At 43.0% G+C, this 62,725-nt stretch overlaps 1 protein-coding gene across 1 annotated transcript; it reads left to right on the plus strand.

Moving 5' to 3' along the window:
- Nucleotides 1-16,208: 16,208 nt before the first annotated feature.
- tbkbp1 (TBK1 binding protein 1) lies at nt 16,209-44,546 on the plus strand (the record flags this gene model as incomplete). The annotated part of the gene is made up of 9 exons (XM_083994553.1): nt 16,209-16,451; nt 20,938-21,063; nt 25,067-25,171; nt 27,533-27,680; nt 30,237-30,439; nt 32,094-32,155; nt 37,089-37,204; nt 40,675-41,474; nt 44,418-44,546. The coding sequence occupies 9 exons, from the start codon at nt 16,209-16,211 to the stop codon at nt 44,544-44,546; spliced, it is 1,932 nt and encodes a 643-aa protein (XP_083850679.1).
- Nucleotides 44,547-62,725: the final 18,179 nt, after the last annotated feature.

Consider the following 62,725-nt stretch of genomic DNA (forward strand, 5'->3'; position numbering starts at 1 on the left):
CAAGGACAGTGACTTTTCAATAAAGTATCGCCTTGACAAAGAGGCACATGTGCAACTGGAGCGCACACACACACACATACCTCAGAGTCTACACATGTGCTCACGTGCTCTGTATTGTTTTTTAATGACACCTGGATGAGCAGAGGTGTGTATCCATTGTGTATAGATGACGTCAAACACATGTGCGCACATCATGAGTACACTGCTCCCATGATGCACTGCTCCCACAATGCACTGCTCCGTGTTTATCATATATTCTTTCTGATCCAGGCCGGTGCTCTCTCTTTCTCTCTCTCTCTGTCTCTCTCTGCTTCTCTCTCACACATCATCTTCTCTCTGGACTGGTCCGATGAGCAGCAGCAGCAGCAGCAGCAGCAGCAGCAGCTCTATTAATTAATCAGCAGCCACAGATTGTCTATCAGCAGCGAGAGCCAATTAAACACTTGGTTATATTCTCTGTCTTTAGCAGGTTCTCATAGATCTTTATTTCTTCAAATAATAATGGAGGCCAGAGTTGGAATTAACGTGGTTATTATGCAGCTCCATTTGCAGTTTGCAAGAGTTTGGGTAATTTCTATCAAGACTTGATTGGATTTGAATTAGTTATATAATTTAGATGTGGAATAAAGACTTTTTTTTCTCAATGTAATGACAGGGACTCTCTTAAAATAAGCTTTTGTGTGCGTGAAACCACCGTGTTGCACTCTGCTGCTGACGATGATGCATCTGTGTGGGTTAAAGTCTGTTACGTGTTGCTTTTGTCTCGTGCATTTTCCATGCATTTGACGTCTCTGCATCTGATGCAGCTTAGTCTCTTCATGCGCAAGAGCAGTTAATTTGACTTCAATGGGGCAGAAATTGAAATCTAAAAATAAATAAATACACAATTAATGTGTTTTTAGGGGCGCAGCCGTGTTTCGAGATGCTCGATTTGAATAATTTTTCATTTCATGCATCTTTGGTATAGCAACACTTTCCGTATTTACTTCGTTTTATTTATTTATTTTAAAGCATATTTGTGTGTGTGTGTGCTAAACCGTGCATGTGTGTGTCTGTGTGTCTTCTGATCAGTCTGTCTTTTAGTCAGTGCATGACAGCAGAACAGACACACTGGAGGAGGATGTGATGTTCTGTGAAGCACACAAGCCTTTAGATGCCGGGGGAACAAGACAAAAGTGAAAGCCAAGTACGAGTCAGGGCCACTGGCGCTGGAATGATTCGAGCTGCTCCAGCTGTCAAGGTCTCTGGCTGGCATTAATGTATGAATTTACCGTGAGGCGGAGGAAGCTCACTGAGAGGTGTGTGTGTATGTGAGTGTGTGTGTGTGTGTGTGTGTGAGTGTGTGACTCTGTGTGTGTGTGATGGCATCAGAATGATACTGCTTTCCACTTCAAGGCTGTGTGGAGTCATATCACGCTGCACCGCTTTGCATCACAATGTCTCCCTCACACCTCCTGATCCTCCCTTGCAGCAGGTCATGAAAACACAAAACGACAACTGTAGCAGCATGAGTAACACAACGCGACCAGAACCCGTGCCGCGCCGCGCTGCCTCCGCCACGTAATCATTACAAACCGTTAATAAATAAACCATAAGAGCCCCCTCAGAGGACGGACGCCCGCTGAGCTGCAGCTGTCATATGAGCTGAGATGTTTCTATTGTTTCCAGACCAAGAAAAATCCATTTTCTAGTTAATAAAAATGTAAAGTTATTCACTGCAAAACATCAACGCAAAGCAAAGAAAACCACCAAAACTGGAACTGGTTTGATACAGTATTTCATGCCTGATAAATGATTTAATGAGATTATATAACTTGTTAAAGACGTCATGTTCAATCACGTTCTGTCTCTGACAAAGAAAAAGTTCAATTCATAAGCAAAAAAAAAAAAAAAAACCATCATGTTGTTGAGCCATCATTAGGAGACGGACGCCATTTTTAATTTAAAATATTTATCTTTGTTACCGGTATGACTTTTTACCTTACGTATGGCCAACTACAAAACAAGTAGAATCTGTTTGGCTTCTCTCCCGTATCCTCCATTGTTCCCATTCTTGTCATGTCGAAGATGACATCGTGATATCCACATCTGTCGTCGCCATAGCAATAAGACCACATAAGTCTACCTTCACTTAGCTGTGTGTGTAAACGTTCTGAATGACTCTTCTCCACTCGAGCTCCTCTTGTGTTTCAGCATTGATTTCTGCTAATCAGCAAAGGTCATACAATCTCATATTAAACGACTCATTAACAATCCAACTGTCAATCAACTGGACACTTAATTGCCTAATGAGAAAAACTCTTTTTTATTCTGGGGTGAGGATTTAAAGCTGCAGCGATAACTCTGTGTGTGCGACACCTTCCCCCATCACACTCAGTCATCTGAGCCTTTGTTATTAGAAAACGCGTTGATTAGCGTGGCTCTAAATCTTCTCCCTCCCTCCCTCCTTCCCTTCGACCTCCTGCACGGCCGACTGCTCGCTCTCATTCCTCCTCTCACCACCACCACCACGTCGTGCGTCTCATCTCTCCTGAGCGGCCATGTTTCACTCCGTCCTGCTGGTGAGCCAACTGTGCACGGAGAGAGAGAGAGGAAGCATCACACTGTCTTTCTTAATGCGCTCTGAAACAGCTGAGACCAAATTACCAGCTTTATTTCACTAGGAAACACACGAGTCCAACTCAGTCTCACCATGTCAGTATGTACTATATGCTATGTGTGTGTGTGTAGGGATGTCACGATTACTTGTTTTCACAATTAATCACGGCCTATTAAACGCCACAATTAATTAATCTTAAAGATTCATAGATACCGTCACTTTCCAAAAATAATTATGTTGGAACCATAACGGCAGTAAAGGTAAATGCACAGATACCGGTCCATTTACCTAACGTAACATTGAATTGGTAGGAATTTAAATGTTAGCGAGTCATTTGTAATAAAAAAAAAAAAAACGATTAAAATAAAGTTAAACATTTGGTATAGATGACAATTAATGACGAATATTTCAAACACTTAACCTTGCGGATTAATAATCGGTCCCATATTAAAGGTACATTGTGTAGGAATTACTCATCTTTACCCATCTTTACTCATCATTACCCATCTAGCGTTGTTCAAGTTCAAGTTCAAAGTGTTTATTGTCATTTGCACAGTGGAAAGGTGAGTTTCCCTGACAATGAAATTCTTACTTTGCTGTCCTCATCATAGAAGCCAGCAATTAATAAAAAGAGCAATTACAAAACAACAATAGTACAACACAACAACAATGAGCAGCAATAATAATAATAATAAAAGAAATCAAATTAGAGAGAAGGAGGTATGATGTGTGTGTGTAATATGCACTATGTATAATAATAAATAAATAATAAATAAATAGTGTGGTTGTATATCGCAAGCAACTCAATCGTATTTTTCATGCTGCATTCACGTGAAATTGGGCAGACGGCAGACGGACGACAGCCGCTGCACGTAGCAGCATAAACAAGCCTCTATGTAAACAAGTGGTTCGTCAGCACGAGGCAAAACAATACACGTCACAATATAATGTCATGGCGATGTCATATTGTTGACCTGACTCGCGTTTTACCGGCTTTCTCTCGACTTCTGTGACTAAAATGACATCTGGTTTGAACGAAATAATCGATTTTGGTGAATAGATAACAGGAGAAGTTACACAATGTCCCTTTAATAGATACTTAAATATTTTGTGTAAATATTTTGACTATATTTGATTTTACATATTCATAGTGTTGTGAAATTAATTGCATAATAATAGTGATAATTGTAATACCGTGATTATTTCTCTGACAATAATCGTACCAAGAAAATCTATAATCATGACATCCCTATGTGTGTGTTGCTATATGTGTAAGGCCACACGTGTCAGTGTGTGTGTGTGTGTGTGTGTGTGTGTGTGGCCGTGGATAAGTTGGTAGAACGAGGGTGGGCTTTAATTGCAACCAGAGGAGAAAAGAAAAACTAGAAAAGCAGAGAAAGTCATTCCTATCTGTCGCTCTCCATCTTCCCCTCTCCGGTCGTTGCTTTCGGCTGCAGCTTTAGCTCGACTTTGACTCCGGGAATCCACGTATTGGATTGGTCGCCGTAGTAATAATGAGGAGATTAATGTCTTTTGTGGGGGAAAGTTCTCATTCAAAGTCAAAACAGACTTTTTTGTCTCGACACTCAGGGGGGCTGTGATGAACTTTGCTGCTGAATACCAAGATGGATGGATGACAGAGCAAGAGAGAGAGAGAGGGAAGGAAGGGGAGAGAGGGGGAGGAGGAGAGAGAGAGAGCTAAGGGGGAAAAAAAAAAGAAGTGGAGGAATTGACGGTTCGCTTCGGCTGCGGGTGGAAAGAAAGAAAGATGAGGGGAGCTGTGGAGAAACAGAAAGCGGAGAGAAAAAAAAATACAGCAACACAGCTCATTGTCTCCATCCTGCTCCTGCCATCAATCTCCCGAATGGCAGCTGCCTTACTCACACACACACATACACACACACATTTATACACACACATAATATACACACATATACACATGCACACACACGACACTCTGCCTGCCTGCCTACACGGCTGATTCCCCGAGTGATGAATCATGGCGCGGTATGGCACGGCACAGCACGGCATTTGTTAGAGGTGGTGTTTTTCTCTTGTACTGACAGTCTGTAGAAGTGCTTTGTGTTGTGTATGTGTTGTGTATGTGTTGTGTGTGTCTGTGTGTAATTGTGTATGTACATATGAGTGTGGGTGTGTATATTGTGACTATGGACAGTAGTGGCAGGTGGTGTGGGCCTGCTGCTGCTGCTGTGTGTGTGTGTGAGTGTGAACAGCATACATGTGTTTTAAGAGTACATAGAGCTCTGGAGCCATGTGTCTGCTAGGTAACCAAGTGTGAACGCCACACAGCAACCACGTCGTTATTACACAGAGCGCGCACACACACACACACACACACACACACACCCAGAGCAGCTGCTGTGGGTAAGAAAACAGTCGTGTGTTTTGGTTTCGCAGGACGAAGAAAATTACTATTGTGTTTTTGAATGATTTTAGTCAATTACACCCTGTCACCAGATGTTGGTGACATAACACACATTTATTTGTTGTAAAATCACCTTTAAAAAACAGGCGTCACTACTTTAAACCAGTAAGAATCCAATAAGCATCGTTAATATGAGAGCAGAGATCAGTGCTGAGGTCACATGTCACCTGGTTCTGGATCTGTTTGTACTTATGATACTTAAACATAGTTATGTAAAGGTCAGGTATTTATATCAGAGCCTGTGCAGTACTTTACTTGAAGCTTGGGCTGTCACAACATCTGACTCTCCCTGGCCTGTGTGATAAGAATTCACAATAACAATATTATCATTACATCTACAGTATAAAGGATGAATACATATATGATTATGTAATCAGGCAAATTTATGGTTAAAGGGCAACAAGATGGACTGATGCATAAAGATCCACAACATTTCCTCACCATATTATCATGTTACTTTACTATTCTAACATTCTACTTACCTTTGATTCTTATTATAAGATCATATCATAAGATTATCATCAATGCCTGTATTTCACAGCATCACTATTTCAGGGTATGTAAACATTATAAAACACTGTTTTTCTTTTAATTTAATGTAACCCGATGCCTCAATGCCTCTATGTAACTCTATTAAAAACTAGTAGCACCAACTTTTGTTACATAACGAGTTGCTGCTGCAGACACAGTTTAGCAGAGTTTGATTCCTGGGAATGTGAACAAGTCTTTGAAACAACATTTATTTTCGCAATGTTGGACAATTAGATCTTAATGAAACTGTAACTCTTGGTTCAAAACTCTAACTGAAATTAATCTGCAATGATTGTCAAAAAATACATCCCCATCTGTCTGTGTGGACGGAGCATTTGGAGGCACAATCAGTAATCTGTATTAATCCAAACAGAGTCAACTACATCACATGTTTCACCCCCCCCACACACACACTTGCAGCTGCCTGCTCTCCACATTGATTAAATAATGACACTCATTTGCACAAATCTAACCTGCAGGTGCTCGGGAACTAATTCAGGCGTTCGGAGGAGGTTACTCCTTTCTACTTGACACATGCAGGCAGGTGAGAGCGACGATCTCTGGAGGTACCTGACTCACACAGTATTTGTTAACATGTCTTGGCTTCGGTTTGAACCAGTCTGGAGCACCAGATGGTTGGGTTTCATCGCGTCAGCCTGGAGTTAAAGTTATTAGGCCTTTTACCAAAGCTGGTAATACGGTTCACAAATCGTTTCTCTCACACAATATCATTGACAAAAAAAATGACCTGCTTCATTTGACTTTTCTTCTCTGTGATTCTACACACTGGTGTTTAACTAAAACATCCTTTTTACTATTTGGCACGAGCCATAACTTTGGGTTGTAGTGAAGTCTCATTCTCTTAACTCCCTTTTCCTGCAGTGCCATGGTTTTTGCAACTTTGCATTTAAACAAAAACTAATTTTTGTCAAAGTTATTTCAGAAGCAGCCTTCGACATAATGTGTGTTTTGTGTTTGATACTGATTTTTGAGTGTTTTATTGCTGTTTTTAATCTGAATTCTACTCTGACTTTGCTCTATTTTATGATTTTTAAAATGTAAAGTATCTTTGAGCATCTGTTAAAGCGCTTACAAATACAATTTATTATTATTGTTATTATTATTATATAATGGACAATACCAAACGCAGGCTGTTGCAAGTCGGAGCAAATACCAGTTGATCACAACACATGTATGTGATATTTTGCACATTGAAAGCAACATAACAATACGTCCGTGAGTAGGATTGCACAATGCTATTGGTGAAACTAATTAGACTAAGTGGGTGATGATCAATATGACATGCAGCCTTTGCATACCGTTGATGCACATAGCAGCCATCTTGGATTATGAGCCCATAAGGTTATCGAAGATCCTCTGAGTTCCTGAGTTTGAATTTTGACTGGAAACTCTGGAAAAATCCGACTTTGCAAATCATAATTGAACGCATCGTGAGCTGGTCCACCATCCCCATCTTGTCATGAGAGAGGGAACACGAGGCTGAAATTAGACATCAACATCTTCCTGCATGCTGCACAGACTCAGGTCAGTTTTAATGATGTTTGTCTCGAAGCTCCAAACACTTTGTTTTTTATTAGTTGTGTCTTTGATAAATCACTGAGGCCAAGAAACTGTATTTGATGTGGATCAAACGTGTCTGGTCGACCTAGTTAATAATGGGCACGGCATCAATATGGATCCAGTACATTGGATTAGTGCATCAATAGCTACAACCTGTCTCTGTCCCACACAGAGAAATGTTCCTGCTGTGTAGCTGCTGCTTTGTCCTTGTACTGACACACACTATCTTCGCACTGACTCATTTCCACACTAAGCCACGTGCACACTCACACACACATACACACAGTGACAATCAAACCCCTACCTGCCGACATGTTAATAGCTTCTCAGTGTGTTGCTGTAGCGTCCGGCTCTGGCCTTGTTCGCCGTTTAAAAAGGAGACTTTTTTAGCCGAGGAAACAGGTGCAGCGGAGCGAAGCGAGGCATTATGGGAGCTATTTGGCGGATGAAGCGCGATGCAGAAAGGCACACCACCTCTCACCCGCCCTGGACTCTTCATTCACAAACATACTGTGTGAGTCAGAGGTGCCAAACGTCCCCGCCTGTGGGGATCACAGGGTGGCACTGAGAAGAGCTGGACTGGTTCATGCCAGACTGAGAGAGAGAGAGGAGGTGGAAGGGAGGGAGAAAGGAGGGAGGAGAGAGAATGGGTGAAGCAGAGAGAGGGAAACATTGCCAGCTGTGAGGGAGGAAGAGGAGGAGATGTAGAAGGAAAGTGGTTGCATCTTCCTATAAGATCCGTCATTAAAAATCCTGCTCTGCTGGGACTCAATCCCCCAGTTTCCCCTTTGATCCGTCTTCTGTTATCGCTGGAAAACCCAGCCTTGACCCAGCTGGCACGGCCTCTCTACCGCTCTCATATATTTACGCCCTGGGATACAAACGGAGGCACAGAAATACACAGACAGAACCTTGTTGTATATATGCACGCATGCACAGGCTTTATGGAGCAGAAAATAATAGCTCATGTTTACATGCCGCCGTTTCATTTTCTCCAGTGGAGAAGGAAGACAGAAAAGAGTCAAGCTGCATGAACAAGAATAGATGAACGGAATTTATCATCAGCATTAACATCTGTAAGAAGAGATTTGTCCCATTATGGTCTGCTACTGCGATCCACCATTAGCTGACAGGCAGACACAAACAGATCTCCCGTTGAGAGGACAATCATCTGTTGCTTCAATCCTCACAGGATCCCCCCAAAAATATGATTTGCAGTATTTACACAAAGCGGCAGCTCTGGGATTTGATGGGGTTATGAATATTTGTAAACGGATGAAGCTTGTTCTTTTTTTCTTTTTTTTTAATGCATGGTAGGGAAACCCAGCTGAGACCGTAGATAAAATAACTGCAGCTCTTGTATCTCATCTCATATCAAAGATAGACAACAGCGAGTGAGTTCAATATTACACTTTAATAAGATTGCACAACACAAGTGAAGGTAAACAAATGGACGATGGAAATCAAATTCTCCTTTTTGCAAATGCAGTTTGTCATGTTGCCAATAACTCGCATACTGCAGGTTCGATCGTTTTCGTAGGAGGAGAACGTTTTTCATGAGTTTTTACTGAAGCACATGTGAATTATTGTTTTGTTTTGTTTTTTGACTCTGCAGCTTAAGGTGGTATTTTCATGAAATATGGGACATCAACATTGTGACTGTGCCAAAACTCCTTATTTACTACCACGAGGGAAACAGAAGAAAAAAAGAAAAGAGAAGAGAGATGCAGATGAATAAAAGGAGCCGCTGCTATGAATCTAATCCTGCTGCACTCAAAGTAAATTGCCTTTAATTAATGGCTTTTTTTTCTTATTCAAGCATACAATAGGTCTGCTACTTAAATGGTTTATAATGGCTCCATCCAACAAATTGTTATGAATGGAGCTGCGATGTTAAAATGAATTATTGAATCCATGACGGGAGCTGTGGTGCCATGTTGAAAAACAATGACATGGAGAAAGGAAGGCTGATTATTTTAACTGACACACATCCTCAATAAAATGTTAAAGATCCCGTGTAATATCAAGGTAAATTTAGTGTGGGTGTATTTTTTATTATAGAGAAACTCTAGATACTGTGAAAGTATCAAAGACTCACAGAGAGCACAGAGAAATGTATTCAGAAACTGAGCCTTAAAACCAGCTGTCAGAATTTCCTGTGACTTTGTGATGTCACAACTCAGTGGTCAGGGCACCACCCAGTCTTATGTCTCATGCTGCGTTCAAGACAACTCGGAAGGTCGGAAACTCGAGTATCATATCAGAGCTCCGACTTTCCGACTTGACGTCACAACAACATCAAAACATGGCAGCCCTCGTCTTAAACGGTTAGAATTTAGACATTTTAAGTTGTTTGTTGAGGTTTGAATGCATATTTTTGTGTATTATTGCAGTAGCCTATATGAAATACGTTTATATTAAGCTGTGATTGTTGTATGGTGTGAAATTGTGGTCTTCGTATGTGACGGAAATAACGTTTAACTGTTATCTAGGCTATAACATTATATGTGCACTCATCTCCTCCTAAATAAACATAATTTACAGCTGCATTTATTTTTCGTATTCAGCTATGAGCCACAATATGCCAAACTTCCTTCGGGTATCCATGTTTTTTTTCTTCCGAGTTCCTGCAGCGTGAACGCAATGATGATGGAAGACGGAAATTTCCGAGTTGCGAATTCCGACCTCCGAGTTGTCTTGAACGCAGCATTAGTCTCAGTAACCTGTTGTTACCATCCACAGAGAGGAGATGTAAAACTATGCAGAGATGATTCCTGAAAGCAGAACTAACTTCTCATGGATCAACACTTCAGATAAAAGCCAGGAAAAGTGCAAACTATGAGATCTTTATAAGGTGCTATTCCATCACAAAGGAAATGCTGTAGGATCATTGTTCAGATATCTCATTTAGATGAAAACCTGTGGAGTGATCTGACCTGAGGAGAATCTCTGAAAATGTAATAAAATAAAATAAAATTGCACAGTTCAGCTTCTTCTTTGTGTGTAAGACACAACACAACACAACCCTCTGAGCAGGCCAGAAGATGATGATGACGCACACCGGCTCTTTGTCTCCGTGTCTTTATCCAGCCGCCTCTTGCCGTGCCGCCGCTGCTGTAGATGCTGATGTGACAGGCATCTGATTCAGACCTGATCTGGGAGAAAATGTCAGCAGGTCGGACCTTGTCAGATCGTTGTTGTGACTTTTTACAGACCGCGGCTCTGGGAGCTTATTCAAACACGGGGCTGACGTGTAAAAAAAAACTGCCTCCACATGTAGGTAATGAACACGATGACATAGAGAGAGGGAGGGTGATGGTGGTGCTTTAGTCCCCAGGGAGGAGGAAAAAGGGGCAGAAGAGGAGGAAGAGGATGAGGAGAGGTGGTCTCAGAGGAGCGGCGGTGCCACGTGGGCCGCAGGTAATGAACGACTTGTGGAGGTAATCGCTGTAATGAAGCAGGGAGCCGGTCGTGGAGCGAAGTGGCCGCCTTCACTTCTACGGTCCTGTGGGGCCCAGAGAGCCTCGGCAAATGAGCCCTGAGGTCCGGAAGATAGAGAGGATTGTGTGGAAGAGGGGAATGAGGAGGAGGTGGAGGAGGCGTTGGTGGAGGAGGAGGAGGAGGAGGAGGCGGAGGCGGAGGAGGGGATTGGATGAAGCTGGATCTGGATGAGCAATATTTTGGGTAGAGAGAGCAGAGAGCAAAGGAAGGGAAGCTTAGTGGGAGCTGTGTGGAGTGAGTGTGTGTGTGTATGTGTGTGATAAATGCCTCTATTCTGTGCGGCCAATGAGAAGAGCTCAGACAAAATGGATGTTCTCGTGCCCCCTGTCCTTTATTTTACCCCGTCTGAAGCCACCATCTATCAGACAGTGACCAGTGGAGCATGTGAGCTGCTGCACAGCAGAGACGTAGGTGTTTTCTATACATCACCGATGCTGCTGCATACATACATACAGCACAGTCAGTGTATTTCTTGCATATTTACTGTACCCCACTGACTACTGAATCATAAAATCCACTTGATGTTATCAGATTTCTGCTCTATGGATAATTATGTCCTGAAGCCTGCATGTAGGCGGACGGTGTGAGCTGTTTCCATAGGATTTTTTTATGTAAATAAGGTCAGTGCACACACACACACACAGTCACACACACAAGGTGAATGATTACTCCTCTACATCCCTTTCTTCTTCTATAGGCTACAGTATGTACATCCCCAAAGCCACATAAGTCTTCATCCCTCTGTTTGGAGGTCGTTTTTAGATCACATGTGAAACCTGAACATAATTAAATGAGCTGTTTTCACAGTGAAGCTTCCAGCAGCAAGGACGCGTCGTCACCAAGCTTTAACCCAGAGAAGGCTTTTTCAAGTCCACATCCCACCTGAGTGCCTTTTCACCTCGTCTAACAACAACAAGCCCGAGTTACAAATAACCTGAGTGGTTGTTTGGCAGTAGCTTCAAAAAGGACCCAAAAAAATCACTGCTGGTCAAGTTTAGAGCTGCTTTTCTTTTCTTTTCTGTATTTAATACACTGTTTTTTTGTTTTTTGGGGGGCGACTTTGGGCATTTTAGACATATACCTATGCTGTTAATGTAAATATGTAGCTAAATACAATTTAAAGTCATATTTACGTCCATCATGCAGTGATTACGACTGTGCATTGGAGTGTCTCCTCGGTCGTAATGGTTACAACAACAAACATGCATATACCTACTATATTATACTACACTGCAAAAACTCAAAATATTTCCAAGAATATCTGTCTTCTTTCTTGTCAAGATGTCTCATTTCTAGTTAAAATAAGAATCATAAGACAAATTTTCACTTGAAATAAGCAGAAAAATCTGCCAGTGAAAGCAAGTTTTTTTGTGCTTGTTATAAGAAAAACTTCAGACTATCAGATGTTTCTACTTATTTCAAGTGAAAATATGCTTATAAGAAATAAAAAGTGTCTAAAAACAAACTACATTTTAATGTGATGAGTCTTATTTTATTAGTTTTGACTAGAAATTACATTTTGACTAGAAATAAGACAAATATTCTTGGTAAGATATTTGAGTTTTTGCAGTGTATACTATATACTATATACTATACTATCCTATCCTATACAAAGATCGGTGTACCTACCCTCATCACCATGGTTACTGTAACGGTCACGGCTTTGCACATCACAAAAGCCTGCATTGTCATGGTTACGATATATAAACTCGCACCGCTCCACTGCGTCCCTATTCCTGTAGTAGGCTATATCCATCCACCGTCACCTCCTCCTGATGTCGTCAGAGTCGATTTCATCACGCTTCGCTCCTGTCATAACTACTGTGACCACTAGGTGTCGCCTAGCAACAAAATGTACTGTAACTAACTACAGGTCTTTTTTTTTTCCTGCTGCACAGACCGACGGCCTATGGGCTGTTTGTTGCTGAGTAGAGTTGGTTTAATAAACAGTGGTGGTGTGCAGGCAGCTTGTGGCCGACACTGCCCACCTGACAGTGTGTGTGTGCATGTGCGTGTGTGCACATGTGTGTTTGTCGTCTACTTGATCAAACAGGATTTGTTCTTTTTTCTCCTTCTCTCTCTTTCTCTCTCTCTCTCTTTCCACACGTGTATATTTTCCTCTCCTTCTACGTACGACTGTTCCTCTGTGGTGTTTTTGGCTGCATGTGCACAGACACAGTGTGTGTGTGTTTGTGTGTGTGTGTGTGTGTGTGCATGTGGGAGGGAGTGCTGTTGGATCATCCTGTTAGACCAACGAGGAAAAGAGCCGTAGATTGGCTGAGGCTTTATTCCCCCCTCACACACTCTCTCTCTCTCTTTCCCTTTCTCTTTCTCTCTTTCTCTTTCTCTCTCTCTCTCTATCGCTTGAAACACAAGGAAAATAGCACCGTGGAGGAAGGGAGCAGATGAAAATAGCTCAGTAGGCAATCGCTGACTCACAAGGCAACGCTGGGAGTCAGGAAGGCATCCATTCCAGTACACATCAAATCAACTGGCTGTTGTGTAACTCTCTCAGCAGCGCCCGTAAATCAAAGTGTTCTTGGTGTGTGCCCAGCTCCGTCTAGAGCGACTTTTGTTGCACGTCCCCTCTGTGGCTGCATATAAACAGGGCTGTGACATCACAGGTGCCATTTATCACTTCTGACAGCGCTGCCTGGAGTCTTCGGGGGGCGTGAGGTTGGGGTGAGGGGAGAGTAAGGGAGGGCTAAGGCCGGTTGGCTGTTATTATGCAGCCATGGTCAGCTAACCCACCCAGCTCATTCATCATGCCACTCAAGGAGCGTGGGCTTGTCAAAGCTCATGTTTTTTTTAAGTAACTCTGAAAATGGAGCGAGAGCAGGAACTATAGGCTCACATGTAAACCAGGGTGTGATTAACATATCAGCTCCAGTAGCCATATGGACCGCTGGTGGTGGTTACTCATGCATCGCTCATCAGAAATGTCTCCGTCAGCGATGAAAAAAGGAGCAAAAAAAAAAGGCTTTGAACTTCTTAAGGCTGAGGCGTGTATCTGCCACAGGAAATTAATGTTTACATCCTTTCCCTTGGTTTATCTTCTGGAGTTTGGAGAACGATGGTTCTGTGTTTGCACGTGTGAACCTGCTCTCCTGGCTCCGATCCAAACTTTATCTCTGGTTTCTCTCACATGCACAAGCACAGGTGCCACGCAACTTCTCTACAGAGATGAAAATAACACAATCAGCACATTTCCTTTGGTCGCTTTGTGTCTCTTTGTTGGTCCTTTTGTCTCTCTTTGTAATTACTCTGTGTCTCCTTGATGTTGCTTTACATCTCTTTGTTGCTGTTTTTGCAGCCCTCTGTATTTTGCTTCACTTTAGAGTCAACAGCCACTTTAAATGATGAGAAGGGGAAGGTCTGACACGTTGTTGCATATTACAGTATGTCTTCACTTACTGAGAATTAGCTGCAGAAGCTAAAGCCATAGAGAAATGGTAAATAAAGCTGCTGTCTCCAGGCGACCAGTTCATCATCATCATCACATGTTGAAGTCGCTGCATCACTGCAGATGTTCAGGAACCTGAATATTCAGACACCTGGATGATCTTGAGGTTGTTTTTTTTAGGCTCGATGCAAATTGTCACTTTGCATTAATCATGCAAATTTGACCTCTAGATCATCTGGGTGAGTGTGCTGCAAGGTTTTTTTTTAAATTTAATTGAAACTTTTCATTATAATAAAGATTCACAACGTACAAAAAAAGGCAGCACTTACTTTGAAGTTGCTATAATCAACTTTTTTTTTAAACTATCACCTGATTCTCACCAGCTGATCGTCAGGTGGAAATGATGAAACATTGATCATTAAAGGGACAACAAGGAGTTTTGGAAAGCGAAGTGTTTTCCTATTACATTTACCATGAGCCTCCAAGACGGACGTCGTGCCAAGAAAGTTTTCATTCATCAAGAATTAAAGTCAGAGGTTCGAAGACGATCAGATACCGTCGTAATTCCGACCATAAACGGCGATTCGGCTGTGTTATTCTCATGACTCGCCGGGCAGCGTCCGCAAAACCGAAAGTAAGGAAACGCTGGTCGGCTCGCCTAGCATTTCCACCATTAATTAAAGCAGAAGTAAGTGGTCCGGTCGTTTTCGCTAATGCTGCGTTCCAGGCAGGCTTTTGAAATCGTAAATTACAGCTTCAAGTCACAACTTACGACTTTGTAGCGTTCCAGGCAACCCACTCGTGTTTTTCCGACCTGTTTTACCGGTGAAAGTCACTATAACGGCCACTCGTAACTTCCGACCGGTGAACTCGTACCAGATCGAACTGGTACCACTTCACGGTCGGAAAAATACGAGTTTCCTTGAACGCACCATAACAGTCCTCGTCCCTACGTCACCACATTCACGGCGTCCCTTGGCTGCACACACAGCCCTGCATGCCGTTCTCTCTCCTCATTGGATAAAAACTGTAGGATACGATAAATGTTTTCTCCTCGGCTCAGAGCAGAGCAGAGGGACTGAGAGACCCGTGTTTCAGTCCAAACACTCTATGTAAGTGATTGCTGTCGGAAGATATAACTATTTAAGACTTATATTAACACAAATATATCACTTACTTCTGCTTTAAAATAACAAAACGATAGAGACAAAACGATATATTTATCGAAAATGGAGCCATTAACAAGTGTGGGTAGCGTAGATTCATCCACATTAATGTGAGACTTTTTTATAACCAAATATAAACTCCTTGTTGTCCCTTTAACTGAGAGCAACGTGAATGACCTGGACTGAGGACAACAAACTAAATATTCAGTAAAAACAGAGCGAGCGAGCTCCTCGAAATGTATGCATCAAGTCTGTGTCGGTGTGTGTGTGAGGAGAATGGCTGCACTGGTGTGTGTGTGTGTGTGTGTGTGAGACAGCTTAAGCCCTTGACTGATGTCAAAACTTAACAGGTTTCCAGCTCTTTGTTTTTCTCCTCCAGGGCTTCGTCCTTTTGTTTCTCCTGCACTTTTGTGACTCAGAGTATAAAGACTCAGGTTGATGGTGGATTCTCATTTGCATCTGTCCACTGAGTTTGTTTTTTCTTCTTTTTTTTTCCCCCTCTCACGCCGCCTGTAAAGTCTGAACTAAGCCACAGTCTCATGACACACATCAGGTTTCTCCTTGTCGACTGTAAATGTCACGTCTCAAACAGCAGAAACTCACTGTGACTTAACGGGATAATTGAGTGGAGACCTGAAGTGAAGTGCTGCTGGGTCATCCTGAAGTTTCACGTGGAGTCACAGCGTCCCCCCCTCCTCCCCTCCGTGTCTCTCTGTACCCACTTTGCTGTTGAATATTTTACACGGTGTGAGCCAGCAAATCTGACTCTGGCTCTCAGTTCAAAACTGCTTTGTTCTTTTTTGTTTGTTGCGAGTTGCTCCCCGCTTGATGTTTTTTAGGACCGACGCTCAACCCCTGCCTAAATTATATAATGGTGTTATTTTCGGGAGGTACGTGTAATTGAATGGAAACAATCTGGTGATTTAATAATGAATAAGCAAATCTCTGTCTGTGTCTGTCCTCAGGTTGAGGCTCTGAGTGATGCAGTCTCTGTTCGGCGGAGGGGAGCTGGGGCTGCTGGGAGGAGGCGGCGATGCGGGAGGCCTGAAGGAGGATGGCTGTGGCAGCGTGGTGTGGCGCTCCTCACCCCTGCCCCCCGACGACGTCTACTCGGCCTCCCACTTTGCCCTCATCACGGCCTATCAGGACATCAAGACGAGGCTGGCCTGCCTGGAGCGAGAGAACACCAGCATCAAGAGGAAGCTGAAGATCTACGAGATCAAGGTGAAGGTTTCACTTCAAAGTCAAATATTAAGGCGTTCTTTTTTATATATATAAAAAAAACTAATCATCCGAGTTGTTTTTTGTCCTTGTTGGTATCGGATGGAAGGTCTCAGCTTCTGACAGCGATAAGGCTGCTTTTGTTTTTGATTTATTGGAAGTCTCTCCGAGGTGGAGAGAGAGAGAGAGCTGTCCGCTCACCCTTAGCACTTTCCATTTTTATTGAGGCTGTGCAATTGTACACAAAGATAAAAAGCAGAGGGAGCGTCGGTGGGCTTTGATCCTGCAGCAGCAGCAGCAGCAGCGGGGGAACAAAGTTGACTCCAAAAAGGGAAGGAATCATTTTTCTATATATAGAGGGGCAGAGGGCTGCTCAAGTTTTAACTCCTGTCCAAATAAATAAATAAATAATGTGGCCCATTTGTAAGAAGTGAAAGCAGCCACAGGAGCAAATACAGAAGAGTAAGATATTCGCTTAACACAACAAAAGATCCTTTTCTACACCTGGTAATGAGATACAGGAGATACGTAAGATACGTCATGTAAGTAGTGTCAATGTTCAAGCTGCAACTAACAATTTATTATTCATCTACACATAATTTTGTTCAGTTATCATTTCATTGCTTTTTCTATAGAAAGCCAGAAAATAGAGAACGCGTATGTTTTCAATTTGTATTTAAATACTAAATTTGGAGATTTTTACTATTCCTGATGATTAAAATAATGAACCAGTCATTAAACCAGTGGTTGCAGCTGTAGTCGATTTAAATCGATGGCTGTGGATAATCGAAACATAATGATTTGAAATAAGCAAATGCACTCTAAAACTCACTTTGTCCCATTTTCATTGACGTGTTTATTTCGGTTTAAACCAACTGACGTAGACAAATTTGGCAATACATTTTAAAAGCGTGGTGGTGAAATCGACTTGGAGCCAGCTGGGAAATTACTACAGTACACAAGCGATGGCGATGTCAAAAGGCTGCAGACAAAGGTCACCAGAGGTCGTTCATAAGTGTCACGAGAGTTCAGGTGTTGGAAAAGGGCAAAACGGCATAATCGTTTCCTTCTTACTGCACATCTTCAATAAAAAAAAACTATATATATATAGTCGCTCAATGTGTGTGAAAGGATTTCAGAAATATTAAAAGGACCTTTAATATGAACTGTGAATATCCACTGAGCTTCTTGGCTTAAAGTCAGTGACACCTTAAATATTTCTGCGCGGCCGGGCCCTGGAGCTTTAGACGGTAGAAATCAGACGAGTTTCCAGTCGGGTTGAGGGAACAGCTGAAGCAGAAATCCACCTCCCAGCAGTAGTCGGACCAGCAGACACAGGCGTGGGAGGACAGCAAGAGAGGAAAAAGAGGAAAAATGAGTAGAAAGACGGAGTTAAATGAGTGGAAGGAAGGAAGCAAGCGGAGAAGGGCACGGAAAAAGGAAGAGAAATGAGGGAGTTAAAGGAGATAATGATGTAAAGAGCAGGGCAGAGAGAAACTGGTGAAATTAAGAACAACGGAGGATTAAAGAAAAAAAATGTCACTCCTGGAAATTCTTCTTCCTCTTTTTCTTCTTCTTCTCATCATTAGTCTGTGCTGTTCTACTTACTCTAGGAATTATGTGGCGACGAAGCTGTAACGTACCCACTTTCCTCTCAGCTTATGTCGCCCACTTTTACAGGAGTTACATGAGGACGGTGAACGAGCTGTACTGTTTAGTGTTTACACTGTGGGAGAATCAATAGCTTTGCACTTAAAAAAAAAAAGAGTAGAGAGAAAGAAATGTTTCAAATGACACAAAAAAAGTTATTATTAGTTATTGAGATCTTCTTGTACTTGAAACTCCAGCAAGATGCAAGCTGTTGGTGCATTATGGTCCATGAGACATAATGTTGGGATGGAAACTGAAACAAACTGTGGCGACGCAGAACTCAAACTTGTCCTGTTTGATTCTCATCAAAGTAACTTGGGACTTTATTAAAGCTCCATACAGTATAAAGGTAGATGTTTGTGTTAAAGCTCCATACAGTATAAAGGTAGATGTTTGTATTAAAGCTCCATACAGTATAAAGGTAGATGTTTGTGTTAAAGCTCCATACAGTATAAAGGTAGATGTTTGTATTAAAGCTCCATACAGTATAAAGGTAGATGTTTGTGTTAAAGCTCCATACGGTATAAAGGTAGATGTTTGTGTTAAAGCTCCATACAGTATAAAGGTAGATGTCCATGTGTAGTGTGATTATAAAGCAGCTCTAGGTTCTATATTAATACTGTGAACGTATCAAAGCCTCAGTCCACAGAGAAATGCACACAGCCTGTATTCAGAAACTGAGCCTTAAAACCAGCCGTCAGGACTTCCTGTCACTTTGTGATGTCACAACAAAGCAGTCACTCAAAGCCCCGCCCACCTGCATCCACCATCGAACACTTGCAGGATTTGGTTTCTTTGCTTCTTTATTTGTACTCAATCGCTTGGAAAACAGCCAGCTAATCAGAAGAGAGACTCAGAGCCTCTGGTTCTTAAAACCGCTAATGGATCCCCTCATAGATCAATACTACAGATAAACACAAGGGAGAACTGATGCATGACTTCCTCCTCCCATCCCCTCGATGGAGGTGCAGTCTGACTCTGGCTCTCCTCTCCTGACCTCTCCTGTATCAGTGCAGAAACCCTGCATCCCCTGTAGTGAGCAGCTGCTGGTGAAGGCTGCAGGCTGGAGCTGCACTGTTGACTTACTCACAAGTGGCAGTTTGTTCAGGGCCCATTCCCACAGAGACAGGTGTTGATTTGTGGAAAAAAATAAAAAAATAAACAGGTGCAGATGTTGGCTGGTTGGAGTGGGAGTTGTCACACCTGTGTCTCTGTAAATACGGCAACTTGCCTGTTTTCTGATTTAGATAATCGATCCAGACAATAAAGGCAGTCAAAATATTGACTCCTGAAATTGTGTAAAAAATCCTCGCGTGTACAATAAATACCAATATTCTAGCACTGGCAGCCATTTTTTCTGCAGGCGTCCCTGAACACAGCTGCTGTAGCGATGCAGCTGGAAGTGCTTCCTGCTGCTTTGAACACGGGTTGAAGTGAAGCTGCTCTCTGAGCGGCTCTGAGCTCCCAACGCTCGGCACTGTGAGGATTTCTTGTTGTGGGCCCTCCCCCGGGGGGGTCTGTGCCCATGTTGCGCACATTTACTGTTAAACTGAGCACACAGAGTGGTGTTCTGCTAAATGGAAAAGGGTTGTTTGCTCCTCAAATAGACATTGCATCATCAGCGGCAGTGACTTCACACAGAAAATGAAAGGCTTTCCGTGCTCATGGTTGGCACTCTAAATGTAAATGTGTTCATTTAGGTTGAACCACACGCAGTTATATAACCCGACCTGACTTGCGTGTTTCTAACAGAGGGATTCTGCAAAAACAAACAAACAGTTTAACACTGTAACTAGACACCAAATTGCTTAGCTCGCAAGTGGAACGTGGTGGCGCACATTAATGCATCGTCCACAAAGTCAGTCAGGATTACATCATATGGGCCGTATCGCCATGATGATCGCAGCTGCATGTGATGCAATTATTTCTGCATATTGTAAATGTTTTCAGGCTTGTAAATGTGCAGTAAGATGGAAATGTGTCTTTATTTTCCTGTCAACAAGTGACCCGATACATCTTGTTCCTCTGAGCCGCGGAGCTCCAGTGTCCAGAAACTATTAAAAACACATCAGTGAGCCAACAAAGACGCACTGGGTGACACACTCCTTCATCTCTCCATGAATACACACTCTGTTTGTTTTGACTCAGACCCAACACACAACAATATCCTGCAGGCTGGAAATACTCACTGGACTAGAGAGCACCAAATGTGTATTCATCCGTGAGTCCCCGGCGATCTGATGCAATCTGAGGCCGATTTGATTGAGATATCGTGACTGCAGCCACCCTCGGACAATAATTTAAATTAAATTAAATGTTGTCAATAAATATGAACAGAAGGACAGAAAGTAGCTACGTGATGGATTGGCAAACAGCTGAGTCACGGTCCCTCTCCCAGATGTCATTGTGTGGGACGAAATTAGAAAGTCTGATTAAAACAACTCGGTATGTAAATTCAGTGATTAGTGCAGAAAAATAAAAAATCTAGTTCATGAGAAGGAAAAAATACATGACATTAGTGAAAACAACCTGATTCTCTGAGTGATATCTGGGCCAAACAGAAGCTGCAGTTGACGCCTGATGAATCTTTAATGATCCCAGAAGTGAAATCATCAAAAAAAAAAAAAAAAGAAATTGCAGAATACAGCAGGAAAATAAGGAGTAGCCGAAGCAAAAACAAACAAACAACAATTATAAACAAGCAAAAAGGGTTCACTCATCGTATCATTTACTATATCTTGTCCTCTCTACACGTCCCTGAATATTTCATATCCAATTTCATGATTTTTTTAAAACGTCTTTTTTTTCCCCCTTCTTATTCCTCGTGTCGTCTCTGCAGTTCCCGATGATCAGCGAGTTCGGCGAGGACACCAACTCCTACTGCTCCTTCGAGAGCAAGGAGACGGCGCTGCTGCACTCGGAAAATGGCAACCTGCAGCAGAGAGTCAACGTCCTGACCCATGAGGTGAGAGGAGGAGGAGGAGGAGAGAAGAGGAGGGGAAACGGGGGAGAAATAGAGAGATAGCCTACTGTTTGAGGGAGGCGCAGTGGGATGATGGGAAAATAATCCACTCTGCTGTATAGATTCATTTTGTTCTAGAGAGCAGAGGAAACCGTTATCGCACCAGAGCCGGGGTTCTGCAGAAATCCCCTCCCTGTGTGTGAATTAATTGAATTAAAAAAGCGAATTGAGGCCAACCCTGGTGGACATATGATGAATGACGTCCAGAACTAATTAAGCGTTAAAGCTGCTGTCCAAGCAAAATTACTTAGATGGGGTGTTTTTTTTTTTTTTATTAAAAGAAAGCGTCCGGGGCGGCAGTGTGACATGGGATTTTCACACTGGCGCTCTATTTTTTAAACGCAGCCTAATTGGGACTAAACCTGACCAAGATTTTTTTGCTGAACGCGTTAACGCCTCAAGAAAGAAGGAAAATAAAAAACAATGTGTCTTTTCATGTGTGCAATATAGGAGTTATAGCACTCTTTCCTCTACACTGTGTCACTCCCATGTACTGTAAAGTGGAGTGAGTCTCGCCACTCCCTCCTCTCTGTTTCTGTGACTGTGGGAACGAGAGAGCATGGAGGAGAAAACAACTGACACAGGAAGGCAGCGGTGAGACTGGCGGCGGCGGCGATGGCGGCGGTGGTGAGAGAGAGAGAATGAGAGAGCACGAAAAGAGGAAGGAAATGGTTTATGGGAGCAGCAGAAACGATTAGCGCGGGACGCACAAGGTCACACGGCTCTGACACCGGGCATTCACAGTGATGAAATGTGCCACGGCTCACTGAGCATGCTCTACTGGGACAGGACCTCCCACCTTGCCCCTCCCCTCTGTCACACACAAACACACACACACAAACAAACAGTATGCACACACACACTATTCCATAAAGGAGGTGACTCTCAGTTATCAAGGAGAGAGAGAGAGGAGTGACATCTTTTCTGTTATTGGTTTTCATATAAAATGCAGATGAAGTGCAGCTGCTCCTCAGGCCAGAGCCAGGCCTCCAGCCCAGTGTCATAATGTGGGTCAAATATTGTTTGGGAATATTCATAATATATAATATATAATAAATATTTTAGCGAAATGAATCCATGCACTCAACCCCACCAACATACAGCTGAAGTGTTGAATCCTCCACAGCAACACTCATCGTGCAGCTCCAGCTCGATATCAGCCGACACACACACGATGCCATGTCCCTGAGTCAAACTCTTGTTAAATCCCCAAATTAATGTGTTTATTTAAATCATAAACAGAGCAAATCTGGGATTAAAAAGATCAGAAAATCGTAAACTGTGCAGAGGGAGCGACAAACGCAGGGTTAACGGGGCCCGGCAGCTCCTCGGAGCCCCCGAGGGCCCCCCAGCACGTTAATCCAACAGTGACTCCTTTCTGTCTTTCAACGTTTACTTGCAATTAACTTGGTGACACAACACGCAAACAGCAAAAGGCAACACTTACAGAGGCAGCTGCAGCTGTTGCCCTGATATACTGTGGTATAGGGCACATGAAATGTACAGTACAGAGGACAAACTGGATAATATTGATATATTAAAGGAGACTTATTATGCCCCTTTTCCACAAATTAGAATAGGTCTGTGACATGCATTGGTCAAAATACCCCAAGGTTCAAACATCACAGCTCTTTTCATCCTCTCAAAACAGCCCTGTTCAGAACGGCTGGTTTCAGTGCCTGTCCCTTTAAATGCAAATGAGCCACTGCTTGCCGCGCCCCTTCTACTGGTACCAGGTAGGGGTGGTATTATGTAAATTCAAATCCTAGTTACATCACTGGAAGATAACTGAGGAAACAGCTCGTAAAACCACATGGATTTCAACCTCGGGAGCCTGAAAATTACAGATTTCTTTGTCAGTTCACACATTTTGGGGGCCGGAAGGCAAGACAAACACCCAAATATATAAAGGTAAAGGTAAAGGTACTTTATTTGTCACATATACAGCTAGTACAGTGAAATTCTTTCTCTGCATTTAACCCAAATATATGTTAAAAAGCCTTCAAAAAATGATATTTCCACAATATGTCCCCTTTAAAACGCTTATTCCTGAATTACGGAGAGATCAGATCTGGGAACTAGAGGTTTTTCTGGTCAAATCCACTCTTGTTACAACCTGAGAACTGTCACAGCTCGTCTGAACTGGACCTGAAGACAATTAGACCTGATCCTAATTACTGAGAGAAACATCCACATCGACTCTCTCCATCTTCCTTTAGAAAACAGTTATTCTCCTACAAGATTTAAAGTCCCAGCTTCACTGATCAGCTGATAGAGTCTGTCAACAGTAGAGTAAACGTAGTGACACACACAAACACACACGCGCTTGCAGCAACAGAATGGGACTGTACCTGACCCCAGTTTGACTAAATATAATATGAACCAGTCTGAGGTTGTGAGTCAGGTTTTGTTTACTAGGAGCTGATGATGATTAATGGATAACGATGCATCTGCAGCAGCAAATTCCCAGTCTGTCGAACTGATCAAGGCTTCGTTTTATCACTCATGAATTCAACTTTTTCATTCGATCTCTCTGTGAACTGTTATTTCTCCAATTTTTATCTTTTAAACAAACCTGCAGTTACCGTCGAAATGCGTTCACACAGAGGAAACAGACGCAGCGAATCGGGAGAATCAGACCCAGACATGTTTATTACCTTCACTTTTTCAATAATTTTAGATTTGACCAGTCTTATTTAATTTTGTTGCTCTTTCTTTCTCTGCAATCCATTTAGCACCAGCTCTAAACAGTGCAGAAAAGTGCATTAATTTGCATTTTATTTGCATATTTGCTGCAAATGTGGCTGAAATTTGCACTAGATTTAATTTGATATCTGACAGCTCAGTTGTAATAGTTCTAATAAACCAAAATTATCCTTAAAATGACACAATTTCAGTGACATTTCCCAACTTTTGCCTCCTCCCATGCGGATTTAAACCCGAGGCAGCGTTGACATTGACACAAGTGGAAAAGCCACATTCAACACTGTAATCATATCAAGTGTTTATACCTCTGCCTGTTGTAAAAGACCAATTAGACTAAAAATACCAAAGAAAAAAAACAAAACAGCTCTGAACCTAAAAGCCATCCGACACAATAAAGCAGCTTCTAGACTAAAGTGAAAATTTAAAAGGTGATAATGAGCCCGTCTTTAGGAATTAGGATTGTTTCTGTGTAACTGTATGTGTATACTGTATGTGTGTGTGTGTGTGTGTGTGTGTGCGCTCTCCTCAGTCACGATGCTGCTGACGATCCGTCCTCACCCTTGCTGCCAGTTTCCTGCAGCATATGTTACGACAGACACAGTGAATAGGCCTCGGCGCTCCCACTCTCTCTGTCTGCGTCGAAGTGACCGCGCTCGTCCATTTAAGAGAATAACAACACATCTCACCCTCCCCTCCCCCTCCCCGCTGCCCCCCTCACCCCCTCCCCCTCCTGGCTGCATCCTCCTCATCTCCTCATGTCACTGCCCTCAGATGTGTCAGATGTGTCAGACGGTGTGTGATTATGGCGTCCAGTGAAATTCACCCTCTCATTATGTCACAGTATGAGGAGGGGAAAAAATCAGCACGACATCAAGAAAGTCTTTTTTTTTCCCTTCGTCTTTTTCTTCTTTTTCTTGTACTTGGATTCATGATGTATCCATTTGTCAAGATGAGGGAGGCGGCGCTGCTCATGCTGACGTGTCAGGATCTCAGTGTCCTAAATTTGCTTGGTTACACAACCGGCTTCTTAAGAGACAACGTTTGATGACTCTGACAATGGGAAGTTTTTAAGTGTGCTTTTTTTTTTCTTTTTTCTTCCTCTTCTTCGTCTTCTTCTTATCTCCATCTTTGTGAGGAAGTTTGAAAACCGTCAAAGAAGGGAGGGGAGGCAAAGAAAAAGAAAAAAAAGAAAAAGATAAGTGAATATGTGTCAAGCTGAGGCGTCTCTTTTTCTCTGCAGCTCCAGAAGAGAAAGGAGAGAGAGGAGCAGCTGGAGGATGTGATCCAGGCCTACGAGAAGATCCACATGGAGAAGAGCAACCTCCAGAGGGATCTGGACAAGATGGTCAGAGACATTATTCAGTTCACTGCTCTGTGCATTTCTGTCTTTCTTTTTTTCCCTTCTTCTTCTTCTCCTTCTCCCTTTTTTCTCAACAGGCGCTTTACGCAGGAGCCATATGGTCCATTAATTAATTCTTACAGTTTCACACTCTGATGATGATGAGGGATGAATATAAAATTAGCTGTTTATAGTTAATTCACCAAATCAGTAGACAGCCAGAAGTATGTGGACAACCCGGTTCTTTGCAGTTAAAGGGGAATATATGAGATATTCTGGAAAATAGTCACACTAAATGTCAACAGCTAAATAAAGAAACGTAAAATGTGTGGTTTTACATGTATAGTGTGGTTATAAAGCAGCTCAGTCCACAGTCCTCAGAGAAAGGCACATAGCCTGTATTCAGAAACTGAGCCTTAAAAAACAGCCGTCAGGACTTCCTGTGACTTTGTGATGTCACAACAAAGCAGTCTCAAAGCCCCGCCCACCTGGACCCTCCGACCTCGCTAGATTTACTTTCTCTGAAACCTGGAGAGGGTCGTCACAGAGACCAGACCTGACAATCTGTTCAAAACAAAAGCAGAAATCAGGTGGATTAAGAGGAGAAGATAAAAACAGCTCCTACATTTCCCATAATGCAACACAATAGAATCTGTTACTTTCTCCTTTATTCAAACAAAAACGTCATTTAAAACCTTAATGTGTAAAGTTAAACTTTCTCTTTAACACACGTGGGGACAAATGAGACGTTCAGGCCTGTGGGTTTCATAGAGTTCATATTTGTCAACATCCATCACATTAATGATTCTGCGTGGCCCTCGGGTTAGAGCGTGTTTCCATTACACACACACACACACACCCACACACACATTTACATACACACACATTCACATCACCTGTGCCCTTGTTGGTGAAGCAGCAGTGAATGCTAATTACATCTCCACCTGTTTTTCTGACATTGTTTGTCCTCTGAAGAACAAAGTCCTCCTCTCCACAGGCCGGTCAGAGGTCGTCAAGCTGCTGGGGCTTCAGACGCACTTGAACACACGCTCAGCATTTTAAAGGGCCATTTCACTATTATTTTTTTTAACACACTACAGTAAGCTCAGTTTACTCGTTTTATGAGATGCACTTCTCAGCCTGTAAAACACTTATATAAAGCTCCCCTACAACAGTTAATGCCATAAACCGATCAGTCTGTGCAACACAGTCTAATAACTCCAGCATCCACTATAAATGGTGAATAAGAGTAACAGTCGTCTATAAGAGTGTAAATGTGATTTAAAACCATGTGTGTGTTGCTCTGTTGCTTCAACATTTATCACTCTGATAGTAAAAACAGAGAAACAGACACTGCATCACTTTGAGTGCTTGTAACTGCCTCTGAGAAAACGGCGTCCATTACTTAAAAACAGAGAAGAGCTGACATAAAGTCACACAAAGTGCAGATCTAATGTGTTTTTATGGTGTGATTTAAGTAAAACATTAACACAATTCAATTGTTTTTGTGTAAAAAAACAACAAAAATTAGCTTATAGCTGTTCTCTGTGAGTGACTTCCTCGGTTGATTTCAAACTGCAAGCTTTATTATTTTGCGAACACATAACTGTAACTGGTTACAAATCAAAGTCGATCCAGCACCAGGCAGAAGCTTCCAACTGAACAGATTGGCTGGCTGGTCTTCCCCAGATCCCCTCTGTGATAATAAACCGTCTCATATGAGAGTGAAGTCCGCCGAGCGGCCTCATGCCGAGCAGCCTCAGCAGTTTTCATGTGGTCCGGGGTGATTAAGCGATCGAGGTGCGCCAGCGTCGTTGGAAGTGCCACCTGCCGAGGGACCGGCCCGAGTGTCAGCGTCGCCCCAAAGCTGTGGCTGCGATTGTTAGGATGCCTCGTCGATCTTTGACCCTGCAGCAGTTTACTCACTGATATTTTTATATACCGTATGTGATTGTGTTTGCGTGTTTGTGCATGTTCCACTGAGACTTTATACAAAAACTACTGAAATGATTTGCACCACACTTGGAGGAAGGGTGGATCATAGGCTGGAAGATCTGGATGATTTACTATAAATTACTTTCATTTTCTCTTAAGTCTGGTGTACAGTATGTTGTTGACACTGGACCTGGATGTATTTCTGTGTTCTTAACCAGAGAAAACAGAAAAATTAAATGCAAATCAAATGGACGTTTAGCAGCATTTAACAATCTGGCTTTCAGCAGGTTACAAAGAAGCAAAGTTTAGGTCCATCTCAGCTGTAACTTGTGCTGCAGGCCGAACAATGTCTTTGCACATGCAATGTTAACTGTCTGCTTCTGATGAGGTATCGAACGCCGCGTGACCATGACCGTGTGTGTGTGTTTACAGACGAGCCTGGTGGAGAAACACGTGGAGCGAATCCTGAACCTGGAGTCGGTTCTGCGGCAGAGAGACAACTCAATGCAGAAACTCAACCTGCAGCTGCACAGCAAAGACATGCAGTACCTGCAGCTGCACGCCGGCCCCGACGCACACAGTGAGTTACCTACCCAGCATGCATCAGCTTATCTATATACAGTATATAAAGATGCATTGAACAAATGAACGACTGGATTTTAAGTAAAAGTGAAACTGAGTCAGAGACCAGTTTCAATCACTGGGACAAAAAAAAACAACCCAAAAACCATTGTATTTACCAAATTCATCCCCATCAAATCAATTACAAAGACGATACAGAATTAAAGAATTAAAGGGCTTATGTGTCAACAAGACTGAGACTTGCCCATGTTTACCTGTTCCTGTGTGGTTTGTACAGCTCCTAACAGTTTAAGGCCAAAACACATAACGGCTCCACTGCCACATTATTAACTGTTCAGACGTCTCAGTTTGCAGCAAATCTCTGGAACAAACTTTACTGCACCAGATTTTCTAATCTCCTGTCGTCCTCTATGTCACTTTTTAAATCTTACTTATTTGTCTTTTTAATCTGTTTTGTGTTTATTTTACTTGTCTGATGCAGAAATACAGATTTCAGGGAGCTGCCTGACTCAGTGTTGTAATAATTAACTGATAATCAATGTGTCAACGGTTTCATTTTGATAATTACAGCGAGATAAGACATTTATATATTGACTGCAAGTTTGTTTTAAAAAAAAGGAAAAAAAAGCCCAGACACCTGTTATCTCTGTTCATCACTGCTCGTCTCCTCTCTGTTACTCAACCTTTAAACACATCCAACAATCTGGCCGCAGAGCGTTTTTAATTGAGGTCGGGTTAAACCTCGACCGGCTTGGACGCGTTGTTCCAACTCCCCCAGTCTCGGCCTCAGAAAGCGAGAGGACCTGTGATCCACGCAGGGCGCTCGTGACTGAAACTGAACCCTTCTGGCTCCAGGAGCGTTTTGAGTGGAGCGACTGGTCCTGAAGAGGATTTGAGGATTTCTCTGCATCACTCAGCCTGTTGCCTCCATCTGCACTGCTGAGTGATGTCCATTGTGACTGGTCTGTTTGACCAAATGCTTCAAAACCTGTGAGATGAATTTGACTGATTACGATTGCAAATTAATTCCTCCATGGGAAAAAAAAAAGTTTGGCGTCGTTTCAAACACGCAGGGTCGCTCCACTATTTTTTCATGTACTGATCAATTTTGAGATTTTGGGCTATTTTTCTTCCTGAACATCAGAAAAGTCGAAAGAAATGGTAGAAAATCCACATAAAGGTGGTTATTTTCCTCATTTTGTCTCTTTTGTCAGTAGAATTCACTATTGTAAAGCTCTCTCTCTCTCCTGAACAATTATGTAGGCTCCAAAAATGGTAATTTCCTCCGTATCCACAACCAATTTACATTAACAATCTATGGTATTTTACAGTACAAGTCTTTAAAGGCCGTTTTCTCAAAATTAGTTTTTCCTCAGACTCTGAGCCTGAAACCTCCACTTCAGCAGCACTTACAGACACCAAACCTTCCAGTTTTATTCCTTTCTATATTCTGAAGGTTTTTACAGAGGGGATTGTTGATATATCATTCAAAGCCTGATTTATACAACGTTTTATTCCTAAAAACAGGGAGAAATTTGATTTTTTAGGGCTGGTGACAGTATATTCTCATTTGATAAAAAGAGATATACTGTACAAAACCCCCTCTTTCTGACTCTAATGTCAACAAAATAAAACAAGAATTTTGAAAGGGGCTTTATGCATTGTTCAGATTTCGCAAATTAGCGCATATTTCATGAGATATTGCCTCAGTCATTTACATATTGAAACATAAAATTTGACAAAACTTGTAATACAAAAAATATTTGTCTTAATGAAGGTGATCAACTTGGGAAGTTTCATGGTGATGTGTCTCCCCCGAAGGCCTTTTTGGGATTTTGAAACCAAACGCAACAGGTTCCCTCGTGTTCAGGCTGCAGCACTGACTTCAGAATAAATATAAAAAAACAGGTGGTCCACTGCCGCTGTAGAAATATTCTGTTAAATTTCAGCTGCTCTGGAGTCGACAGATGCTAAACTTTTCCTCTATTTCACGATGGATGTGGGTGGATGATGGAAACATGGGAGGAAATTGACTCTGCCACCTCAACAGATGCCTGAGCTGATGACTCCACAGCATCAAACTCAAATAGAGAAACGCGTCAGAGCTCTTTCTCGCTTAAAAAGGAGTTTTCAAGGTAGTAAAAGTGCATTATGAACAGCCATGTGTGTGTGTGCATGAATGAGGACAGTATGTGTGTGTGTGCAACATGAGTGTGTGCTGCTGGCGAGGAGGCAGGGGGAGCTGGATATATAAAAGATGATACTGCTGCGCTGTTACATTGTCTTCTGGCTCAAGGACTGAGTCTGTGTGAGCGGAGCTGAATCACTAACATGCCCACGCAGATCACATCACCCAGGTATACACACTGAGAGAGAGAAGCCGCCCTTGGAAGAAGTCAGCTCTCTTTTTTTGCTCTTTCACACTCATGTTTTATGTGTTGTACAACAATAGACTGTATAGAACGCAGAGAGGAGAAGCAGTGAAAACGTGGCCTCGGCTTTTGTGTTTCACATCTTCGTTCTCTCTCTCTATCTCTCTTTCTCCTCCGCCCAGTGCTGGACTGTCCCGCTCTGACCCTGCAGAGCTCACGCAGCCTCGACGCGCTGTCCGACCTGAAGCTGCAGCGGCTGGAGGCGGAGCTGGAGGGGGCGCGGCACGAGGCCCAGGGGGCGTGTCAGCGGGAGGAGGAGCTGAAGACCGAGGTGGAGAGGCTGAAGGAGGAGATGAGGCAGCTGCAGAACAGCCAGAGGGAGAGGGTCAGTGTCGCTTTGTTTTCCTGGTCCGCTGGCGGGTGGAGTTTACTTCACTGCACCACAAGCCTGTCAGTGATGTCATGTCACGGTCTTAGCAACAGCAAACAACCCCAGTGTTTCCTTATGATGCATTCACTGAATTATTCAAAATCATCTTTTGACAAAATGTAAATCAGATTTATTGCCAGATAGGAAATTGATGTTGGACAATTTGCAAAAATACAACATTTAAAGGAGACATATAATGCCCCCTTTCCACAAATTAAAATAGTTCCCAGGTGTCTTAAAGACATTTCTGTGACATGCTTTGGTCAAAATACCCCAAGGATCAAACATCACAGCTCTTTTCATCCTCTCAAAACAGCCCTGTTCAGAACGGCTGATTTCAATGCCTGTCCCTTTAAATGTAAATGAACCACTGCCCCGCCCCTTTTACCAGTCCCAGGTAGGGGTGGGATTATGCAAATTAGAAACCTAGTTACATCACTGGAAGACAACTGAGGGAACAGCTCATAAAACCACATGGATTTCAACCTAGGGAGCCTGAAAATTACAGATTTTTTTGTCAATTCTCACGTTTTGGGACCGGAAGGCAAGAAAAACACCCAAATATATGTTAAAGAGCCTTCAAAAAGTGATAGTTCCATAAAATGTCCCCTTTAAGGTGCAACCACATCATTAGTGCCATTATACAGTGCTGCTTGAAAGTTGGTGAAAGATTTGATGGCCTTCTGTCCACTTCTGGGCAGAGTTGTGGTGATGCTGAGTGTCCTCCATGTGTAAATGATTTGTCTTCTTCTTACAAAACCTTTCCTAAGGATGTCTCATTTGATTGGTCTACTTACTTAATTACTTGTGTTTCACCTGAGTCTATTACCTACTTGACTTTACCAATTGCACATACTGTGATTCCATTTCACGTAGTCAGCTGGCTACACACACATTTCCCTCTAAACAAGTAAATGATAAACATAAACCTGACATTTCATATATAAAAACTGGCGATGATAAAATGAGAAAATCATGATAAAAAATAAACTGAAAAGTCTAAACAACTCGAGGGGTTCACAAACTTTCAAGCAGCACCGTATCTGACCTTTCTGCTAAAAAACAAACTCACCAAGTCGTTATTATGACTTTATGTTGACATGGACACGATGTCTGAGAGATCAGGAGAGATCCTAATTAACATGAAGGCCACATAAAGGGCACCGCTTCCTGTGATGGCACCGAGTGTTGGCTCTGGACATAAATCATGGGGCGCTCAATCGTCCAACGTTTATTCCTCATCGTTTCTGGGCTGATAAAGGCATATTTACTGTGGTGGCCGTCACTGCCAGGAATCACATCCAAGAGGAAGGACAGTGTTATTCAAAGAGCTTTGCGGCTCAACAGTGGGGGCTGGGTGTCTGACAAACTGTCCAGACTCCAGGGCTGATTTCCCCCCCCTTCTCCCTCCTCTTCAATGCCACATCCCAGCATCTTAAAGTGCACCGAGTCCCTGATAATCAATTCGTAGATGGACCACCCCCAGTCGCCTTTTCTCTGACAATGCTAACCTCAAACACGTTGTCTCGACAGGCTCTCGCCGTCAGATTTTGTCCAATATTCCTCCAGCACCTGCATGCTAATCTAATTTCATGCTCTACTTCGGCAGGAAATGACTTCTCCGTGCAAGCAGTGCGATGTGGAGTGGATAAAGAAGGTGGGAGACGAGCAGTAAGTGACCACAGACCGATCTCTGGGTGGAGGGAGGGAGGAAGGGGAGGAGGGGTGGGGGGAGTAAAGGCAGGAGAGATGCAGCATCTATGGCAGCAGATCAGAGCAGACACAGGATCTGTATTTACTCTCCTGCTGTGATGTGCACAGTCTGACCTCCAGGGGCCTCATTAGGAAGTGGTTGAGCTCTCCATCGCTGGCTAACGGGGTTCAAACGCAGCTTTAATACAACAAAAAATGTTTTAAAAAGGAGAATTATTATTGTTAGGACACAAAAACTATAAACTATAAACTATAAACTGTATATGTGCATTCGACTGAGGCTTTGGCAGGAGATGAGTGTGAGCAGCAGGGGGCAGTGTAGGCACAGAGCAGGACACCCTCCTGTCCACTTCCTCCTGTCTGAGCGTTTGTTGGACACTTTTTCACTTTTTCTTTTTCACCCCCCGTCCAAACACACACATATACACACACACACACACACACACACACACACACACCAGAAAAAGCAACAGAGCAAGTGTTGAAGCGCCTTTCATTACAACAAGGGAAACGTCTTTAACTCGCTTGTGAGAGAACAGCGAAAGCAGCAGCAGCAGCTTGTTTTATTTTTATTTTTACCCTGGTGAAATTGCCCCAGGCTTATTTTTTTCTTTCTTTTTTTTTGCTGCATGACTTTGCTTACAAGGTGTTGCAGGTTAAAAAAAAAAAAAAAAGCAGAAGAAGAAGTTTAAAAAAATAATAATAATAAAAAAAAAAACACCACAAGTTGGGCAGCCGACTCCCACACAATGAAACCCCGCAAGTGTTTCGATGGGGAGCAAACAGAAAGCAAAGAGGCAGCGCTCTGCGAGTGAGTGTGCGGTGGGGGCCGATTGTTTTTTTTCCAGACTTTGGTCACCCTTTTGGTTTTTACTCAACAATATCACTCACTCCCACTGCCGAAAAACCTATGATGATGATGCCTACAACTCTGTTTCCTGGAGCTTTTTCTTGTAATTGGGCCCATTTAGTGTAAATTGCACAGATTGATATAGGAAGGCTTGGTGTATAGGAGCTAGTAGAAGTGGGGGGGGCTTGAACATATCACCCTTTGCCCCCCCTGATTATCAGCTGCAGTGTTCAGCTAAAGCCTCTGTGTTTATCAGCAGCATCTGAGCAAACTGATGAACATCTGTAAATACAAAACTGGATATAAGCATCGTTCATTTCCTTGTTTTACGTTTTCGTTGCCATGTCTTGATTTCCATCTTCTTCACTCACTGTGCTGCGTAAAACAAGCCCCTCGCTCCGACCACAAGCCACAAGGCTGGCAGCCACCAGGAACTGTGCCCACCCCTACTCACACACACACACACGTACACACACACACATAGAAACACACATACACACACTTATATTCTCCTGTGCAGAGAACTGACTAATCGCTCTGCAGCTTTCAGAAAGTGCGAGCCATTTACAATAAATCACAACATGTTAATTTGAAGTTTGAGGTGAAATTCCCAGTTCTTGTTGGAAACTTAGAGAGAAAAATAACGCCACCACCACTGTTATTGAAAAACAAAAACAGCCCATCCTGCTTCTGAGCAGCTTCTATGAACATGCTTTATTGTTAATGGGCCTGTTAAAGACACAATGAAATGAGATGAAATGAAATGTGCTGCGTTCAAGTCAAGTGACGGCAGCATGACTTGTGGCTTGGACTGTTTGACACCTTTTTGTGTTCTGCAAAAAAAAAGTGTCTCATGCACAGAAGCAGAAGCAGAAGCAGGGTGTGACAGAGTGTGAAAAGCCCCCACCGTGGTCTCATGGTCGTGTAGCACATGTCCTCCATGAGGCCAAACAAACTCCCCCCCCCTCCCCGTGCGTCATGGATGCCCTCCTCCTTCCAGAAAAGACACCCGACGATGTTTTACGAGAATACCGCAGACCGGTCTGAGTTCAGGTGCCGGTTGGCTTTTTTTTTTTTTTTTTTTTACCCAGGAGGCCGTGTCCTTAACGTGCGTTGTACGAAAAAATAAAAATTAAAAAAAGGAACATTTATTATTATTATTATGATTATTTCTCTGAGCGTTGAGCTGCAAAGAGGAGCTCAGATCTCACAGGCAGCTGCAGTGACGGCTTTTTCTTTGAAACGTCCGATCAGACCAGAGGTCAGATTTCAGCCCACACTCTCTCTCCCACACACACACACACACACACACACACACACACACACACACACACACACACACACACACACACACACACACACACACACACACACACACACACACACACACACACACACACACACACACACACACACACTTTTGTACCTGATCAATTCTCTCACACAACCTTTTCATCAATGCTGCACTAGCATTATCACACCCCTCCTACACACTGTAATGCACATCATACAGTGTGTGTGAGTGCAGCTACGCATGTACGAGAGAGAGAGAGAGGAAGCAAATGAAAATAAATGCAAAAGAACAGACTCGCGCTGGCAAACGTTCAAAGTATTTATAGACGAACATAAAAAGACCAAAACACAACAGCTTTTTCGCAGATTTTTGTCGGAAACAGGCAGTGTGTGTACGTTTTGTCGGTCCCCCAGCGCGCCACTCGTGCACAGGTGTTCACACCATCAGTGTTACTATGTGGGGACCACGAGAGAAGTGTTGGCAGTCCAACCCTGGGCCTCTGACACTGATTGTCAAAACACACTCAAAAGCGAGACAGTACAAGTGTGAAAAGGAAGAGCAGCGTGAATCTAAAGTGTCACATGCACCTGCTTGTTTAACACAGAGACAAAGAGAGATGTTACTGTAGCCGAGCGTCCTCACACAAGCAGCGATGCTTAGAGAAGTGGATCAATTACACTGTATAGAGGCTCCTCTGTGATAACAAATATCAAACTGCACACTCCACCCACCATGCCAGTAAGTAACCAGTCATTATTTATTTCCTACCGCTGCACTGAATATGTCTGTTTGTGTGTAAAGGAAGAAGGTTGATTTTTTTTTTTAAAGGGGGGGGGGCGATGCACTGATGACCCTGAATCATCTCAGTGCTGCTGGTACCTGACACCACAGAGAGGGTAGTTGTCTGTCATGTGTCTGTGCATGGGGGTGATAGGGGGGCTCGATGCCCCACTCTGTATGAGTCAGAGCAGAGGTCGGTTGGAAAACTAGGTGGGCTATCAGACGACTAACCAGGGGAAGTTATGACTTATCTTCCACAGGATCATTTATGATATTTTGTCGGATTTAAAAGTGTGATTTTTTTGCAAAATGTAAAAAAAAAAAAGAGAGATGTGCATCAAAAGAGGCAAAAGAGAAACTGCTGCTATTAGCACAAGAGATGTGTAGAGTTCCTCTGGTAGATACACAAGCAGCAGGTGCACACACACACACACACACACACATATACACACATGACTCAATTAAGTTAGTGCGCGGGGGTGACAGGGAACATATTTCTAATTTGACACTGTTTGTTTGCTGTGTAGGCAGGATACATAAGTGTTTTTCTTTTTCTATCTTTTAATTTCTCTTGTATCTTTGTATATTTGTTTGTTTGTTTTCTCGGTGCCCGTGTTGCCGTTTGTTTCTATTTTTACATATGCAGCAGAAATCCCCTGGAGATGCATGAGTGTGTGATTCCTGTGTCTGTACGCTACAATCTCTAAAGAGCAGTGGCTCTTTAAAAAAAAAAACAGGGTCCTTCAGGGGCTTCCCAGCAAAATGTGGACATCTTTTTTTAATTTGATTTTATAAATACGTCAATGACGGATGTGTGATTCCTTTGGTCATGGGTTTTCGAACACGTTTGCAGGAATGTCTTGACGTAACGGACGATCAGACCGGGGATCTATGGTCAAAGGTGTCGCAGTCAGAACAATGTCTCACAGATTCTGGAGGTGGGAAAAAAAAGGTCAAAGGTCACCTCAGAAGTTCGCCATCAGGTTAAAGGTCTTGCAATGATCAATGATTTTTTTTTTTTTTACACTACACCAACGCTCTCTTCATCTATAGATGAAGAATTCATAAAAACAAGTCACATTTATTTTCAGTGCATGTCTTGGTAGGAGAAATTACTCAGGCTGGCAGCGTAAAACTGATTATCTAAACAGATTCCAAACTAGATTTCAAGGTGTGACATCTGTCATCCTGTAAACAGGCCTCTGATCTAAACCACCGACTCGCCTGCTATGAGTCAATTTCAGATCAAGACTGAGCAGTTTATAAAAATTGGTTAGACATTTGAGATAAGATGTCCATTATCAGATTTGAGGGCAGCTGACTTACTTCTTCCACGAACTTAAAGCAGCCTACACACACACACATACACACACTCTGACTGAACAGCAGCGCCCAAAGAGAGAACAGACTCTCACAGCTTATAGTCTCCTTGGTTCACATTAATTTATACTGCTGGATTCAGATCAGTTTCAAGCTAAAGAGTCGAGACTCAGCGAGTGCGCGTTGCCATGGTTAAAAAAGACACCGAGCCCTTTGCGAGCCAACCAGCTTTCTTGTTTACGGCGCCTGAAATAGATTTGCTCCGTCAGTGTGCGGCCCCTGAGAGAGTCATGACACATTTTTTTTTGCACGAAATGGTGTGGTGTTTTATTCACTTCAATTATGCTCTGCGACTTTGTGACTCTAAAAATATAAAGCCCATAAGCCTCTCAATTAGCCGGCCCCGGTTTGAGCTCATCCACTTTAAAGTGGCAGGGATGTGGATCAGTGGATCTGTGATGCAGGTCACTCAGCAGCAGCAGTAGCAGTGTGCACATCAAGGATTAAACAGAGATTACACTGTTTGTATAATCAGTTGTAATAGAATAACAACATTATAATATTCTGTAATGGTAATGATTACGATAATTACATAATTGCCTCCCCCTCTTCCTTCCTCCCTCTTCCTCCTCCTCCTCCTCTTTCAGGGTGAATCTGGCTCTGGCCTACACAGAGTTAACGGAGGAGCTGGGGCGCCTCCAAGCGCTGAGCTCCAAGCAGACGGAGATCCTGAGGAAAGCCTCACAGGAGCAGGCCAGTCCAGGTGAGCGTCCACAGCCGCCCAGGAAATAAGACTCTGTGTGTGTGTGGGTGCAAATAATATGGGGTAAAAAAAAAAACTGGGTCACAACCTCCCGGTCCGTCACGGTGCAGGAAGCAGCAGGTTCACTTCCTTTATTTGAGCTAAAGCAGCACGTCAGTGTCAAAAAACCAACAGTGCGTAATTTAACACGTTTCTACACTTATCAACCACTTTCAGAATTTGACACTTGAAGTAAGTTACATTCATACAGGAGGTTTTCTTTTCAATCACACACACGAGCAATGAAACCTGATCAATTACAAGCCCTGCCCTGCATTCATAATGCTACTTATGTAAAAGTCTGTGAGGAAAAGAAACTTCAATTTTAATCATTTCACATTTCCTTGAAGGGTTTAACAGGTAGAAACTTTTCAAATAAGGATTTACCGATGTACTGTATGTATGTGAGGTAACCTCAGCTGATATTTATTTGATTTTACCAAAAGGTCCCATTGAGATTAAAGATAAATATTTCACAAGAGAGACCTGAGACGCATTGAGATATCACACACACATGACATGACATCACTTTGAACTTCACTTCACTTCACATCCTGCGCGGTGGACAGTAAATATTCAATGGGTTTTGCAGATAAATCCAAATCCAATGTGCATAATGAGGAAATGGAGAACAAACAGTGGATTAAAAGGCCTCTGAAGTGCAGCTATGAGAGGAAAAGGAACTATAAAGCAGCCTAAAATTGAAATACTAACTGAACCCAGTTGGAATAGGATGATTACATGAAGATCTCAATCAAATGTGATTAATGCTGCTGCATCACTGCAGGCCTCTCTGCACGTTCGCCTCCGTCGGTGTAATGACTCGAAGATAGAGCTGATGGTTGTGATTTGTTGCCACGGTTTTCTCACTCTCATCTGAAAGTGGAAAAAGTTCGGCAGCTGCTGTGACAACATGTTGTAGAGAAAGAGTCGATCGACTTTTCAAACGCACAAGTGTACAGTATAGCAACACCTTTTCTCTTCCTGCACACACACACACACACATAGCTAATGTCTCACAACTGTGCATCTACAACCTACCACAAACCAGAACGTACCACATGTTTATGCTCATTTTACACTCACTGTGGAAAACTTGTGCTGCGTAAACCAGTGAATAATAAGTGTGTTTTTTTTTTCTTCGCTGCAAACGGTGGGAAAAACTCAGAAAACCCCAAAACTCCGCCTGACTCTTCCCTGAGGTCGCGTTGTGTCATATTAATTTAGAAAATGCGACTTGAGTGGCGCTTCCTGCTTTAATTAGTTGCAGGATCGTTGAAGTGATATGATTGCCTCTCGGCTATCTTAAACAACGAAACTCTCTCTTCGTCAATCATTGAAATAAGCAGGGAAATGGGAATTTTTGCGTGGAGCCTGTAACAGCTCTCCTGGGTGTTGTTGTGCAGAGTAAAGCGTGAACTGAATAGTCCCATTTTGAGTGTTTCCTCCTCATCTTAGGGCTCTGAGAGCTCTTCAGAGCGCAAACACCCCCTCCCTTTTAACACCTCTACCAACCGGCCAGAAATGATGTTTCCTCTTTGATATGGGAAGTGCAGCTGAAGTGGTGTCTACCGAGTTGACTGACTCATCACCATATCTTGTAATTACAGGAAACACTACAACTGTACTTGTGCAGATCTCAATCGTATTTTATGAAAACACATGATGAGGAACATGGTGTGCAGTTCTATTTTCAGGAAAGGGTTCTTCTCTCGCTGCAAAATGTCTCCTGATCAGCATTTTCGGCGGCAAACATCGACAGGAGAGCTGGTATACCGGAGGGAGCAGAATGTCAGATTTGAGCCGAGCATGATAATAATAATAACAAAAGAAAAAAAAGAAACCGGTGACATTTTCCTCTGCTTGTACTGGAAATGTCGCCAGCCAGATTTACAGTGGTGGAAGTAAGCTTTCAACATGTCAATACGGCTCCAATGCAGCAATTCACATGAGTGGTTGTGACCAAGACGTTGGTACGAACCCCAGAAATGTACACACACAGATAAATAAATCATAGCATTGCAATCCATAAATAAAGTTGTGTTCTTGAAGCAGAACGACATTCAATGCTTCAAAGATATTTATGAAACCCATCGATCACAGAGCTCAGGCAGGATTCTGGTCTTTAAATCCAAAAAGATTCAGCAGGGCCTTCATGTGGATCTTGAACCTCTTCAGCTGCTTCTACACATGACTGGGGTATTTTTCTCTTCTTGTGGAGCCAGTTAGGTGATCTCAACCTCCATAGGACAGATTCATCTCAGGAACATCCTGCTACATGACTCCGTGCATCCGTCCTTCGATAATATGGTTTCTGTTTCCTCCACCTCCAGACATCAACCACTGTTGGTTGGGTCGCTTAGGGTCATACGCTGTACATATATGTGTTAGAATAAGAGATATCTTATGAGGAGCTCGATGGCACCTTCAAAAACATTCAGGAGTTGCAATATCTGTGGGTAAAAGGTGCATTTGTTAAGTAGTGCATCAGTCATGTGGTGTGATTGACTTTGAAACCAGTGACTTCACGATCCCTGCATTCAGAAGCTGTTTCTAAACCGTTAACCTAGATGGTTCTTCTTAGTGTTGAAACGTTTTCCTGTTTCATTTCTCTTAATCTAATATTACATCAACGTTATGGATTATGGTTATGTAATGTTTTCTGCATCAGTATTTCTGCAGTTTGTACCAATCTTTGCTCAAACCTTCATGTGGATTGCTGCATTGAAACTGCTTTTTACGATCTTTATCTCCCAACTGTTTCTTCATGAACTCAACTTTCTGTTCGGGGGTTATTTGAGGGCTGAAACTGGTTGATTCCCAAACTGCTGCCATGTTTATAATATAATACAATGAACAGAATCATATGCAGCATTAAAGGGATAGTAGCATTTTTTTTAAAGTGGGGTTTTATGATCTACAAATAGCCCCTAAGTACTTTAATTGCAGTAGAAGAAAACACAGTTTTTATTTGGACCTAACCAACTCACGTATCACAGGGTTAACGCCCGCCGATCAGCAGTTGGTTAGGTCCAAATAAAAACTGCGTTTTTCCTGCACTTTGAAGGGCTGGAAAAAATTATATTATAGCAAACAATGGAACTGTGTATTTTTTTCAGGTAAAACCTCTTTTAGGCCGTGAAAATAGGCCGTTTCTTTGGGTCTGTTCACAACACTGTATGTTGTAAATCTCTGGGCAGGGCTATGGGCTGGCGTTGCTAACGGGAGGAGTGCAGAGAGTCTTCTACTGCAATTAAAGTACTTAGGGGCTATTTGTAGATCATACAACCCCACTTTTAAAAAATGATACTATCCCTTTAAGATCAAATTTAAGTTCCTGCACAAACCGTGAAGAACGGACTCAGCTCAAAGGTCAACAACATTTATCCAGAGCTTCTTTTACATGTTTGTTCCTCTTGTGTCCCCCTCAGTCCAGCTCCACTCTCCCATCCACCACCAGCGCCACTCTCCGGTATCGCAGCGCCACTCGCCCATCTCTCAGCGCCATTCCCCCGTCCCCCCTCCGCCCCACCACTCCCCGATCCAACAGAGACGCTCCCCAGTGCTGCAGCGCCTCTCGCCGGACATGCACCGCCGCTCGCCGCTGCTGGACGTCAACGACGGCCCGGCCTCTTACTCCTGCCGGCCGCCCAGCCAGCACCTGAGGGCCAGCTTCCAGGGCCGCCGCAGCTACTCCGAGGTGGCCGACCCCTCGGCTTACCAGTGCCCGCCGCGCTTCTCTCTGGACCCCGTCTCCACCCTGCCTAAGCCGCGGCCGTACGTCGAGGGCTACTCGAAACAACAGTCCCAACACGTGGGTTCTCCTCACGGCGGACTGCAGCACCGGAGCTCCCCGTCCCCGCACCAAGGCGGCGTAGGAGGAGGAGGCGACGGCGGCGGCCACGTGGGGGAGAGCTCCATGCGCCACTCCAGAGAGATGCCGTTCCCGCTGTCCGAGGTCGCTCACCTTCATTTTGAGCCCCCTCCTCCTTCCACGCCCGCCCCGCAGCCCCCGCAGTCCTCCGAGGACGAGGAGGAGTGGACCTGCCCCCACCCCATCAGCCCTCCGCGGACGCTGGGAGCGATTTCCTCGGCGGTGCCGAGCGGCGTCATGAGAGGCCCGGCGTCCTGCTCGGCCTTCCCCATCCCCCAGCGGCCCAACACGCTCAGCTGCCACCCGCAGTCAGGGTACATGTCTGCGGACCACGCCCAGTCCTGGCCTTCAATCAACGTGAGTAACAGTAAAGAGTTAAAGGGATAGTTCAACATTTTTGGCAAATTGGCCCATTGCCATAATCCCTATAGTCATAGCAGTAGGTTCATTACCTTTATCTACGGAAGCTAATGGAATTTCTTGGTTTCCCTCATCAAACTCATCAAATACACAATCCAAGAACTCCAAAACGCTTTCGTGGACAAGTTGTGACCTGCACATTCACCACGCTATGAGATAATAACGGAACGTTACGAGACGGAGTTGTTTTAGAGGTAAATTCATGCAAAACCGCTGATGTGCATTGCCTTCAGGGACAGTTTTTCAGCAAGCAGTCTCTGTATTTACCTCGAAAACGGCTCAGTTTCGTAACGTTCCATTATTATCTCATGGTGTGGTGAATGCGCAGGTCACAACTTGTCCACGAAAGCGTTTTGGAGTTGTTGGATTGTGTATTTGATGAGTTTGATGAGGGAAACCAAGAAATCCCATTAGCCTCCATAGCGTAGCTCTGCTCCACTGTTCTAAAAACAGCGTGCACCGACAAATAAAGGTAACGAACCTACTGCTATGACTATAGCGATTACGGCAATGGGCCAATTTGCCAAAATGTTGAACTATCCCTTTAAAAGTTATGAAGTGAATTTGACACCATGAAGCTGCAGAATCACTTTGTCACAACTGTGGTCAATGATTAGCCCTTTACGGAAAGTAACGTGCGAGTTTAACCCTAAAACTGTACGTCTTTTTCACACTTGCATGTCACAATCATCTCGCAGCATCTGTCTTCACCCATCTCTCTTCCTGGTTCCAAGTTCCTTTAAAAATTTTCCGTTAACTTGAGAAATTCACTTAACCTGGCCTTTTTTTTTTCTGAGAGTGAGATGAGAAGTCTGATACTGATCTTGTGACTGTGCACTAAAAGCAAAAGGGCCAAGGTCAAAACGTGTTGAGCCTAGCTTAGCGTAAAAGGGAAACAGCTTCTCTGGCATGTGTCCACCAGATAAAAGATGCTTTAACAGCTCTGTTTTAAGCAAAATTACTGCAACACTGTACCTCAAAGCTTCATTGATTTGTCCTTTTTCGTTATTGCAAGGGCGTAACCACGGTATAGACATTGGGGGGGTCCAAATGACAAATAAGATCCAGTGTTTCACACGGGATTGTACGAGCCCAGCGCAACATAACACTGACAGAGATGAGAGATAGTGAAACACAACAATAATATAGTATAATAACATACTTTTTGTTTTTTTGTTTTTCCTGAGAATCTGTGGCGGACCCAAACAAGTTACTTTAAGGGGTAATTGCCGTTTTTTACAATCAGGACCTTATGTCTAGCATAAAATACGATAATTTATTCACCCAGATAACTTTGGTGTCATTACAAGTCGTTCCGACAAAATTAGATCCAGCCGAGAGCCGCGTATATCCATATAATGCAAGTTAAAGTAGAGTTAAATGGAAAATAAGAGAGGGGTGCGTAAACAGGTGGGGTTCTTAAAAGGAGAATGTATGTCACATATTTTTATATATTATTAGGGGGGAGAGATTGGTGTTCCCCTAATATTGGGTGGGGGCATGTCCCCCCCCAAAGAATGCGTGGTTACGCCCATGCTTAATTGTAAACTGCGAGAATTGTCACCACCGTTCACTGGCAGCGGGGTAAGGTTGAAGAAGGCGTTTGGGTTCATGCAGGAGGGATGGGTCGAAGGAGCACGGTGCTTTGCTTCCTTTCCTGTTTCCTACCAACTCTTGACGGTTTCGTTTCGCTGTGATGATCAAAGTTCCCTTTTGAGGGGAACTCCACTGATTTTACACATCAAAGTCGTCATTTTTTTTGTTTTATAAAAAAAAGAAAAACAGGTGTTGTCTTCTAGCCTACTGTAAATGCACACCCAAAAAAAGGACAGTGTGCGTCATATAGGCTAGATCAGACGTGCATGTACATAAAAGTTTTCTGCAGGAAAGACAAAAAAAAAAGCTATTTAATTTAAGATCAGAAAACGCTTCACAAAGATTTTTTTTTCCAAAGACACCGACAAAGGCCGTTCTTCCAGTAAGTTCATCAGATCAGATAAACCACACATAGATATATATCTATATCAACCCACAGCTCAGCATATCCTAGGAGATCACAGCTGCTCTTATAGCAACTCATGGAAAACATTTTATCTGTTAGTTTTACACGGCTTTAATGTGTGAGAATAGATAACACATAATAAGACTGGACATATGCTGCTGAGTATATTCTCTCTCTCTATAATAACTATTGTTATTATTATTATTAATAATTTATTTACAGTTGCAGCCAGGCTGATCTTCAGAAGTGCTTCATTTCACCAAACATCTCTGTATTCATTTATAACCTATTATCAGTTTGTGATGACTGATTTACATTTCCTTTCTGGGTTGTTCACTCATTCAGGAACTAACTGTCTGTGTCAATGTGATAAGACGACGTCATTAAAGATATGGAGAAGAAGAATAAATGGCCATAAATGTGAAGTTAATTCTCTTAAAAATGAAGAAAACCATGAGAAATCTCTGTTTCTAGAGCTCCACACATCAGTCTCATTCTCATCTCACTCAGAAATAAAGCAAATCAACTCATTTCCCAAAATAATTCCTATGTAAACGACCTCTTTGAACTGAGCTGGATTAAAACGTGGACCGCAGTTTCCACCTGGATGTTTCATGGCAACGACCCGAGCGTTCCCTGTTGTGTAGGTCTGAAGTGATCAGTCAAGGAGTAGTGATGTAATCGTGTTGCTGCCCACAGAGTGACTAATACAACCCAGTGGAGTGAGTAAGTCGAGCACCAACTGTGGTTCACCGTGGGGTCTGACTCTTTACTCTTTGTGTGTGTGTGTGTGTGTGTGTGTGTGTGTGTGTGTGTGTGTGTGTGTGTGTGTGTGTGTGTGTGTGTGTGTGTGTGTGTGTGTGTGTGTTGCTCTGCAGCTCTGGATGGAGACCGAGGAGAGCGACATGCGGAGCTGCCCTCTCTGCCAGCTGATATTCCCCGTTGGTTACCCTGACGATGCCCTCATCAAGCACATCGACTCCCACCTGGAGAACAGCAAGATCTGATTGCCATGGCAACAAGCCCTCACACTCACTCACACACACACACACACACTAAAAAACACATGCACTTACAGTACACACACATATAAACACAAACACAAGACACACACATCTGCTGCGTTCTCTCCTCTTATAGATTTACGTAGGAGAACCGGCAGGCGATCGGCGCGATCCGTTCAGAGCTACAGGTGGGGACGCAAAAATGGCACAGGGGCCCCCCGTTTTAATTTAGGGAGCCCCCCTCTAACCCCCCTCCTCCGACCCCCCCACATCCCGAGACTCCGGGGTCCGTCTTGGATCCGTGAGTGCAGGAGAAGAGTCCCTGCCTGTATCGTCACTCTGGCTCTGGTTTGCTGCCGTTTTGTTTTGAGTCTTGTTGTGTGGTTTCAGACAGTTTCAGGTGTCGTGCTGTTGTTCCGCTTCACAGTGTTGCACATACACACACATACACACACATACACACATGCATTGCACACACACACATGCACACACACACACACACACACATGCACATTTTGGTACACTTAAGGAAAGTACAGCTGGTGATGAGCTACGACAGGCAGTTCAGGAGTAAACGATCAGGGAGATGTGAGGCGTCCTTTATTTTTTTGTCCACAGACTATTCTTAGCTTTAAATACTCTTCACCTGCTTGGAAATTTTCTATCTCACACACACACACAAACACACAGACACACACACACTACAGTATATTTTACAGAGGACTCTGTGCAGTAAAAGTGCCACGGACAGTTAAGAAGCTGAATCTATAATTGAAGTCTCATGAAGTTTTTGGGGTTTTGGTGACACTGTGAAGGAATGGTGACCGATCAGGGGTTTGATGCCAGTTCACTTTCACTTTTCTAGAAAAAAAAACTAATCAAAAAGACGTTTGTTGTTTCCACGGTATAAAACATTCCAGTCTCACACCTCATTAACTGATAAAAATCTGGAGAACATGAATGTGAAAGTGCAGTTTGGATCAGCCTGGAGGCGGTTTCACCCAAACGGAGTTGAGGTGATGCCCTGCAGGGCGGGGCAACTGATATTGGGGCGTCCGTCATCTCTAGGGGAAGTTTTAAGTCGGAATATACCTTTATGCTTGCAGCCTGTTCAAAACAAAACAAAAAAAAATTCTAAGTATCTTAGCACTTTAAGTTAGCATAGCCTATACAATGTATCTGTTTTCAGTCCCCATATATATTTTCCATGTATAATTTACTATTTATATTGTCAAATCTGTAAGGCAAAAAAATATGAAAATATATTTTTGCAAATGTTGATGCACCGTGTCGATGATGACTCTGGTGACATGTTTCTCCCATGTGCTTGCACACACACACACACACACACACACACACACACACACACACACACACTGCTGTACATATAGAAACGGACTTGGAAGGTCAGGACCCCACTGCATGGGACGCTTCTCTGTAAAATAAAAACGATCACATGGGATTCCCCTCGGTCTTCCTTTAAGATCTGACCTTCACAGAAGAACAGTTTGATGTCACCACGACTGCCCAGACCGCCCAACAAAAACACAGCCGGCTGCATGAGAGCAAGACTTGATGTGATGTGATGGGTTTTTAAAGAAGTACTGTATTTCTATCTCGGAGATCTGACACTGGAAACACCGTCTCCGACCAACAACGTTATCTCTGCAGGGTTCAAGCTACAGACATTATACTCTTCTTCTTTTGATACGTGGGTTTCATTTTTAAAAATCACAAAGTGGATTCTTGTCTGGAGATCTGCTTGTGGAACTTGAACTTCTTTTTTCTTTTTCTTTTTCTTCTTTTTTTTTGGAAAAAAATGGCAAAAACAAACACAAAAAAAAAACAGAGTTACACTGATGTCAGCTAATCTGAGGCTTTTCAGTTACATGTGCAGTTTCTAATGTAGGGGATGTCCCCGCCACGCCCACCCCCCCCACCACCCCTCCCCATGCATTAAAGCTGGGTTGATATGAAGTGCAGTAGATTAGAGCGCATAGTCGAGCGACTGTGGCTGCAGGACGATGTAGGACGCAAAGTTTCGGGTCTCTGCATCAGCAAAAATTCAACCTCGCTGAAGTTCTCTCGAAAACACCGAAACCCTTCAAGCTCTGGAGGCTTCGCTTCAGGTTTTAAAAAAACAAGTTTTCTAACGGGGTTTAAAGGATATCACATTAAAGGATAATTCCGGTTTATGCAGACCTGGTTGCTCATATCATTGTGTTGGTCATTTGCTCAGCTCACACGCTAACGAGCTAAGCTAATGCTACAGTTTCTCTCTCCTGTTCAGTTTCATTTTGTCTATTTAATACAAAGTTATAAAAAAACAGGAAGAATGCGTGTCTCTCAGCCCGTTAGCTCATTAACAAACTTGTTGTACCATCGACTCCTGTGTTGTTCCTCCTGTGTGGGGCGTTTTAATACCCCGACAGTAAAAGTGAAAGCTGCAACACGACTAACACGATGCTTCCTCCACTTTGATTTCTCTCTTCCCTGAGAGCTCGGTACTGTAACGAGAGATTTCTGATGGTAAATATAAAAAAGAAAGAAAGTGGGTTAAAGTTCATACAAGTCGAAATCGAGTCAAATCGACTCTGAGTGAATCAGTCAACCATGATTCCTCTATAGTGTTTCATTTATAGGCTACTGTTATTATAGTGTGTGAGGGCTGAAAGTAAATTCATTTTTCATAAATACCAATAAAATATATTAAACTAAAAGGCATCACGATCATGCGGATACACCAGAGTCTGATCGATTCAGCTTCAGGTGACACTGATTTATTGATCACATGTTACATGAACACTGCAGCAACAAAGAAGAACAGAATAAAAAAAATAAAAAAAATCTAATTAAACCTCTCAGTGAGTCACAGTGAGGTCATGGCGTGTGTGAGGAAACTCTAAAACTGCACTGCCGGTCCCACACACACACACACACACACTTTTATTTCACCTGTCAGATTTATGGTTAAGGTTTAACAGTGAACATCTGGATCGTCACCTCTGGCTCTGTGTGTTTTCTTGTTTGCATCATTGACCGATTAAAAAAAAAGTCAAAGTTCAGGAAGCACCCACCTCCTCCACTTAACCAGTTTCCTGGGGAAAACCCTGAAACCTGCTCAGAATTTCACAAGAAAAGTGTCGAGCTTCAAAGAAATCTCAAAAATAAACACAACTAGTGTAGATGTAGTAGATTTCTGCTTTATTTCGCTACACCACTATCATCACCTCCACCACCACCACCACTGCCACCGTCGCCGCCGGCGCCGAAGCTCCTGCTGGCCGCACTGTTGGCTCCTTTACAATCTGTCTCATCGTCCCACTGCTTTGTGTCTTTGCCAGGTGATGCAACCAAACTGGAAATAAACTGGAATTATCCTTTAAAGCCATCACCACTTCACCACCATTACCACCACTCCATAACATGCTGAGGTGTACAATACAATACAATACAAACTTCCTGAAGCAGAGATACCTGAGCATTAAAATCGAAGAGGGCTTTTAATGACTCCCAGTTATTCTACACTGTATGTATGTTCCTATATCACTCTGTGTAAAAAAAAAAAGATATTTAAAGCTGTGTACAGACAGATATTTTGCAAGTGTGTACGATGAATGCAACATGTACTCTTTTATTCAACAACTTCAAATTGGAGTGTCTGTAAATCAGTATATATATATATAAAATATAATCCACCACCACCACGACCACTACAACACTAAATATGAATTATACGCGACTTGTATTCAAAGTACAGTACTACCCGACACCGTGTCCTCTCAGTCGACCAGTTCAGTCCAGTTCAAACTGGGGGTTTTTTGTTTTGTTTTTTTGATGCTGCGTTCAAAAAGAAAACTGACGAATGAATGTTTGAAGGTTTCAGTTGATGTGTGTATTTGTGGGCTCTGATTTCTTCAAAGAGAGGAAGAAGAAGCACAATGATGGAGATGTGCAGAGAGCAGCTGAGGACGATGATGCATTTGGACACTTTAAGTTATAGCTTAGTGATTTATTTGAACTTGAAGTCCAACAGAGAGTTTTTTTTCTTTCTTCTTCTTCATAGAGGAAATGTGCAGCGGTTACACACAACATGTACCTTCTTCTCTCTCCCCCCCCATCTCTCCCTCCCTCCTTCACCCACCCACCCAATCAGGGGGCCTATACACCGGCTCATAGCGAGCAACAACAACAAATTATTTCCTGTATTGTGCAAAAACAGAAAACCTTTAGCTCAGTGGGTTTTTAGAGTGTCAAGAAAAAGGGGGAGAAAAAAAAAAAAAAGAAAGACATGCGATGTGGTTATTGATGCTGATGGGATGTTCACCCACCCACCACAACCTGTTGGCCAACACAACCAGCAGCAGCAGCAGCAGAGTGACCACACCTCACCTCAGCTCACAGTGTGATCCACACCAGGTTGTTTTGTTTTTAACACGTCTAGTGCACGCTCACCGATGTTCTTGCCGAGGTCCATCACATCGAAGTTTTAAGATTTTCTGTTCAGAATCTAAAGAAATCATCACATCTGGATTTATTTTGTTGTGTGTTTGGCTCATTGGTTTATACATCATCAACATCTGTCAGGATTAGAAAATTAGAAATGATGAGAAATTTCCTTTAAAAAAAAAGGAAAGAAAAGAAAATTCAGTCGGTCCGGTCTCCAGCTCAGTAAAAACCACACTGAGACCTCAGCACTAATGAACTCTCCACAACACTAATGAGAAGTCGTGTCTACTCTGCAGCATGTTGTGTGTGGTGGAGCAACACTGCTGCTGGCATCCAACTACTTTACAAATGTGATTATTGAAAAGAAAACACACACACATACACACACATACACACAAAAACAACAGAGACCCACAAAGAGTCACTTTTACTTCCTCTCTCTCTCTCTCTCTCTCTCTGTCTGTAAATACTCCAATAAATAAACAGGAACTTGCACTGAAACGCATCTCCAACTCGCTTCTTTATACACAACGACGACGAGTGATGTCATGTGCACACGGCTGCTTTTCACACTCTGGTATTAAATTTCAGAGCTTGAAACCTGAAACTGTTGAAACTGTTTGAGTTTGTGTCGAGGGAATTTTTAGTGTTGAAAGGACTTGATTTCAGAAACATAAGTCATAAATCACTATAATTAAGTGAAATTCCCTCAAACTTCTATTAAATCTATATGATTGTTATTGATTCAAGTCTGTTATTCATTTATTTTAGTTCGAGAATGACATTATGTGACGTTATGTTATTAACAAACAGGTGAGTTTCTGTAACATATAGCATAGTGTGTGTGTGTGTGTGGTAATCATGTTGTCTGTTGCTGCTGACAGAGATAAATTCACGTGCCATGAACACACACACACACACACACACACACACTCTTCTCGCCCATCTGTGTGATCACCTATGAAAAGTTGCTGGTCCACATCTGGAGTGAGAGACTTCAACATCTGGATCAACAACTATGTAGTAACTAATGGCTCATAGAAGAAGAAGTTATAGCATCATCATGTTGTTTTAGCTCGATTAATGGATTATATTAAAAACCTTCAGGGTCAAAGTTCAGTTACCGTATGAGTTATAAAATAATTAATTAATTTTTTAAAAAATTGACTGATTTACTGTTTTATTAATGGATTATTACTTTATATATATTATTCATTTCATTACTTTTCTTACAAACCTTTTTATTTGGTTAGTTAAACATGAACAGATGTTTTTAATCTTTGAAAAGAGCTGTGAGTGATGACGTAACTTTTTTTTTTTTTTTTTTAACAATTATTATCCAGCAGTGCACATCTGGCTGTCAGTTATTATTTAAAATGAAAATCAAAGCACTTTTGTAACAAAAGCGAAAGTGGAAAATGATTTTTATGATAAGCTTTGAAGCGTATTTGCGTAATAATAATTTAAGATGAAGGGCATTTTGTTTGAGTCAAATCATGGCCGCCACCTTTCTTCAGCCACCACGCTATAGTTTCCTACATCTTTAGCTCTGTGCCGCTAACCTCAATACATAGCCTACCTCAGGAAAAAGAAAAACGCATCCACCCATCCGGGCCACAAAACCACAAACTCTGCTAAACTCATGTGAGAAGCTACAGGCAGCAGAAACCTGCAGGAGACAAAACCACACGCACTCAGTCAATAGATGATGAAAAGCAGCTCTTACTATCGACAACCTGTCTGAACACAACACAACACAGCACAGCACACGCTAACACAGGTAAACACACACACATATACCAGCATGCATGCAACACACACACATAATTCTTAGAAAACAAGGCTTTTTTGTCACTTCTGGATTTCCACTAATCCACCACATCACTTCTTTCCTGTAAAAGTTTTTGCTTTTTCATCAAAATAACTGAAATCAAAGCGTTTAAAGTTTTAGAAAACAAGTGCATTACCCTGTCCTATCAATGTCATTTTTGCACATGAGGAACAATATTTAAAGATTATTTCTTTCTCATACATGTACTGTAATTGACTGATACCAACACACTAAACATCTGCATGGAATTTAAACACCATTCAATGTCTTTTTTCCAATAATTCTAAACAAAACCTCTTTTATCATAATCAATATTCTTTGATTCTTATGTGATTCTTATTTGCAATAGGAATGAAAACTATATTTATGTACCGATGTGGTTTTTCTTCCATGTGTTGCATCTACACATCATGCATGTGTTTTCACTCTGTGTTCCTGTCCATCAACTGTTATATAATGTTGTCGGCGGTAAACACACACACACACACCACAGCACGCTCTGCACGTTTTCCATCAGCTGCTTTGTCAACCCTGTTCTGCAACAATTTTCCTGACTCACAACAGACACACACACACACTGTGTAGAACAGAGGGACATCAGAGGAGTGGACGGTGCCGACCGAGTCCGAGCCGAGTCCAGTCCAGTCCAAAGTGAAGTTGAAAGGCTGCAGTTGCCCTCAACAAGTGTCAGTGAGTTTCAGAGTGAGCACAGTTACCCCTCCGTGCACTGAGGAATGACACATTGTGGTTTGGTTTGGTTCGACACACACATACACATACACACACATACACACACACACACACACACACAAGGAACAAACACAAACACACAAACACAATGCAACACCGAGCAATCATTTCTCATTTCTCACATCTTCCCTCGCGAAACAGAAAGTAGAGATAAATCATCCATGAGTTACACTACTGAAAGGGTCAGAGAGGGGTTGGAGGGGGACGGGGGAGGAGGAGGAGGAGGGGAGAGGATGGGGGTGAAGGTGTGGGAGGGGAGGGGGGGAGTGGAGGTGTGAAACAATTGCTTTCCAAAACTGAACTTCTCATTCAGATGTTGAGAAGCTGAAGAATTCTCTGGTGTTTCTTCATCACACTGTCATTTTAAATATGTAAATGTTAACAATACTGATTGTTTACATTGACTTTAGTGATATACTGTATATTTTATCCCATCCTCTATCAGGCTTCTGAAGAGGACTGTTATGAGTAGGTAGGTTAGTTTGGTTCTTTTCTCCTTTTTATTTTTACTTGGGGCACACCATATCTTTGGCTTATTTCCCCTGGCTTTAAAATGTTGAATGTCAATTTGAATGTGTTGCTGAGACTCTTTTTATGTCATGCTGGTTGTTGTATTGTCCATTGTCTATTTATGTTTTAAAAAATCTAAATATGTATTGATTTCTGACTTTTCAGTTTCATGATGATGATGATGAAATTCTTTATTCAGTTACATCATATAATAGCTACGAACATTATCAACAAGGCAGTGACTGAAAAGGCACAGGCAGAAGCATAATACTTATATTAATGCCTGTCCTACATACCAAATTAAGCTACCCAGAATTCTTACAATATGAAAAACAACCAAACAATCAAACAAACATACATAAAAGCAAAACTAAACCAGAAAAAGACCAGAACCAATAAGGTTAACACAGTTTGGACACAAATGGAAGATGACTCTTTTTAAATCTCCTCTTACGGTGACTCTTTATCATCATCATCTCTACAGAAACCTGCTATTTAAAAGAAAAAGAAAAAGAAAAGAAGAAAAAACCCTCCCTCACCTACAAGTATTGAGACAAACATTTTCCACCCTTTGTTGAGTTTCCATGTAGGAAGTGTGTGAGCAGAGAGCAGCCCACTAGATGGCCACATAAACCACATAAACCACAGAACTTCAGCCTGCGTCACTTCTCTTCACACCTGATTCTGCTCGAGTCACGTTCAGGGTTTGTTTTTTTGTTGTCTTCACATTTGTTTTTAAAAAAAAAGGAACAAGCTCAAAGTAAGAGGACAGAGGTGATGTGTGGACACAGGAGGACGTTGTTAAAGATTTAATAAGAAAGAAAAATGAAAGAAGAGAAGGAGAGTGGTGGCTCAGAGTTTCCTAACCCGTGCCCACGACGTCCAAAAACTTCCTCATGCTCCAGATGTTTTTAAAAAAGAAAAAAAAACTGTTGTTAATTTGGAAAAACACGTACTCGCTTTACAAAATGACTTCCAACAACATCATCAATCAGTAATACAAGCCCGTTCTCACTGTCCAAACATGTCCTCACTCACGCCCTGCCGCTCCAAAAGTGTCCACGCTTGTGAAACGGTGTCTTCGCTTTTGATTTCTTCACCGTCCAAGTGTTGGCATTTCCAGAAAAAAAAGAAATAGAAAAACTGTCCATGAACGTCCTCCCTGTCCAAGACTGTCCTCATTTTCCAAGCATCTCTACTTACTCTCACATATGTCCTCACTGTCTATAAATGTCCTCATTTTCCATAATGTAGACATAATGTTTCAGCAAGCTCACAGTCCTAAAGACATGTTTCACTGTCCCAAGTGTCCTCACATTCAAAAATGTCCATACTATTCACAAGTAACCTGAAGAAGGCAAACAGTTTGTCTCAAAGGGCTTTACATGGCATCATAACAACATCCTCTGTCCTTAGACCCTCACATCCACTGAGGAAAAACTCCATAGAAGAAGCAACTCTCCACTTTTTAACTCTGTTTTTTTGTATTTATTCTCTAAACGATGTTCAAAATTCGACAAGTATTATAGATTTTCTTCTTAGATTTTCTTTCTTTTTTCCTCCATGTCCACACTGAGGTGTCTCCAGAGCGTCCATCACCATCTCTAAATGAAGCCGTCAACTTATCAATCTGTGATTTTCTTATTGTGATCATGGAAAAAAAAAAACATGGGGATAAAAACAAACCAAACAGTGAGTTCATCTGCCTCAGTGATTAAAGACTTCCTGTGCACAGAGACAGAGACAGTAAATTGATTGAAAGGCCAAGCGGTGTGTGACTACAACCACACTATTGATTGTTGTTGCCATGACATTTTTTTCCTGTGCTGGGATAAATACAGCGATAAAGCTGAAGCAGACACCAGATTCACCACCTGCTGTTCTTGTAGGACGAGTGTCCCACATGATGTCCCACATGATGTCCCACTGACAACATGTTGGTGATGATGATGTTGTCGTTGTCTGGGCCGCAGATCGAAGCCCAGCGAGTAAACAACATGCAAAAAGAAATGCAGCTTACACTCAGCTACATCTGCATGCACATCTGTCCTGTCCTCTCTCACACACACACACACACAAACACACGCTTACACGCTCTAACGCTCCCCACACACATATACACACACACGCATCATCTGCACAGCTAGTGTCGGCGTAAAGCGGTGAACTGCGTTTGAACCGGTGACCTCTGTAACTCACCCATATTGATGGCAGCCACCGCACTCGCTCACAACACAGCGCTTCAGCAAGCATAGCATGGCCCCGGGGACTGTAGGCGTCAGGGTGGGGGGAGGAGGAGGGGGGGGGTGAAGGGAGGAGGAGGAGGGGTGAGGGATGGATGGATGGATGGATGGATGGACGACAGATGAGTGAAAAATATTGCCAGTCAAGTTTATTTAGTCAAGGTGTCACGGTGGAATAACAGAGAGAGAGTAGGGAGTAGGAGGGAGGACAAGGTGTGAGACATTCACTTACAGTAGCTTTAATGAGTGTTTATCTACCTGTAACTCCTATTTGTGACTATAGGAATATGTCAAACTTGTCTTCATGTTCATTTTTCCAGTTGTAGGTTGTGAAAAAAAGCCAAATTTCCATGTTTTTTACCCCCCTACGTCATGTGACTTCTCCTGCCGCAGGGATTGGTTCCCGTCCTGAGCACCAGGGGTGACACAGAGGTGAACCATGCCGCCTCCATGAATCATTCATTTTCATGTCTAATTGTCTAATTTTGCATTAGCGACATCCTCTAGAATCTTATATGAAACATTAAGTGTGGCGTCGACGTCTCACTACAGCTCACACACTCATGTTTGCATGTTCTTATCCATAACACGTCATCCATTATGGATGTTAGGAGGAAACCGGCGGTCAGTATTAAAGGACGGAGCTGTTCGAAGAGGAGCTAGGTTTTTTTTTCTTTTTACTGTCAGCTCTGCCTCCTGCGTTAATATTTGATCGAGAGCAGGCAGCCGCTGACGTTACCGCAGGGGTCTTCAGCAGGGTATCCAACCTCGGAGAAATGGCTCCGAGTCGCACAGTGAGTTCATCGTTGTCCCACTGACATGGAAGAAATGACCTTTGTAGAAGCAGACAGGGTTCATAACGTACCTGCAGGGATCTGTGGCTGGAAGAGGTGACGTCTCAGCAGCGCCCGCTGGAAATTACAGCAAAGGTTGACAAAGAGACATGAAAATTAAGGTGTTACTATACAACATGCGGTGTACTGTGTGGACACCCAAAAAGGATTGTTGATGTCCTAAATCAATGCTATTAATCTCCTGTTCTACTCTACTCTCTCCACCAGACTGAGGATGGAGCCATCCTGAAAAAGGAAAGGAAAGGAAATGCACATCACTCAGCTTCTGTGCCAGATCTCCTGCTGCTTCTCCAAACTCTCCTGCAGCTGATTCACCAGTCACCAGTTATTACAGCATGAATTAGAATTTTTTGACAAAGTCTGCACGATTAAAGATGCAAGCACTTTGTGCATGCATGTAATGGTCAAGGGACAAAGAACAGGGATCCTTAGCACCTTGTTTTGAGGAGGTGGGGTCACAAGACTCACAGAGGTCGAGTCCCAATCTGACTGGTTGAGAAACCTTCAATCAGCTGAGTGAATTACAAGCAGGAACAAGAAGATTTATAAATAAGTCTTTTTGATTTAAGCCTCCCTGAGCTTCACTGGAGAGGTTTCCTGTTCATCTCAGAGGTGTTGGATGAAGCCGAGGTCCAGATGAGTCAAGTTCCACCTCATCAAACCAGTTTTTTTTATATATATATATATTAAATAAGAATCTGGCTTCACCAAGCTGCTGCCACAAAAGCTGGATGTGATCATGCCTGCAAGAACTCACACTGACACTTCATCTGAACGAGTCACGTGCAGCCGCCATCCTTATAAATTTGGCTATTTAGTGTATTAAAAGATCCAGACGGAGCTTCACAGGGTCCTAAAGGCCTGAAATAATACAGCGTGTAGGCCATTTCATTTTGCTCCAAGTATCCTGGCAGCTAAATGCGCCAAGCGTCCAAAAATAGTGCCGCTTTAGTCTCACTGGCAGTGTTTTAATACCACTCTGAGCTATTCAGATGTGACTATATTTTCCATGCGGTGTTCGCCTTTGATGATTATCAATTATAGAAACTCGTAGAATAATCTGAGAAAAGGTTTGTAAACTGAACTGGGATCAGTCGGTACAGCGGTACAAACTGTTCCAAATCATCTGTGAGGCAAACAAATGGAGGCAGGTGCTGGAGAATCTGCCAAATCAACCATATGGCCCCTAAGGTGGAAGTAACAGGGAGCGAGTGCACAGAAGCTCTCATTTCCTCTCCACAGTGAAGCGTTCAGCTCAGCAGACTTCCATCCAAGCTGCGCTGCACTGCGCTGCGCTCGGTTCTGCATGGGAGCAGATGTGACAAAGGTGTTGTAGCCCCCGGAGCAGCCCACTTGACCTCGGCCGCTTTGGGTGAGAACGTTGGACGTTTTCCTTCAGAGAGAGGGAGAGAAAAAAGAAAAAAAGAAAAAAAAAAGTGTTGATCCCCCATTTTAACACTCAGCAGCTTTATTGTCAGTTACAATATGGAGTTGAGCATCACTCAGCTGAGGAGCGAGGCAGCACCGAGATGGAGATTCGTCTGTCCGCCTGCAAACACATCGGCTCGCTGATTGGTGGGCACGTTGCTCCTCTCGACTCCACTCGGGGAGGGGTTCATCATTAGGCTGCACTGCATGGCAAACGGGTGCTGGTGGTGGTTTTTTTTTTCCTTCTTCCTTACAGGCGGCAGTATCACAGCTCTGATCTGTCACCCTTCGCTTGCCTTAATGTGTGAAAGCAAGACGTGTTGCGCCTATTAGCACTTCTTGGCAAGGCTGGCATGCTGATCCCTCGTCCCCGGGGAGCCCAGCAATATGGTGCCACGTGGTGACCGCCCGCCAGCCCTGGCTCCCGCTGTCACAACACATCACACATCCTCCACCCAACCCCCCAACCCCTCCTCCGCCTCCACCCACCCGCCCCAACAAGCACCACCGCCGCCTCCTCCTCTTCCACCACACCTCCATCACTGACTGACAGGAACGCCAAACAACCAGAGCCGAGGGCTGGGTAAAAACAAAAAACTTTTTGCAGCTCAAGTGAATAAGGTTTTCGATAGCGAGTAACGACGAAGCCGAGCTGTGTGGGTCAACGAGGAGAGGGGCTTGGGTGAGATATTGCAGGTCTTACTCCGCCCCTGGAGTGTAACGAGATGGTTTGGAAGCTCAACTTTGACCCAATTTGTCGCTCTGCCAATGAGAGCGAGCAGACGGCGAAGTGTCACCAATCGGATGTTGGCACTTTTACAGCTCACAAACATGGCAGCTGACTGAGCCAAGTGGAGAAGAAGCATTTCAACCATATTCTCCTTCTCAGTTTTTGTTGTTTTTTTTGCAGCTGATTCACCGACTATAGATCACCTGAAACTATGACTTTATGAAGAATAATTACAGCATGAATTGTAATTATTTGACAAATCTGCATGATTAAAGATGCAAAGGGACAAAGAACAGGGATCCTTAGAGGTCGACTAGTTTGAGGAGGTGGGGTGACAGAGGTCGAGTCCCAATCTGACTAGTTGAAAAACCTTCAATCAGCTGAGTGAATTACAAGCAGGAACAAGAAGATTTATAAATAAGTCTTTTTGGAAAAGAAGCATTTCAACCATATTCTCCTTCTCCGTTTCTTGTTTGTTTTTGCTGCACACCAGGAAGGCCCTGTGATAATGCTGATTGTCTAGTCTGATTGTGCAAGTTCCTATCAGATCTTCTGTCTAGAGAATCTCCACTCATTACAACAAATGGATGGTGTGTGCAGTGTATGTTTTTAAATGTCTGCATAACTGTGTATCACCCCTGTTTTTTGCACTGATAAAAAGACGCAGGAGCTCAAGCCAAGTTAACACACGAGCCTCCTACAATGGTGACTGCATTGTTCCCGTGTGTAGGCTACAACATCATTTGGACAGTCTGCCTTCTCAATTTCAGGGGTTAACCTATAGAAAACTTTACCCACTCACCTGAAACTGATACAACTGATACAAACTCCTTTAATAGAGGACTAAAAGCATTCATGGTTAAAAGCAAAACAACAATGCTCACATACTACTGTTGCGATCATGATTTTGCATCTCCTCTCGCTGATCTTGTGCTCTTTAGATTAGCATATCACTGTTGCAATCATGCACTTTGTTTTATCTCATACTGTTGATAATATGCTCTGTGTTTTTAGAATAGCCGCCTAATGGACCGGTGTTGAAAATTAGCACGTGTGCTAACACACCCAAGCAAAGCATCTGGTCTGTCCACTGGAACAGTCTCAGTGTATTTGTGATGTCCATATCAAATGAAATAAACAAACATTCAGAAGATTATAAAGTTAGAAATCAGTTCAAACCGTCCCTGTGTCTGTGGTCTGCCGACATGTTGCAGCCACTTTTGCTTATAAAAGTTGATTTCTGAGGGATTCTGCAATATTTGGTGGTAGGAAATGTCAGGAGGCCTCAAACTGCAGCCACATGAGCAACATGCTAAACATCCAGACTGTTAAACCAGCCTCATTTGGTCAACCTGTCTTCTTTGGGGAAATGAAAAGAAGAAGAAAAAATGTAAATAAGTTAAAATAAAAAATTATAAAGCTTCTCTTTTCTGATAACAGTTCTGCTGTTGTGGCAGGTTAGTGGAAGTTTAGATTCAGATCTACAAATGGTAACTGTTTGTCTAGCATGACTGGCACTAATGTGGTTAATATACACCCACTGTGCAACTCATATGAGTCATGCATCTCCCACCATGCGTTCTCCATTTAGACTTTTTGGTAAGAATTTCGAGCACGGCCTGAGAGGAGGCCTGCTGCTGGTAGACTTTGAAACATATAATACAATACAATACAACAATATAAACTGGTGCATTGATCCAGCTGCAGTGAAATTAATGATTATTTATAGCAAAATAAATAACCCAGAGAGGTGGACAGGATATTATTGACAAGTTTCCACAGAGGCTCCACTGTGCTGTCCGGATGTGGATCTGATGATGATGATGTTGTTGATGATGATGATGATGAGTGGTCTCTGCTCATCACGTCAACCCTGTGACTCACATGGGCTTCCACTGACTAAGTTAGAGTTTCACCGACCGCTAACACACATTCCAGCCACTGTGTGAGTCTGTGTGTGTTTGTATGTGTGTGTGGGGGCTCCTCCTACAGCCTCTTTGTGTCTGAGTGGGACAGTTTACAGTAAAAGGAGATTAAGTTTTTTAATCTTGTTGGTTTTTGTGTTGATTCATTTTATCAGATATCGACTTTGTTTTGCATTTTCATCATTTGCGTTGTGCATGCATGCAAAGTTTTGCAAACGGGAACTAGAGTGTTGATAGTGTGGCTTTAATTGCCTTTTTTTTTTTTTTTTAGTTAGATCCCCATTACTACAAGATTTACTGATTTAAAAAAAAAAAATCAAGTATACCTTGAGCGGGTCTGAAGCTCAGCCCACGGTGGGGTTTTTGAAGCTTTCACCTGCTGATCACAAGATCTTTGACTTTCTCGGTGCCATATTTAGACCAGTGCAGCAGACACTATCAACAAAATCTCTTATCATGGCAGAATCTGAGGTCTGCATCTGCATCTGCACTGACTTTCAAGCATGTTCTCATCTCAGCATCTCACGCTGCTCTGTATCACCTCAGCCACAAAGCCACACGTTTACTGAGTATACGTGGCGCTCTGCACACAGCTGTATAATGACAAGGTCAGCTTAATGGAGGAGGGCGGGAGGTTTGCTACACGCTACGACGGCATCGTCAACACACCTCACAACACCACACAACACCACACCACATCTATGCCCATCATATATGAGCTGCTGTAATAGTTCATGCCACAGGTTAAAGCTGCAGAGCATCTCTGACACCATGGCTCTCAGCCATTGAGTGTGTGACGCCTGTTGTTGCACACAGCCATCAGCGCTGATCCTCTGTGCCACCGCGGCTCTGCCCACCGGGCTCACCGCAGCGCCGTGATGCAGCAGTGACGGACAGGTTCTGACCTGAAATTAAATAAAAACCTCCATATGCCAGAGGAGACGCCCGGACTGTAAAGGATTTTAATCTGTGTGCTGGAAGCAGGAGGGGGGAGGAGGAGGGAGGTTAGACTATAGGAGGAAACAGGGTGAGAGGAGGTGGGGTGGGGTGAGGTGGGGTCTGCTGATCTGTCACAGCTCCACGCCTGGCTGACCCTGCTCACATTAACACTGACGAGACAAAGAGGTGACACATCCCGGCCTGCAGGGGCCCGGCTCCATGGACACGTTCATGCACATCCAGGCATTTACTAACACACACACATACATACACACACATCTGCACACATGTACTTACAGTATATGTAACAAAATCTTTTAAAGGAATAGTTCAACATTTTGGCAAATTGGCCCATTGCCATAATCCCTATAGTCATAGCAGTAGGTTCGTTACCTTTAATTGTCGGTGCAAGCTATTTTTAGAACGGCGGAGCAGAGCCGCGAGCTGCTCAGAGCTACGCTACGGAGGCTAATGGGATTTCTTGGCTTTCCTCATTAAACTCATCAAATAGCCGAATCCAACAACTCCAAAATGCTCTGGTGGACAAGTGGTGACCTGCACATTCACCACGCTATGAGATAATAACGGAAAATTACGAGACAGAGTTGTTTTGACTGGTCGTTATCGAGCGGGCGGGATATTCAATGTTCGGGGCGGGACCAAGCTCGGTTAGTGTATGTATGTGTGTGCGAGTTTGTTTAGCTAACGTAGCTAACTGTTAGCTAGTAGGCTTGCTACGTTATAGCTTGCTAACTTAGCTAGCGAGGCTAAGTGATGGACCACAGGGATCCGGAGGAGGAAGAGTGGAGTAGGGACGGAGGAGAGTTTGTGTCTGTGGTGGTACCCATGGGTGCAGATCCCAGGGGGGACAGGGGGGACATGTCCCCCCCAATTTCTGAAAAACATGAATTGTCCCCCCCAATTCAAAATTGAACACATGTATTTTCAGACTTCACATTGTTCACATTTTAGATTCACATCTAAAAAGAAATGGTGGAACAAATAATGTTTGACAAATATATTTCTGACTCCACATTCCATCTCTGGTCTCCTCCACTATAATGGCTCTTGACATCAGCAGGCTTTAAAAAACGACCCCCTCAATCTTAGGGCTTCATATTTTGATTTTCATCCAGATCAATTAATCATGCATAAAGTTCCATACACTGGGAGAAAAGGAAGATGGTGAGAAGAATTGGGGATCTGGGAGGGTCGGTGGGAGGTGAAAGATAAGAACGTGAGTAGATATTATATGTCCGAGACCCTTTAAATTATAATTTACTAATATAACAGCAGTGATACGTGCTGTTGGCTGTTTAGGAGAGATAAACAAGAAAGGTAAGCACAATAAATGATTCCTTCCATGTTATGAGTTGCATATGGGCAAAACAAAACAAAAATCACTTTTGTGTCCCCCCCAATCCTGGCATCGGATCTGCACCCCTTCATTTTTTCTCAGACATTTGATTGATGGATGCAATAGCATTGACTGATGAATCGTGAGCAACGTGACGCATAATTCGTGCACCTGCATTATCCAATGCGAAAAAAACTACCCCACTTTCATCCCGGATTTACTCGAAAATAGATTTTTGCACAACAAGTTTGGCCTACATTGTCTGATAGATGAATGATTACACTAATTTTAAGACCCACAGTGGGCACAAATTCACTTTTCTTTTCTGAATACCTTTAAAGACATTAATCACATTTACAGCGTCTGCATTAGGCTACTGCAAACAAAAACATGCATCTTTATAAAAGTACAAACACCTTTAAAGAGCCACACAGGCCGGTCCAGATCACACGTGAAGCAGCAGCAGAGGGACACGTTATGGTTCACAAACGGTTTGGCTGACAGATGAGTGGTGGCAGAAAACGATGCCAAAGCAGATTGAACTCTGGGACATCTCTGCTTTGGACAGCTTCAACAAGCACAGGGCACACGGCGGTCACCGGGGGCAACGCTCCGGTCAATGGGGGGCTGGCACAACATCCCGAGGAGGGTGTCGGGGCAGAAGAGAGGAGGGGAGGGGAGGTGAGGATGTGATGGCGGTAGGGAGAGGGAGGGGGGAGGGGCGGGGTGCACGAGGCGTTGTGGTGTCACCGTAATGTCAGCTCGTGTCAAGTGCAATCATCGTTAGCTGTAATTTTCTGAGCAATTAGAGAGCTTATATTGAGAACGCTCGCCAGCTGACAAACACCAGGACTGGCTGAAGGAATTCCTCACAGCTACGCTGGACACACACACACACACACACACACACACACAGTCTAAAAGGCCACATATACGCACACACACAGACAGACAGACATTGAACTACAGCCAACAATCAACACTCTTCATCACTTTAGTCGACATCTGCCTCATTTCTTCTTGTTACTTTGCATTTATTATCAAATCACATCAAACATAATATTAATTAAAAACGTTATTTGTCCCCTTTTAACTTCCACATTTCAAATTTTGCATTTCACTGTTAACCTTTTATCATGTTGATTCGGTTTTTGCCACAACACCAC

The sequence above is a fragment of the Trachurus trachurus genome (assembly GCF_905171665.1).
Source record: "Trachurus trachurus genome assembly, chromosome: 19".
Classification (NCBI taxonomy): domain Eukaryota; kingdom Metazoa; phylum Chordata; class Actinopteri; order Carangiformes; family Carangidae; genus Trachurus; species Trachurus trachurus.